This window comes from Centroberyx affinis, unplaced genomic scaffold (assembly GCF_046629955.1).
Source record: "Centroberyx affinis isolate AG114_WGS23_722 - 3 ecotype Tasmania unplaced genomic scaffold, CSIRO-AGI_Caff_v1 ptg001223l_1, whole genome shotgun sequence".
NCBI classification, from domain to species: Eukaryota; Metazoa; Chordata; class Actinopteri; order Beryciformes; family Berycidae; genus Centroberyx; species Centroberyx affinis.
In genome coordinates, this window is record NW_027279738.1 from 116,084 (window position 1) to 185,509 (window position 69,426).

The following is a 69,426-nucleotide window of genomic DNA, read 5'->3' on the forward strand; positions in this document are numbered from 1 at the left end:
TTGAAAACAAATTCAGCAAAAAAACAAACCGTCAAACCAGCAATATTGGATTTATAGGGTTTTTGCACAACACAAGTAGGCTACCTCATAGCTTTGAGTGATAGTTATTCTCTTGTACGGAACCAAGAGCACCAATGATATCTGAGTAACGATCTGTTTAACATTGTAGATTAAGTCATTTAACATTTAAGCCTTCGTTTCTCAGTGATGGTCCATGGAGGGCCAAGACTCTGCAGGTTTTCATTCCGACCAAACACTGCACCTGATTTCACTGATTAGCACACCTTCAACCAGACAGGAGGAACTGATCAGTGGAATCACCCGGTGTAGTATTTGGCTGGAATGAAAACCTGCAGAGTCTTGGCACTCCATGACACATGATTGAAAATCACTGCTCTATATGTCCCAAGCTTCTTTTCTGGAGTGTTTTTGTTGTCCACTAGATGGGGACAACAGCACTTGTCACATCTGTCCTATTTATGAGATCCAAACCAACATATTACTTATGCCATTGTTCGTGCTGGATTTGATACCATGGAAAACTCTGAGGACATGATTGGAAACTTTTGGTGCCATGTATGAAGACCACTTTCACCTGAAATAGTTTAGATCATTGTGGTTTCTAGAACTAACTTGTCACAGAACCAGCTGGCATCCTCCACTGTGAGAAATCAAAGTACAGAGCTGTACCTTTGTCACTGGGGCTGTACCTTCTTGCCAAAACTGTGCACAAAACAACTTCGCTATTTCTTACAGACCTTCTACACATTCTGATTCAATGCAAACTCCACCAAAACATGCATGTTTTTTCACTCTTCAGGTTCTGTCAGAGCTGGAAATATTTGTCAATCTTGACAGCCTTGTTAGCGTATCAGTTAAGACAGTCAGAGGTACCTTGTTGATGTATGTTTTATAATAACAGGCTGCCATCACCTAATAAACCCCCCTGTTATATTCTGTCACAAGTAGAATGCAGTATTTAATCTAAACATATTTTGCGATGATTTGGTCACTTTGTATTCTACATTATGATATGGTGAACTTTTAAAATTGAAATGAATTCCCAGCTCTCTAAGGGAGAAAAAAATGAACCCCACACACACATATATGGACAATTGAAAGTTTATTGATACAGTCATCAGTCAGTTCTTTCTTTGTAAGACATTTGGCACTTTGAGTGTTAAAATAAGTCTTTGCTCAGGTAACATTCTCAGCGTGTGTGCGTATGCCTTCTCACACGCTACCACTTGGAATACACAATGAAAGTTACTGTCACTTGCTTATTTCATTATCACCAGAGTCATGCCTGGCAGTCTATTATGCTAACCATTAAATCTTTGAAATCCCCTTTGCTTGGTGGTTAAAAGCTAAAGCTTTTAATCCGGCCCCCCAATGGTGGTTCTCATTTTGTGATGAAGCCCTTCAATTTGTTTACGTTTCACAAAAATGACACATTCACTTTCATTGCGTATAGAGATACCAGATTGTCCATTCTGGCCTTCGCTCTCCTACCCAGAGGCATCCTCCCTGCCCATACCCAGGAGGAGTGCTCAGTGGCTGGACTTGGCCTTCTCAAAGAGCGCCTTCAGCTGAAGCTGGGAGGTCGCCTCCTTTTGCTGCATCAGGTCAACATGGCCTTTGGTAATGCCCCATCCATCAGGGGTGGACATGGAGGGGCAGAGGGGCTGGCCAGATGCAGGCTTCAGGTTCTCCCAGTAGTCGCGACGGGCCCTAAAGGGAGGAATAACATTGAGGAACCAATTTAGTGATTCAAAAGCTTGAGATATTGCAAGGGAAATTAAAGGATGGGGAAAAAACAAATAGTTTCTGTACCTAGCTCTGACCCATGGCTTGGTGTGCATCTCCAGGCCACTACCCCAGTTGCCATGCTTCTCTGAGGCAGCAGGCAAGAAACCCCTCTCAGGGGCCAGCTCCTCAGACAGGGCGCGGATGTGATAGGGTTCAAATCCACAGCAGCCTCCAATGTAACGAATGCCAGCATTGTAGGCTTCCCGAGCGTATCTGTGCATGTCCCATCTTGTCAGGGTCCTTGGCTCCAGACCTGTGGGAGTAGACGCACATAATCAGACAACTCACAAACTGAGTTGTGCATGTGTCTGTTTGAATGAATTTCCTGTAAGTCACTTCAACTTTAGGGATAAGGAAGCACACAGCAGTAGTGAGTGTGAATACATACTGAAAGGGAACTCTGGCAGATCAATAAAGCCCTGGCGGTTGCAGTCAGGAGTGTGGTAGGCCAGTGGCTGGATCATGAAGTGAGCCTTCAGCCTGGCCTTCTCCACTCCCTCCTTCATCATCTTCACGGTCTTCACACAGGTCATGGGGTCAAAGTGGCTGTTCACCCCCACAATCTGAGCTCCTATGAAGAGTCAATAATATGCAATCTTGACCAGGGCTAAGATTTGTTGACTCTCAAGCAAAGTTAGGTGTTAACAGTTTTTGCCAAATTCAAAAGAGAATGAAAAACAGAAGTGTTTGTCATACCAGCTTTGACAAGTCTGACAGCACAGTCCCCAGGGCTGACTCCATTCAGGTCTCCTTCAGGTCCAATACACAGAGTTGCGGCCACAGGCTTGTTGGTTGTCTTCAAAACCTGGACTGCCCACTCAGCTTCCTCCACATGCTCAAAGTACTGCGAACAAGCACACAAGCCTGGTAAACATCAAGACAAGTGGATCTTTTAGCAATCATGTCAAGTCCTTGTGTGTTGCTCCATACCTCTGCAATCAAGAAGTCCACATTTTTCTGGACAAAGACATCAGTCTGTTTCTTAAAGATGGCCTTCACCTCATTCTCACTCTTGCAGCTGAGGTAAGAAGGGGTCTGGGAGACTCCTCCAGCAACCATAGCATCACCCTCATTGGCCACCTCCCTGGCCAGGTCACAAGCTGTTTCATTAATTTGCTGCCCCTGGAATTCAAAAGAAATAATGTATTAGCCAAGTATGAAGAATTACAAGCAAAAACACGTAATGTAGCATACGTCTTTTAACTGAGTTTCAACTTCCAAATCAGCAGTTAGTATGAAAGGCAATTGAAGTTCCCCTTTTCATTTTTCATAAATAGAAACCTCTTGTTTCAGGCGTCCCACATGTCCTGGACTAACCCTCTTGATTTGCAGGCTGGAAGTATATAGTGCTTCATTTTGCCAAGTCTGCTGAGAGGAAGCTAAACTGCTTGTTCTACTTATTTGCAAGCGCCTTCGCCCCTCTTCATTACTCAAGATGAGGCTTCTCATCAGCTGCGGTCACTCAGATCATAACAGGTCCCTCTACTCACAGTGAAGCGCTGAGTGTTGCCTCTGTTCTCCAGTTTATCATCGCTTGCATAGAAAGTAAAAGTCTGCATGACATTGGATCCTGCCCTGAGGAATTCCCGGTGCAGCTGGCGCACTGAAACAAGAAGATGGCTCATTCAGCAATTGTACATATTAACTGCTAACAACCAGATTTACAGGTAAGTTAGGAAGCCAGTGAATAGCCTCTGCCTGCTATGCAATGTCTGGAAAAAGGATGAGAGAAAAGTAGTACCTGCTTCACGATGCTCGGCAGCTGCCTCGGGGGTCCATGGTCCAGCTTTCACGTAGCCCCTCTTCTCAAGAGCGAAGACAAAGCCTCCGTCCCCAATGATAATCTCACCTGCATCCAGACGCTGCAGGATATTCTGAGGGAGATTCAGCCATGCAACAAGCAAGTCATGAGACAGACTCACAAAGTATATGCTCATGCTATTTGGCAGCATGCGTGTGATCATTTCAATGTGCACAAAGCTGTGCACAGGTATGATAATGAAATTTGTGTGCTGTACTTATTGGCTTCATAATGAACCATGCAACAAGAGTTAGTAATTGGAGTAATTGGATAGCCCTCATTCTGTGTGGTGCGTCGAAGTGTTCATATAAAATGTCATATTCCAGTATGCAGGCTTACCTTCTTTGATCCAGCTGGTGCCATCATTGTTGCAGAAGTAACTGGCTCACTTTTCTTCTCAGACACAGCCTTCCTCTGAGTTTGGAGAGGGTTTGATGCAGGCGTCCAGGCACTTAAATAATCCAACAAAGGGGGGTGTTGCTCTTCATGTCACTAAAAGAAACGCCTGCCCCTTACATAACCTGTTTTTCCCCTCATCCATCAATGCATGTTTGGCACAGGACAACTTATTGTGCATGGATACAGAAATGCAATGTTCACTTTACTGTGTTTTTGGAGACGCTGGAGACTCGTGATATATTATGTATAGCTTGTAACGTTTTGTTCAGTGGTGATTGAACTGAATGAATGGATACACTGTGAGGCAATAGCTCCAGCTTTACTGAAAGCATTTCATTTTGTGAGAAATAGAAGAGAGTAGTTATCAATGGGAAGTTATGAGTTAGTTAAGCATTTAACCGATACAGATAGTTCAATATAGAAGATTGTCCAACTTGATTTGCTGACTTGATATAATTTGGCATTATTCTTCTTATTCTTCATCATTATTCTGTCTGAATTAGGTTATTTAGGAAAGCGTGTAAACGTAGATGTCAGCTCACAGATAGACAAGTAAGTCAAAATAATTCTCTGCGGTAAATTTGATGTGCAGCAGTCATAAACCTGTGTTTGGTTATGCAAAGCAGTATGGATGGAAATTAGTATTTTTTTATATTGAAAAGATCCCTAACCAAGGAAAAACAATTTTGGAAATATTTTGTGAAAAAGAGCACACATGATTCCATAAGCTGTGAAAGATATGCAAGCATAGTGATGAGAGTTAGGCGATTATGGCATGATAACATTACCTTTTTCAGAGAAGAGTCAAAGCTACATGACTACAAAACCAAACAAGACAGTCTTCTGTCTGATAGGATGGACATGATGTTTATCCCATTTCATACTTAAGAGACCAGTGCATAAAATGACTGCCTCTTCCTTTAATGGCATTACATGTCCAACAGTGTAAATTGTGCAAAAATGTATCTTCATACAAACATCTGCTCCTGCCAATTTGGAAAAAAATGAATGCTGCATTGGGTCCTTAGTGTGGAATGGGCAGATGCTCTTTTGATGTAGAGTCAGAATAAGCTAACACATGGGAAGTCTTTGTAAATATATTTAATTACTTTATTAAATTGAATCCTACAAATACCTGCGATATCTAGTAATGGATGGGATCATGTTAAAAAACAAACTCTTTACTGATATGTTTCATCAGTACCCTCAAAGTTGGCTGCCTGCACTTTAACCTCAGAAAGTGCACAGCAAAATATTGATAAAATGTCAGCCTAGTTCACTGCTTTCATAGATTCATTTGGATGCTCATTGCCTGGTTTTGCTGTATTGATACTAAGAATTTCTTAACCTTTACCTTTACTCGACAGTCCACAGTCCTTTTTTCTAAGCTGTCATTGTAGACAGATGAACAAGTTAACATAAGCATGTAAGAAGTATGATCATTAAATAAACAACTTTGAATGAACTTTGTTCTCAAACAAATGTATTTACAAACAGATAATTATTCATTACTTCTATTTTACCAAGGAACAGACTTGGTAAACAGCCATAAAACCCCAATACACATCCATGTCTCTGTTAATGCCCAAAGAGTCAGAAAGTCTGGGACGAGAGAGATTTGAATGTTCCCAAAATCATGAGAAATGTTTGATACAGACTCATGAGACCTTGGGTATCACATTGTGGTGGAATTCTTTTTATTCTTTTTATTATTTGTATCTCTTGTTTTATGTGTAACTGTGTTTTATGTAATAGTTATTCGCCTTATTCAATTTCTTCATCTTTACATGGGGCTTAGATAGCCATGTTTGATATCAAAGTGTTCAGGAATTTGCGCTGAGTTTAATAATGTCAACATTACGATGGTCAATTATATTAGATAGATCTGGGAGCCAAAATTAATGTTTTATGCATGTATAATGAGCTCTTTCCCGCCATAACAGGCGAAGAAGGAGATAGAGAGGCAGATGCAGGCCTAGCCATGACACAAATACACACGTGTAATGGATAGAAAAAAATGGTTTACATAGGCTATGTGAAAAATGTATATTTGAATTTATATGCTCAATGCTGCATGGGAGATACTACAATACTGCAAAGTACTAGGGTTTTCAGAAAGCTGCTATTTTACTTTTCTACAGGTTTGATTATTTTACTTTAGTAGATTGTAATGGTGTTTTACATGAATACTGTATTCAGGTTCAGTTTAATCCATCTGTTACCTGCTAGTATTTTCTAATCAAAGAAATGTGTAGTTGATTGCACTGGCCTTACAGAGTTGTTCCTGAGGGAGGTGTTGTTTCCTCCTGCTTTCCTCAATACACATTTGGTCTTGAGGAAGAGGCATTGTGTGTCAGCAATTTCTTTACATTATTCTTCCCCTCTTTCAGGTAAAACTTTTATAAGATGTCTCCAAGTTACTGGGCTCATGGTGTTTTAAGGTATATGAAACAAAATGGAAAGAGTTTTGAATTTATGTTAAACGAAGGTAAAAAGATCGCTAGCTTCTGTATTGCATGCCAGGCTAACTAGAGCGCGCAGAGAGCATGCTTGGCCCATTGTCTGGGTAGAGAGTAATTTCGCACATTTTGGTTGTGGTATATTTTGTGTTTTGTTAGATAAGTCGCAGGATAATACGTTATACAGTATATAATTCATGGGTAATTGGTAATAAAAACATGATCTACATGCAATTAATTGGTTAAAAGATAAAAAAGATAAATAGAATAAGTTAATTTAAGTCATAAAGTTTATTAGGATGGAAAGTTGGTTTAAAAAGTTGGTTAAAATATGTAAAGTGCAAATGTGACTGTAACAAATGTGCATGTTTTGGTTTAACACTTTAGATACTTTTAAGTTAAAGTGGCATTGCATTGCATATGTTTTGTTGGTTTATCATAGTGACTACATGAGTATTTTTGTTGTAAGAGAGAATTTTCCTACTGATAAGTGTACATTATATATTCACCAGAAAGGAATCGTTTATGTTTAGTTTATAAGGTAATGTGAAAGAGTTAATACTGTAATTGAGATGTTGGTGCATCAACTGTATGACTCTGATGAATACCATACTGTATATAATAATACACGGTTGGTCTTGAGGAAGAGGCATCGTGTCTCAGCAATTTCTTTACATCATTCTTTCCCTGTTTCAGAGGTGTAACATTTGGAGGCACCGCTGGGATTTTAATGCAACAAGGGTCAACTAACAGTGATGGCAGATGTCCCCAACCGTCATTCATTCCTTCAATTAACCCAGGCATATATCAGTGTAGACTGTATGCAATCAGAGGTGATCCCAGGACTACCAGTACTACTCAGCTGAAGAAAGCTACCACTACAAACCATTATTGTCTGTGCTTCTGCAACAAGGTTGGATTCGTCAGAGTTGGAGCAGCTGCAGTTGGAAGTGATCGGAGCCTTGTGTGCACTTACTAGAGACAATCTTGTTGAGCTGTGTGATTTTTTGATCATCGTACGGCCAAAGTTTGAACATGTTGCTGGTAAAAGCAAAGCTTTCCTCATCTCATATATTGCTAACCACATTCAGAGGCCTGAGCTAGAGGAACTTGAAGACAAGTGAATGGCTGAGGTACTCTGCCTTAAAGATAAAATATTTGAACTCCAGGCGGTTAGGGAAATCAGAACATCAGACAGAATGGAACAAGATGAAAAGCCAGGTAGCCAAGAACTTGAACACCAAGAGCAGAGATAAATAAAGCCAAGAGCAGGAAAGCATAAGAAAGGACATAGAGGCTCTTCAACCTCAGTTGTTAAAAAGGAGAAGGGGATTGAGGGACACAAAACCATGACAGTCACCAGTGCAGTCTCAGGGAGTACTCCAGCGCAAGACACCATCCTCATGGCATAAAGACTTTAAGATTTCTGGTCAAATTGGTGAGCCAGGGCAGAAAGACAGACTCACTTTCTCCAGTCTAGCCAGACAGATAGAAGATGGACTGAGCAAAGGGTACCCCGAAATAGAAATAGTAGATGCAGTGACAAGGGCCATTGCACCTGGTATGCAGCTGCGTAGCTACCTGGAAGGCAGAGCCGGTCTCACCTTGCTGACTTTGAGAAGAATCCTCCGCTCGCACTACCAGGAAAAGAGCGCAACTGAACTTTATAAGCAACATTAGACTTGAAGCAGAAAATTGTTTGCCTCACAGGAAGCACAGTCTGGCTTGAAATATGACCCTGGTCTAGTTCAGAGCATGTTCCTCCACACGGTTCTGACTGGCCTCGAGTAGGATAACATCAAACGGCCATACCCAGAGAACCTTGACACTACTGATTAACTCATATTAGAGAAATTAAACATTGCCTGTGCTTATGAAGCAGAGAGACTGGATAAGAGGAAACACCAGGTGCAACAATGGCCAACTTCTGTCCATTCAGCCCAGTCAAGCAAGGTCGCTGTTGAAAAGTAAGAGAAACTGTCAACTCAGCAGAATATAGATAAAATCTCCCCCGATATATTGTCTGAGTTAAAAGAGATGACATCAGACATGTCACTATTAAAAGACCTCAGAGCTGAAGTTGCCCAAATAAAGGAGTCTATTCAACAGCCCAAACATCAGTTAACTCAGTACTCATGCCCCAACCAGATACAAAGCAGCACCCCAGTTTACCAGATGCAGGGCCCGTCAGAGACATATTGGTCACCTCCCCATGCAGGTCAGAGAGTTGAAATTGCCCAGTATTAACAAAGGTTTGTCCCTCGGGGCGCCCTGGTGGCTCACCGAGTAGGGCGCGTACCATTTGGCTCAGGCCTTCCTGCAGCGACCCGGGTTCATATCCGACCCGTGGTCCTTTGCTGCATGTCCTCCCCTTGCTCTCTCTCCCATACCTTCCTGTCTCTCTCTCACTATATCTCTTAAATAAAGCATAAAATGCCAAAAATAATAAATCTTTAAAGGTTTGTCCCTCAGCACAGCTTTCCTGCACCAAACCACCGTCGAATGAGGCGATGCTTCAACTGTCACCAAAGTGGCAAAGAGGACTATTGCATGCACTGCTACAGATGTGGGAGCAGCAAACACTTTCTCGCCGGCTGCAGGGCTGGAGGACAAAGACAACCAAGAGGTCTCCAGTTAAACGAAGGAGGGTTGCCCCCAAGGGACAGGGAGTGTCCCATTTCACAGGATTGTCCCAGCAGTGTGCATGCTGTTTGGCTGTGGGAAGTCAACAGATGAGGTTGAGATAGTGTGCTTCCTGTAAGAGGGTGTTGTATTGCTCAAAGGCATGTCAGAGTGAGCATTGGCCACAACATAGAGAACAGTGTACTTCACACTCATGCATGACATTGACTACAAGTACTCCCAAGCAAAAGCAACACATTAAAGTAGCTCAATCAGTGGGGAAAAAGTATTTGATTGACTGTTACATGGATAGCCAGAGAGTTGAGACTTTGTGGGACTCAGGCTCCCAAGTGACCATAGTTGATGAGAACTGGACAGAGGGACATATTCCTAATGCACAATCAAGGGACATTTCTGAGTTACTTGATGCAGCAGACACACTAGACATTGTGGCAGCTAATGAGGAAAACATTCCTTATGTGGGATGGGTAGAGGTATCCTTTAAACTCGCTAGTGAGGGAACACCAACCACTGAAGTAATTGTCCCCACACTCATGAGGCAGCCATCTTGTACATCCTATTATTGGGTCTAACGTCATAGAGCTAGACAGTAAAGTAAAACAGACGGGCACAAATGACAGGGAACAGATAATACGCACAGTGAGGGCTGCCTTTCCTGGATTAGAGAAAGACAAGGTGCAAGCTTTTGTAGAACAGATGAGTGCAGAACAAACACATGAATATGTAGTCAGGACAACAAGGAGAGAGTCACTGTACCCAAGCACACCTCTGTCCAAGTTGAATGTAGGGTAAAATCCTTCCAGGCCCATCCATCCAGGAAAACACCAAATTAATTTTTGAGCCTGATGTTGATCCACAGTAGACAGATGGACTTGAGTTCTATGACACATTTGTAAAGCTGAGGAAGGGTGCTATTGATGAAGCCATTCATCGTTGTTGATGTGCAGAACCCCACAGATCATGAGATAGTACTAGCAGGCAGGACAGTGATTGGCACCTTACAACAAATCCAGGCAGTTTACCCAGCTAACATTCTAGAGGGATCCCGCCTGTCCCCATCAGTTTTGGTCAGCCAGGTCAGAGCAGATATAGATCAGGCTACAGGTGATGTTTGGTACCCGCCTGTTGATTTGGGTCATCTTAGTGAGGCTGAAAGATGTTGAGAGAGGAGTGCAGCTCTTTTTCTAAATCAGATGATAATATAGGCTGTATAAATTAACTGCAACTCAGTATTTCATTTAAAGCTACAGAACCTGTAGCAAAGACCTACCTGTCAGTTCCCAAGCCACTGTACAGGGAAATGAAAGACTATCTTCATGATCTCATAGCACAGGGCTGGGTAGAAAAGTCAAAAGCACTTTATGCTTTGGCAAGTGTCTGTGTGCAAAAAAAGGATCGCACCCTAAGGTTGTGTATTGACTATCGTGAGCTTAACAGAAAAACCCTCCCTGACTGCCAGCCAATTCCCAGGATGCAAGATATCATGGAAAGCCTGGGGGGCAACTCCTGGTTTTCCCTCTTAGACCAGGGGAAAGCCTACCACCAGGGTTTCATGTCAAAGGAGAGTAGGCCCCTGACTGCTTTTGTGAACCCCTGGGGTTTATATGAATGGGTCAGGATCCCATTTGGCCTAATGAACATGCCTGCGGTGTTCCAGCGCTGTATGGAAGAATGCTTGGAAGGCCTTCGAGATGAGATTTGTATCCCATACCTTGATGATACAATAGTCGTCAGTAAAACATTGGAGGATCATGTGAATGATGTGAGAACAGTATTACGGAGGCTAAAACAACATGGGATTAAACTGAGTTGTTTAGACATGAGGTGCGTTACATGGGCAGGTTTGTCTCTGCCGAAGGCAGTAAAATATGGTAATATGAAAGAGTTAATACTGGAATTGAGATAGGGGAAGTCTCTGGAAAGCAACCCAAAGAAGGCACTGGAGCACATGGATCTCTGATTATAAATTTAATATAGGTATAAGGACTAACGTTTTGACGCACCTGCGTCTTCCTCAGAGTCAAACAGTAGTGCTAAAGGCAAAGGAGGCGTAAATAACCTTCCCATCCAATGAAGCGAGCCTGTCATAGGCTTTAGAGGATGGGGGGGAGACCTCGTTGGCCAATAACAAAGCCGCACATCATCACAAATCAATCAAGAGAAAAATGTACAATACATCTTAGCAAGAGCTCTCATTGGCTCAGCTCTTCATTGAGTCCATATGGCTCAATGCAGTTTAGTGTATATATACAGTAAGCCTCTCTGCGAAGTGGCCTGTTGACAATATCTCCTCATCTTGGGGAAGGCTTGATTTTTTCAATACCCTGAAACCTTAGTGATGCAGGGGAGCCATGACCTGCATGAACGTAATGGTGTGCAATCGCATAGTCCATATTTCCATTGCGGATTGCAGCCTTATATTCAGCAATTCTCACCTTCAGGGGACTCATGCCAGTACGTGTCTCTGTGTCTCCTGCCTGCTAACACTTTGCTATCAGCTAGCCTGCTGAGTTTAACGCTGAATAATCATCGGAACCTCCAGAGTGTCCGGCGTTTGTACTGAGAGTCCCACAACACTGTCCAGCTCGCCAAGTACTGCAAGACTCCTCACAGACTCCCGGCTTCAGCGTGCTTCATCTCCCTCCGGACCTCTGCTGGTTTTGTATACGATCAATGTCCGCTGGGCATCATTCATACATCACACATATTTATTCCACTACATGACACTTCATACAACACACCATACACTTTATTACGGCTCCTTGTAGCTATATATATAGCCAGTGACAATTCCCGTTATTCAATGTTCATCTAAGTTAATCTCAGTCAGTCATACTTTCACCCCTTTATTACTATCATTGCTGATTAATGTCTTCCATTGCTCAATTTCTAGAATTGTATCTGCTGAAATAGTATTGTGTGTTCACATGATCATCTATTCCTGTTGTCATTGGTTCATCACAATTCAGTCATAGGTATCCCTCCTATATACCGTATTCACTTATATTTACCTTATTGAGTGTGCTCTACTTTAGCAATAAATATATTTCTTTACATAAAGTCATCTCCTGTGTTCATTGTGTGGATTTAAATTCAATCAAGTTCAGAATTCAGTCCTTCAGATGAGACCTGTTAATGCTGTCTGTTATCTGGTGCCCTGTTCTTAATTTTCACTGAAGCTAACTTTAAATTATATTGATATCAGGCACCATCAATACCTAATCACACTACATTTCTGGTGCCCTGTGTGTGGCAAATTTGCTTGAATTGCCCATACAATCATACTCAAAATTCAGTGTTCACGTATGATAGCAAAAGGTATGTGTGGCTCATGTGCTTGTTAGGAGTAATGATTGTTGATGCTCGTCCTGTCAAGAAAAGTGTTAAAAACTGTGGTAAATCCCCTTGGTTGGAATAGCAGCTCAGGCTATCTTCCCTTAGGTAATTGCATTGATATTAATGTTGCAGTATTGTTGGCATCTGTCATTGTGCTGTAAATTAATGCATTAACGCCTGATTATGCGTGTACTGCATTCTTACAAATAATAGTGCTTTGAGTGTTACTCAAAGTCACTAAAGGCTTATCCTGTCTAGACTATTGTTTGAAGTCTCTAGGACATGCCTATAGATTCAGCCAAGCGATCACATTGTCTAAGTTCCATGGTGGTATTCGTAATGAGTAATTGAGCCAGTTTTTAACTTGTTGCTGTACACTCATAGCTGGAGAACATCTGTGTTTACCCCTAGAGTAGCTCAACAGATAGCCATTAGCTGTGCTCATAGCCAAGCTAACTTCTCAAGCTGTGTTGCCATTTAGTGAGACCCTCTTGCTTAATGTAGAATAAGCTAACGTCGGGTCGATTGTCACCACACAATCACCACTGTGAGCCATAGTGCCATAAGTAAATTTATTGTGTGTAGCACTTCTATTGCCGGCCTCAGCGCCGCCATTGCACAATTTCCACTTCCAGTGCATCACTGCAGTGACATTGCAGTAGACGCTCATGTTATAGTCCCAACCTCCCACAGCAGAGAACAGCGTAACTGTCGGTTGTAATTCGTTGTAAGCCCATCTCTGTGGCAAAATTGTGAGTGCAGTGGACATTCACCTAAATTATTAATGTTTTATTGTGTGGTGTCCTTGGCTCAGAGAGACCCACTAACAAGGCCTGTACCCAAACATCCTGCATTGCTCGTTGTTGGCTAAGCTAATTGCTTTAGCCGTTACCCCACAATAAAAATCATGACTGATCTCCAAGCCCAGGTTGATGAGAAAGACAAACAAGTTGCAGAGCTAAGCAAGTGCATAGATATGGAGAGAGCTCTGTCAGCAGGTACAATTGCCCACCATAGTAATGAAACTGCATGGCTCAAAGACCACATCTCTCAACTCACTCAATATCTCGATCAGTTTCACCAGCAAACCTGGGAGAGAGACGGAACTGAGACGGTGTACTGCACAATCACCATAAATGTTTGGACCACCAGGGGCACCTATGCCGTTGATACGGTGGAAATTCGACGAAGTCTAATTTAGCCTTTAATCTTTCTTGTGAATTGTGTTTGTGTGTGTTGGAATTTGACTATGTGTCTGACTATAATCATACTGTGTGCCAGTGTTGCTTGTTTGTGTCCTGCAATGATGTTCCAGTACTTTCCAGCAGACACACCACCGCCGGACATCGCCGGTAAACAGCCATAAAACTCCAATACACAGCCATCTCTCTGTTAATCCCCTAAGAGCCAGAAAGTCTGGGATGAGAAATTTGAATGTGCCCAGAATCATGAGAAATCTTTGATACAGACTCGTGAAAGCTTGGGTATCACATTGTGGTGGAATTCTAATTTATATCTCTTCTTTTAAGTGTAACTGTGATGTTTTATATAATAGTTATTTGATTATTCAATTTCTTCATCTTTACATGGGGCTTAGATAGCCGTGTTTGATATCAAAGTGTTCAGGAATTTGCGCTGAGTTTAATAATGTCAATGTTATGATGGTCAATTATATTGGATAGATCTGGGAGCCTTTCCCGCCATAACACTAGACGTAACAGCCCATACACACCCTCACCTGATCACAACAAAACCACATGCAACAATGTCCAAAGCAGACTTCATGCACTACGTGGTTGTGACACATGTGTAAATGAGTCTAAAAACAACTTTGCTCCAAAGTTTGTCTCCAAAGATGGACTCAGCGGCATCATCATCACTACAAGCCAAGTAGAGAAACTGTTCCACCATGAAACTAGTGAAGACAGCCTTGCTGCTTTGCCTATGTGCCTGACACAAATTGTGATGAGGAAAGATTCTGGACCCAAATGCAAACACTGGTAGGCGAAGCAAGTAGGTTAAAGCAGGATTCTTTACTCGTGGTCAAGAGGCAGATGTAAATTATTCATTTTGGAACTGCAAGGAAGCCCTGTTTTTTGCATTATGTTCTGGCCCATTGAGCTCCTTTTATACCATTTGTTGTGGCTTTTTCAAATTAAACACAACCTTTGGGTAGCATTGGCTTTCTTTATAACACCAAACATCATCATCAGGGTTTAATGGGAGGTATAATTAAAAATTAAAATTATTTGTATAGCAATAGAATGAGACATGTTTACACCAAGTGGGAGCATTTAGAGAGAGAGCTGCATGGGGCCTCAGTGCCCTCTCTTAGAGTTCAGACAGGTAGCCCAGATAACCATGACAATGACACTCTATCCCAATCCAGCCAGAATTTATATAATAGATTGTTCACAACAGGCACCCAGTGGTGTTGTCAGAGACTGGAGAGAAGCCAGAAGTTATGCACTGTCTCCTGAAAGTGGAAGAGTGCTGGTCCCCAATGGGGCTCTTGCAATCCCTACCATCTTCTCAACTGAGAATCTCCCTCTTACAGAGTTCAGAGACTATTGAGGAATGCATTTGACCAAGTCAGAAGCATTGATGTTCTTACCTCCCCAACCAAACCTACCTTAATTTTTGTATTATTCGGGATAGGCTGTATAGAGTCAGTTCTAACACTCAGACAAATAAAGAAATATTATTTAACCATATATTGTAAATATCATAGTTTCCACAAAAAAGGCTAATAAATAAATAAATGAATAAATAAATAAGTAATGAATAAATAAATACATGTAATTTTAATGTCTAGTATATTTGTGACAGAGTGGAACATACAATATGATAGGTATATTTTGTCCAACATTGCCATCTACAGATGATTTGCTACTCAACATGCAGCTTTGCAACAATGTAATAGAGATGTGATATTTATTTTTATTTATTTAACCTTTATTTAACCAGGCAAGTCATTAAGAACAAATTATTATTTACAATGGCGACCTGGCAAAAGGCAAAGCCTCTCGAGGGAGGGGGGTAGGGGCTAAAAAGAAATGTCAAAAGTTAAAAAGACAGCAGCACACATCCAAACATTTCCAACACACCCACTACTTACATACAAACACAACAAGCATTATGTGTGACAGCAAGCATTACATAAATGACATACGGTCTAGCACACAAGCAACGGGCAAGTAGCTAGCAGACAACAGCATCAGGAAATACAACAGCAGAAGAGGAATAACATAGGACCAGGAAAGAGCATCAGGCAATACAACAACAGAACAGGAGTAGCATACACAAGCAGTAAGACAAACAGGCAAAGCAAAACAGCCGCAGCAAGAGAGGCAAGAATATTCATGGGACAAACAGTGAGCAATCGACAAGCAAGGGTTAGGGAATATTAGTGGGTCGGGAAACAGCTGCATGTATCAGTGAGAATGTCCATAATAGAGAATAATGATTCTTCATTGATACAGACAGGGAAAGTCTCTTTTTGCTTCCCTCCTCCACATGGAAATAAGAGTTAAGTGCCACCCCATGAACTGGTGGGATTCAGTGTCTTGCTCAAGCACACTGGGGAGGGCGCAGGGCGGATGCTTGCCGACACGGGGGTTTAAACCTGCGTGCTGTGACAGTCTCCCTGCTCACTACACCACAGTGCTGCCCTCAAACAATCCATTTAATTGAAACATTAATTCAACTACAGTATGGCTTGCACCAGTTGTGCCTCTTAAGTGTAGCCTACATTTTAAGAATGCAATGAAAAGCCCCAAATGGCAAATCTTTAATTCATTATCACAATGAACCTCCTTTTAAGATATGGAGCTATTCTACATGGAGCCTCAACATTTTTAATTTAATTCATTGGTTTGTTTTTAATCATTTGCCAATGCAGACACTGTGGTGGACATCCAACAATTCTGGCAAATGTTTAGAAAATTACAACATTGGTTAATGTGTGTTCAGAATTAACATTTAGTCTTGTATGGAACAAGTTTCTGTACCCCGATTGAACCCTGTAAGGTAAAAAGCAGGGGAGAGTCATATTTCCCCTATCAGAGGCAACCTTTGTTAGTTTGGTGAAGGTTTTATAATGGATGTTGGATATTCAAGGGTACATCAATGGTAATTGCTATTTAGATTCTTTTTGTTCAAATGTTTCTTTTTTTTTTTTTATAAATATATCTTCCCCTGTCATCAACCACAAGAAATTGCTATTGGTTGGAGAGGTGAAGTCACCATAAAGAAGTGTTGGCTTGAGGCACATATGGTTAGGAAGTTATATTAGGTTAGATTAGGTAGTTATATAACTAATTTGAAATATTATTATGAAATATCAAAGCAAAGAAATGGAAAATAAAACAAAAACGAATTTGAGACTGCTTATTCAGAATTGGTGGGGAGGATATTGAAATATCAATCATTAGTTCTGATAAAGTCAAATTGCAAAATTCTAAAAAATAATTATATTTGCTGCCTTTGGATTGGGACCTCTAGGCCACATGGCTTGGAAGGTGTTGAATAAGGGGGACTTTGAATAAATGTAGTAATTGAGGGCGAGGGTCATGATGTATTGTTTGTATAAATCCTAAATATTTCCCTGTCGCTCTGTAGACATACAGTGCTATAATTGTATGAAGCCAGAAAATCCAAATTCCAATCTCATGTTCAATTATTTTCTAATGACCAGGAAGTTGTTGTTTCAAACATTAGAGTGGGTTGTAAATGGGTTTCATGGCCCGTATGATCATGGAACATAGTAAGCCCTTGGGGAAAAAAAAGAAGAAAAAACTCATACCAGCGATATTGGATTTATAGGGTTTTTGCACAACATATGTACTTCATAGCTTTGAGTGATAGTTATTCTCCTGAGCACCAATATTGTCTGAGTAACAATCTGTTTAACATTGTAGATTAAGTAATTTAGTAGTTCAAGCCTTTGGTTAGGGTTAGAGTTAGGGTTAGGGTTAGCCTGACCAAACACTGAACCAGGGGATTTCACTGATTAGCACATCTTCAACCAGAGAGGAGGAACTGATCAGTGGAATCACCCGGTGTAGTATTTGGCTGGAATGAAAACCTGCAGAATCTTGGCTCTCCATGACACATGATTGAAAATCATCTATATGTCCCAAGCTTCTTTTCTGGAGTGTTTTTGTTGTCCACTAGATGGGGACAACAGCACTTGTCACATCTGTCCTATTTACTAGATCCAAACCAACATATTACTTATGCCATTGTTTGTGCTGGATTTGATACCATGGAAAACTCTGAGGACATGATTGGAAACCTTTGGTGCCATATATGAAGACCACTTTCACCTGCAATAGTTTAGATCATTGCGGTCTCCAGGACTGACTTGTCACAGAACCAACTGGCATCCTCCACTGTGAGAAATCAAAGTACAGAGCTGTACCTTTGTCACTGGGGCTGTACCTTCTTGCCAAAACTGTGCACAAAACAACTTCGCTATTTCTTACAGACCTTCTACACATTCTGATTCAATGCAAACTCCACCAAAACATGCATGTTTTTTCACTCTTCAGGTTCTGTCAGAGCTGGAAATATTTGTCAATCTTGACAGCCTTGTTAGCGTATCAGTTAAGACAGTCAGAGGTACCTTGTTGATGTATGTTTTATAATAACAGGCTGCCATCACCTAATAAACCCCCCTGTTATATTCTGTCACAAGTAGAATGCAGTATTTCATCTGCACATGTTTTTGGTGACAATTTGGTCACTTTGTATTCTACATTATGATATGGTGAACTTTTAAAATTGAAATGAATTCCCAGCTGTCTAAGAGAGAAAAAATAAACCCCCCACACACATATATGGACAATTGAAAGTTTATTGATACAGTCATCAGTCAGATCTTTCTTTGTTTTGAAAGACAACATTTGGCACTTTGGAGTGTTAAAATAAGTCTTTGCTCAGGTACAGTCTCAGCTGCTCTTTTGAACATTGTGGTCACAGTAATTTCACCAAGATGCCAAAATTGGATAATCATCTGACTGAAACAGGACAGTCAGGAGGCTTGTTGGTGAACCACATGGAGATTCAGTGAAGGGTGGAAACCTGAGTACAGATTCAAATATGGATCTCGTCGAAAATTAATCTCATCAGAAGACCAATGCATCCAATCTCTTGAGTGGCAACAAATCTAAATGACATAAATTTTGTTCACAGAAAAAAAAAAGGTCCTACAAAGACAGAACATGGTATAGTAAACTTCAGGGAATGTGTGTGAGTATGCCTTCTCACACGCTATCACTTGGAATACACAATGAAAGTTACTGTCATTTGCTTATTTCATTATCACCAGAGTCATGCCTGGCAGTCTATTATGCTAACCATTAAATCTATGAAATCCCCTTTGCTTGGTAGCTTTTAATCCGGCCCCCCAATGGTGGTTCTCATTTTGGGATGAAGCCCTTCAATTTGTTTACGTTTCCCAAAAATGACACATTCACTTTCATTGCGTATAGAGATACCAGATTGACCATTCTGGCCTTCGCTCTCCTACCCAGAGGCATCCTCCCTGCCCATACCCAGGAGGAGTGCTCAGTGGCTGGACTTGGCCTTCTCAAAGAGCACCTTCAGCTGATCCTCGGAGGTGGCCTCCTTTTGCTGCATCAGGTCAGCATGGCCTTTAGTAACGCCCCATCCATCAGGGGTGGACATGGATGGGCAGAAGGGACGGCCAGATGCAGGCTTCAGCTCCTCCCAGTAGTCGCGACGGGCCCTAAAGGGAGGAATAACATTGAGGAACCAATTTAGTGATTCAAAAGCTTGAGATATTGCAAGGGAAATTAAAGGATGGGGAAAAAACAAATAGTTTCTGTACCTAGCTCTGACCCATGGCTTGGTGTGCATCTCCAGGCCACTACCCCAGTTGCCATGCTTCTCTGAGGCAGCAGGCAAGAAACCCCTCTCAGGTGCCAGCTCCTCAGACAGGGCGCGGATGTGATAGGGTTCAAATCCACAGCAGCCTCCAATGTAACGAATGCCAGCATTGTAGGCTTCCCGGGCGTATCTCTGCATGTCCCATCTTGTCAGGATCCTTGGCTCCAGACCTGTGGGAGTAGACGCACATAATCAGACAACTCACAAACTGAGTTGTGCATGTGTCTGTTTAAATGCATTGCCCGTAAGCCACTTCAACTTTAGGGATAAGGAAGCAAATGTGAGAGACACAGCAGTAGGGGGTGTGAATACATACTGAAAGGGAACTCTGGCAGATCAATAAAGCCCTGGCAGTTGCAGTCGGGAGTGTGGTAGGCTAGTGGCTGGATCATGAAGTGAGCCTTCAGCCTGGCCTTCTCCACTCCCTCCTTCATCATCTTCACGGTCTTCACACAGGTCATGGGGTCAAAGTGGCAGTTCACCCCCACAATCTGAGCTCCTATGAAGAGTCAATAATATGCAATCTTGACCAGGGCTAAGATTTGTCGACTCTCAAGCAAAGTTAGGTGTTAACAGTTTTTGCCAAATTCAAAAGAGAATGAAAAACAGAAGTGTTTGTCATACCAGCTTTGACAAGTCTGACGGCACAGTCCCCAGGGCTGACTCCATTCAGGTCTCCTTCAGGTCCAATACACAGAGTTGCGGCCACAGGCTTGTTGGTTGTCTTCAAAACCTGGACTGCCCACTCAGCTTCCTCCACATGCTCAAAGTACTGCAAACAAGCACATAAGCCTGGTAAACATCAAGACAAGTGGATCTTTTAGCAATCATGTCAAGTCCTTGTGTGTTGCTTCATACCTCTGCAATCAAGAAGTCCACATCTTTCTGGACAAAGACATCAGTCTGTTTCTTAAAGATGGCCTTCACCTCATTCTCACTCTTGCAGCTGAGGTAAGCAGGGGTCTGGGAGACTCCTCCAGCCACCATAGCATCACCCTCATTGGCCACCTCCCTGGCCAGGTCACAAGCTGCTTCATTAATTTGCTGCCCCTAGAATTCAGAGAAATCCTTTATTAGCCAAGTATGAAGAATTAGTGGAGAGCGGGGTACAATAAGCCAGTGGGTATGTTGAGCTACCTCCTGTATACTAGTAATGGTAAGCATCATGTGACCAGGCATTTAGGAAGAGACTTCCATTTCAACATGGCTGTGATGGAACCAGCCACATAGGACAAGTAAGTACATTTATGCTCATAAAACTGTTTTGCAACAAAACGTAACATTTATACATGCATTGTTTAATGGCTGTTGTCTCAATACTAATTTAGCTACATTCAAACATAAATGTTGGTCTACTACCAAGGACTAAAACCACATTAATTAATCAGGAAAGGTTAGTGTGTAGACCAACTTTTCAAAAAGGTGGCTATGGGGTAAATTGGGCCAGTTATTGTTGATTTCTGATATTAACAATAGTATTTTAATGAATAACTGTGCAATTTATGCATTTGTTTTGTATCTCAAACAATATAGATCAGTGTTTCTGAACCCAGTCCTCAAGGGCCCCTGTCCTGCAACTTTTAGCTCCAACATCTGATCTGAACTGATTCAATTAAGGTGTCATGAGAATGTGTGGCCCTTAATTGAAATTAGTGCAAGAGTAGAGTTGGATTTTGTATTTCCCTGCAGCCTGGATAGATGGAATATTGAGTAGGTGTGGCTTCACAGCCAGGGATTGTACATGAATAGGCCATTTTCACGTCGTCATGGTAACAGCTTCTGTGTTGATACCCATGCATTCCAACTTCCTGTTGCCAGCTATGGCCTTCACTAAATCGCTCCACAACCTGCCCAAAATTAACACTGGTGAAGTGCAAAGACTCACTGACTGGTTTTCATTGACTCCTGAATCTAAACTAGAGAAACTAGCCACTACCTAAAAATGTTAAGTCATGGAATATTGAGTTGTTGGGGAATATTGAAATGGATGTTTAATAGCCTAGACTGTACACAAAGCCTATTTGTTGCTGTTGGATTGCAGTTTGTTTACAAAACACTTCTGCATTCACTTTGCAATGTCCTTTTTTGTGTTGAAAAAATAGTTTTAATAAAGAGATTTTAAAGTGACAACATTGCCTTCAATCTCATTTGACATAGAAATAGTTTATTTGTATTTTATCCAGACTCCAACATGAATAATTCAGTGGCTCAACTTACTCCACCCTGGAGCAAATTGAACCAAGGGACCACTTTTTTGTTGTAGCCTATTTTCATTCTTGTTTCGTTTGGCTGCATTCTTACCAGTTAATTTGAAAGTCAACATCCTGAAATATGGGTGGAAGCATTTGTTTTAGTTCCGTCTCATTTTAAAGTAAAAACTGGCTCATCTTACCCACTCTCCCTATAACTGAGTTTCAACTTCCCAACTTCCAAATCAGCAGTTAGTATGAAAGACAATTAAAGCTCCCCTTTTCATTTTTTATAAATAGAAGCATTATCTTGTTCCAGGCGTCCCACATGTCCTGGACTAACCCTCCTGATTTGCATATTTTGGCTGGAATTATACAGTGCTTCCTTTGCCAAGTCTGCTGAGAGGAAGCCAAGCTGCTCTTCTAGGCTAAATATTTGCAAGTGCTTGACCGCTCTTGCCCCTCTTCATTACTCAAGATGAGGCTTCTCAACAGCTGCGGTCACTCAGATCCATAACAGGTCCCTCTACTCACAGTGAAGCGCTGAGCGTTGCCTCTGTTCTCCAGTTTATCATCGCTTGCATAGAAAGTAAAGTCTGCATGACATTGGAACCTGCCCTGAGGAATTCCCGGTGCAGCTGGCGCACTGAAACAAGAAGATGGCTCATTCAATAGTTGAACGTATAACCGCCAACAACAGGATTTACAGGTTAGTTAGAAAAACAGTGAAGACAGTTAAGCAACGCCCTGGCAAGGGATGAGAGTGGTACCTGCTTCAGGGTGTTCGGCAGCTGCCTCGGGGGTCCATGGTCCAGCTTCACGTAGCCCCTCTTCTCAAGGGCGAAGACAAAGCCTCCGTCCCGATGACGATCTCGCCTGCATCCAGACGCTGCAGGATATTCTGAGGGAGATTCAGCCATGCAACAAGCAAGTCATGAGACAGACTCACAAAGTATAGGCTTGTACTATTTGGCAGCATGCGTGTGACTATTTCAATGTGCACAAAGCCATGCACAGGTATGACACGAAATCTGTGTGCTGTACTTATTGCTTCATAACGAACCATGTAACAAGCGTTAAACTGGATAGCTCACATTCTGTGTGGGTGCGTCTAAGTGTTCATATAAAAGTTATATTCCAGTATGCAGGCTTACCTTCTTTGCTCCAGGTGCCATGATTGTTGCAGAAGTAACTGGCTCACTTTTCTTCTCAGACACAGCCTTCCTCTGAGTTTGCAGAGGTTTTGATGCAGGCGTCCAGGCACTTAAATAATCCAACAAAGGGGTGTGGTGCTCTTGATGTCACTAAAAGAAACGCCTGCCCCTTTCATAATCTCTCCCCCCCATCAATGCAAATTTGGCACAGGACAATTTATTGTGCATGGACACAGAAATGCAATGTTCACTTGTAGCTTGTAACATTTTGTTCAGCGGTGATTGAACTGAATGAATGGATACACTGTGAGGCAATGGCTCTAGCTTTACTTTTACTTTTATTTTGTGAGAAATAGAAGAGAGTAATTAAATGGGAAGTTATGCATTAGTTAAGCATTTAACTGATACAGATAGTTCAATATATATATAGAATACTGTCCAACGTGAAATGTCAACTTGATTTTATTTGCCATCATTAATTTTAAGAAAATTCTTTCAGAATGAGATTATTTAGGGGAGTTTGTAAACGCAGATGTCAGCTCACAGATAGACATGCTGATGAGGTATGGTTAATTTGATGGGCAGCAGTCATAATCCGTGGTTATGCAACGCATGGATGGAAATTAACAATTTTGGATAGTGAAAAGATCCTAACCCAGGAAAACAAAATTTGACAGATTTTGTGAAAGAGCACACATGATTCCACAAGCTGTGAAAGATATGCAGTGATGTGAGTTACCTTTGTATCAATCGTTTTACTCATTAAATGCAATAAATAAAAAAGCGATTTCGCTGCCGTTTTGCTTTTGCATTTGAGCTGACACCACAGGAAAGGAAAGACCTATGTGCATTTTTCCTTTTTGCTTTTAGTTTGTTAATTAGTAAACAAGTAAGCCTACTGCGGAGGCTTGAACAGGACAGGCTCTGAATTCCGGCAGGACGGATCTACATTTCAGAGTAAAAGCCTTACTTTTTGTCCACGCTCCGCAGTGCTTACTCCTTTTCTGTGTTGACAAACTCAAAGCAAAAAGAAAAATGCACGAATGTACGAAGGTACGCGCATTGATAACATTACCTTTATCAGTGAGGAGTCAGCTGCATGACCGCGAGACCAAACAAGACGTCTGTCTGTCTGATAGGATGGACATGATGTTTATCCCACTCCAAGCTTTAGAGACCAGTGCATCAAATGACTGCCTCTTCGCTGTCTAACAGTCTCGCTGTCTTTGCAAATTCAGCAAAAATGTATCCTCATATTAACATCTGCTCCTGTCAATTTGGAAAATAATGAGTGCTGCATTGGGTCCTTAGTGTGGAATGGACAGATGCTCTTTGGATGTAGGTGACAGCTGAGTCAGAATTAGCCAATACATGGGAAGTCTTTGTAAATATATTAAATTACTAGGCTACTTTATTAAATAGAATGTGATATCTTGTAATGAATGGGATCATATTAAAAAACAAACTCTTCACTGATATGTTTCATCAGTACCCTCAAAGCTGACTGCCTGCACTTTAACCTCACAAAGTGGAGTGTGCAGCAAAATCTTGATAAAATCTTAGTCTAGTTCACTGCTTTCATAGCTTCATTTGGATGCTCCTTGCCTGGTTTTACCATATTGATTCTAAGCATTTCTTAACCTTTACTTTGAAGCAAAATTGTAATGCTATGCGTTTTTGAAGGGGAAGCCTACATTGATCATCCACAGTCCTTTTTTCTAAGCTGTCATTACAGACAGATAACATGAACAAGTTAACAACATGAGCATGTAAGACCCATCATATGATCATCAAATGAACAACTTTGAATGAACTTTGTTTTCAAACAAATGTATTTACAAACAGATAACTATTCATGAGTTCTCTTTTGCAAAACTGATGTAAAATTGCTTTGTGTTATCTGTGATTAATTATGCAATGCAATATCCTGAAACAGTACATTGATACCACATGTGTTGTGCAGGCTCTGTTTTGCATAATTGCCCAGGTCAAAATCTAGAAAGAGATTCTGACTAGAAAGAGATTCTGACTGATCATATGTCATTTACTCTTTGGTAACGCTATGAACTGTTTGGCATTGCATGAATTCAGATATACAGTTTATATCATCATCATGCTCACTTGGCATCTGCAGGGTTTTCCCATTCGATTTACCATATGGCTATAAACTCTTCGGTGCCTTGGACCATATCAAGGAACGCTGGGAGAAAGCTCTAAGCACCAGTAAGAACGAAATCCCATATCTTGGACTTGGGAGCAAAACCCTACTCACTGGGTCAGTTAGCATGTGAGAATTCACTCAAGGCTCTAGAACGACAGTAGTGATTCCATAACAGAGGAACCCAAATGAGAGATTTTGCACAGCGAGATAAAGTAGTATTGCTGCCTACCTTTAGCTCTAAATTGCTTGCAGAGAACCATTTATTGTCACACAGCAAGTGGGGGATGTTGGCTGAGGTTGTACGGCCAATACCACAAACCACAAATACATCACCTCAACCTGTTGAATGCTTGGAAGGAGTTGGTCCCTGTGTGTCCGTTGTCTTGGTTTTGTCAGATGGGGGTACAGTATCTGTGGTTCAACTTGGTTCATGGGCAGGTTTAGCCCCAAAGTGACAAGGCAACGGCAGCCCCAGCCTGCCCACCACCCAAGTCCAAAAAGGCACAAAGGCATTTCTTGAGTCTGGCTGGACACTGTCAGAAGTTTATACCTAGATGCTCTGAACTGGCCAGGACCTTATTTGAAAGAACACCTTAGATCTGGTCCAGAGGGCAGAGCGGTCAACAGACTTATGTGAAAGCGACCCTCTGTGGAGGATTGCTTCTCTATGACCTGATGTCCTCCAGTCTGGCCGCTCCCCGGCCACGCTTGGCAGTGGGGTTTTGTTGCAGGCGGAGGGGCTGAGCTAAGCATTAGGCAGGAGGTGGAGAGAGGTGAGGGACAGTCTAAAGAAAAACGAGTGGTACCTGATCACTATTAACGATCACTATTAACTTTTCTATATGTATCATCTGGTTTTGTTGGCAGGGGATAGGGATAGAAGCCTGGGGAGACAAGACTACACAAGTCAAGAAGCTTTGGCAAAGTGACTGTGACCTTAAAGGGAAAAATAAATAAAATAGTGATTTGGGTTGAACTCTCCCCATTGTGTGTGTACAAGTCAGGAAAGAACTATTATTGAGTAGAAACAAAGTAGGGCATCTAGGAAAGGCTTGGTATTGGGAAATGCAAAAATCAAACAGTCCACAGTCCCACCAGAGATACCCAGCATCCGAAGACACCCTTCACAGCTCTAGATGTAATTGTTTTACAGTATACAGTTAAGTCTAAGCTCCTTGTTTGCTGATACATTTTGGTTTCTGAACTGTCATATATGTTGCCTGTTTTCAAATAGTGAGTCAGAAACAAAATCACAAACATGGTTGGTGTCCCCCAGTGATGATGGTCGAAGTTAACTGTTCATATATTCACATCAAGGTAGGCATATTAAATACAAATGTTCTACCAAAGTGAAATATTGCTTTAAAGCAAAATTATTCAGTGTTGAAAGTCTGTGATCAGCCCTGTTGACCTTCCTTTTGTGCGTCTAAAGTGAGTGATATATGAAATTGATTGCTTGATCTTTAGCTTATTGGGTTATTATTTCATTCCTTATAAGTTTGATTATATAATGTGTTTGTATATTTCCATTTATGGCTAATTCCAGTGTTTAGCTGATGTATTGTTTGTGTATATTTGGAAATCAGTCTAATTCCATTCAATGCCAACTGAGACTTTGAGTTTAATTATGTATTTGTGTTAAGTTGAGAAAATACGTGACTGTTTCTAAATGTCATGTGGATTTCTCTGTTTGTGTGCTCTATACAGAACCCACCACTTAATGACGTTAAAGGGAACGTCCAAGCCACAATAAATCTCCTTTTTTGTGGAATCTGCCGTCTCCTCCCCCTAATTCCAGTGCCTGATATCCAGCACTGAATGTTCCTAGGCTCCAGCCCTCTCCAATTAGGTCACACCTAAAACATTCAGTAACAGAATTTACATGATGGTATTCAGCTTTTGGCAGTCCATCCATGACCATCTCAAGCTAGACTAGAAACCAAGATTCTTCTTTTTGATCTCTCTCTCTCTCTCTCTCTCTCTCTCTCTCTCTCTCTCTCTCTCTCTCTCTCTCTCTCTCTCTAATTCAAATATGTTTTATTGACATGACTGTTAGGATACTATGTTGCCAAAGCAGTACAGACTCCATATAGTCATACAATGTGTCATGCCTTAAAAAGCAAGGAAAGAAACAAAAAAAAAGGAAACTTAAGATGCAATATCATAAATTAACAACAAAATATATTATAAATTAACAACAAAATAGTAAAATATATTATGCCATTTAAAGTGTCATGTATATTTACAATCATATACAATGATTCCAGTCCACTCTGGAATCAAATCTCAGTTTCTAGGTCATGGTCACTCATCCTCTATAATTAGCAAAATCTATATTTTGTATAAATAATGCATAACATTTAATTTTATTTTGTTGATTAATTTTATTTTTTTTTAATTCATTGCCCATGAGCTGTTCTACAGGCCAAGGGGGTGAGACTCTTTGGACAGGTGATTGGCAAGAACAGCTTTGTCTCTCCGCTGCAGGCAACCGGTTTGGGCAACCGGTTTGGGCTGTTTCTGTGGACTCTTCTGTGGAAGTAGTTTAGTGAACTCCAGTTGAGTTTGTTCAATCAAACACTTATCCCAGTTTTTACAATTCAAGTCTAAAGTTGGTCCCTGAATCTCACTTCCATAAAGGAAGACAGTGGAAGTGAATCATTTTAACCAGATTCTAATAGGAACATTAATTAGTATCCCTCGTTACCTAATTGGCTCTTTCAGTCCTCTACTCTCCACTGAGATAGCTGATGTGTGGTGAGCGTTCTGGCGCAAACTGGCTGCCGTGCATCACCCAGGTGGGTGCTACACTTCGGTGGTGGATGAGTTGAGTCCCCCCCCCCCATATGTGAAGCACTTTGAGTACCTAGAAAAGCGCTATATAAATGTAATCAATTATTATAATTATTATTAATTATAATTATAGTCTGAACCTTGACTTCATAGCATGCATGTTGAATTCCCTGGTAGAACTGATCTCACTACCCAGGTAGTTATAACTGCCGCAGTGTTTTATCATCCCCCCCCCCCCCCCTCTCTCTCTCTCTCTCTCTCTTAATAATTCAAATTCAAATCAGCTTTACTGGTAAGACAGGAAAGTGTACAGTGCTTCAGTGCTTCAATTGTAATAACACTGCAAACATTAAACGATAGTTTTCAGTGCATAACCAATAATATATCAATATTAACAATTATTACAACAGTATAATCAAAAGCCGTTTTACAACAATTCAATTCAGGCATTTATACACATGGTGAACAAACCAAAGTCTCACAGCAGAGATTCATATCTCGCTCTGCTCTCTGGGCTTGTGGCATTTTGATACGAACTTTGCTGCTAGTGCCATGGACTTCTCATGTTCCCTGAGAACAAATGATAGCTTTTAACTTTCTCTCTCTCCCAGAATCAGAATAAGAATGGCTTGACATGACAAGTATACTTGTGTTGCCAAAGCACTCATGGTATCAAGATATATGGATATAAGATATGCATAGATACAAATAGTCACATGCATGTACTAAATATTTACATATACTGTGATAAAACAATATACCGAGACACAATAACACACATAGATTCAGTCCATGTCAGAGATGACATTAGTTTTCCTATATGTTTGCTGAGTGTTCATGACCAAAATTACAAAACAACAAAATTTGCTGCAGTGTCAATTGTAAGGATTTCCTCTCATAATACATTTTTCATGTTTTCCATGTCTGATAGACAGATACTGTAAGAGGAAATGCACCTCACCTTCAATTTCATTTTGTGTACACTGTGCAGATGTTCATGTTCTCGTGCCATGATTTTTTTTGGACAAACTGTTTCAATAGCCAAGTCATGGTCTCCAGTTCAGTATTTTCTTTTAAAATCTTTAACTATAACAAGGTATTCAGCTGTGTCATATTTCTTGTCCAGAGATTTGTAGTTAAGTTTTGGGTTTAATGCAATTTCTTCAAGCCAATTATAAATGTATCTGTTTTCTTTATGCATTTGATTGTGTACATCTTTGGAGAGTTTCTATGCTGAACACAAACAACAACACTGTATGGGAGTTTTATTGTAGGATTTTTTTTTTTTTTTTTTTTTACAGGTGAGTAGTTCTCTCTCTGCTCAGTCTGAGCATTTCTAATACACTGATTAACTCGTATCACTTTGTATTCTAAATGCTGTGAAATAGTCATATATTATTTGCATATCTATAATGTTTACTGTTCTTCTTGTAAAAGATACTTTTACTTGTCAGTCCCATTGTTATTCATCAATAAAAAATAAGGATTTGTTGGATTTGTACATTAATTGTATCCCTCATCTCCATATCACAATAATGATGATGATGAATACGTAAATGAAATTAGGGGTATTAGGTGGGATTACCTGAAGACTAATCAGATTAAGAAAATAAAGACTTGTTTTGTCTCACTTTCCTTTATACATTTTTTCATTTTTGTGTAAAAACTTAATTAACTCTAAACTGTTTCAGATATTCACCTAAATTGTGCACACACACATACAGCAGTTTAATCATATATTTTTTCCCCACATTTTAGTGTTTAGGCTACCTATATTTGCCAGTTATCAACATAAATTCCCAGCTCAAACCAGTTGGAGCTGTTCCAGGGAGTTTAGGGGTTGTGTTGCAATAAATGGCTCAAGGACAGCTGAGAGATAAATATGGACTGGATACAGCAGGAACTGATAAAAATGTGTGTTTCTCTATTTCACCACTGCTTTATTTGTGAATTAACCACATGATTCAGACACAAATAACACGCTAAATAACGTCTCTGGAGTAATCTCCTTTCTAGTTCCTTTTCCAGCTTTACTGCTGGAAAAATGGAGCTTGCACCATGTGTTGTTAGTAAATATATAACCAATCTCTTTTACTAAGGTCTGTTGGTTGCATGCAAGCTTTCAATAATGCATGCTTCCAAATTAACAAATAAAACATACTTTGGTCTCTATTCATTTCACTCTAATAGATGAATTTACGAGTAGGCTGAAACCATTCAGAGATTTGCTTATTGCTATGTTTTTTAGTAGGTACAGTATGTGGCCCACATTTGACGTTTCAGCACGTAAAGCGTTAACTCGACGGAGTGAACCTGGGTAAAGTTTCACTGTACCCAAGTGTTGACTTGTGGGCGTTGTTGTTGCATCTGTTAATGCAGGATCGAGATATTTGGAGCTATACAGGACAACGCTGGGGTTTAGTGAGAGGAGGGCTTAGTATGCTTTGAGTTGCACATACTTGATTATTATTTTTTTTTATTACCTCAGCCATGTCGCGGATATTTAACCTAATCAACATCAATTTGCGGAGACATTTACCCGCGTGTCGTGGAATTGCACGGCTTCCTCTGCGAACTATATGTTGCACGTCAAGAAAACAAGCTGAACAGGGGTGAGACACTCGCTTTTACCACAAGAAATGTTTACGTCTGACTTTTCTCATTTTCCTTAAACACGTCTCGGACGGTCGATTAAAAACAAACGAGGAAAACGCAACAAATAAACAAGTCACCGTTAGACACACTCCAATGCGTTTGCTATTCAGTACACATAGATCAATAACATGCAGAACTTCACAGCTGATAGATCGGGTCCATGCAACTTTGTATGTCATGCACAGCTTATCCCCACTTTACTATGTCTGCTCCTTTGACTGCTGATGGCTGCATGTTTTGCATAGCCTTTCATCTTGTCTGACAGATAGTGTAAATGGTCCAGTGAAGTGCATCAAGTATCATGGTGTGTGAAATATTATAGCCTATAGAGCTAATCAATTTGACTGATTTCTTTAATTCCTTCCCTTTTCAGTGATGCATCAACAGTATTGGGAAAGCGGTGGAAGGACACTGCAGACACGGTCATCATTGGTGGGGGATGTGTGGGTGTCAGCGTGGCTTACCACCTTGCCAAAGGTGGCATGAAGGATGTGGTCCTGCTGGAGAAGTCCGAGCTGACGGCTGGCTCCACCTGGCACGCTGTAGGTCTTGCAGTGGGACTTTCTGATGGCATCGGGTCCCCGGGGGTCCAAAGGGTTATGTTTATGTGCAATGATCATAGTACATGTTGAATGCGGAGGTGGACATATGGTCAACATAGCAAAATGGTGGGTCTGTGCCACATACCACTTCTGCTGCAGAACACTGCAGTCCATTCAGTTCTCATTCTGAAAGTCGTCATGTGTAGTCACACTCTCTGTGTTTATGTTTAAAACACCTTCAGATATTTTTTTTCAATTTTCTTAATCAGTTCTGTTTGCCTGAGTATACAGTATATGTATGAATGCTGTCTGAGCATATATTTTGTGTGACGCGGTATTCTCTTATATATTTACAAGTTACAGTACTTGGGTAAACACCCATGCTGGAGACCTTAAGGCAACATAGCATGGTGGAGGGGGTCAAAAGGGCAGAGGAATATCGTGTAGTTGATATCAGCAAAAGTAATACTGTAATCAGGCATTTAGTATACTTAGAGAATGAGTACACCTAGTTATGTTGCAAATGACAACTATGGAGAGGCTCTCCCTCGACAGTCTCATAAGCAGTGAGTGTTTTTACAGCCTTCTCTGTTAGCCATCGAGGGCAGCTGTCAATGATATAGGACTTCTAAGGTATCTGAGGACTTGACCCACTTACTTCTTTACCCCCCTCTCTTTCCTCTTGAAGGCACTGCAGTGTAATGCTATAAATACATTACCCACATGTCGGAGGGGAAAATGACCCTTATCCAGTTACCCTCTCTATAGTATTCAAAGATGTTACATAGCTGAGGGTGTGGGCCACTGACCTCCTTATTACACTCAAATTAAAGGGAAGTATATGTATAGAAGAGATGGCAGTTACTTCAGATTACTTACAGATTACAGATATCAAGATGAGTGTATGCATGTTGTGTCTTCGTATTATCATTTATGATGAGGAGTTTGTTTTGTGTTTCAGGCTGGTTTGACAACATACTACCACCCAGGGATCAACCTCAAGAAGGTTCACTATAACAGCATTAAACTGTATGAGAGCCTGGAGGCTGAGACTGGACAGGTAAAGTGCATTCCTCATCTTTCACAGTTTTGATGTGTGTGTGTGTCTGTGTGTGTGTTTGTATTTCATTATATTGTCTTTCTCTGTAGGCAGTGGGCTTTCACCAGCCAGGTAGCATCCGTATTGCTTCATCCCCAGTTCGAGTGGATGAGCTGAGGTACCAGATGAGCCGCACACACTGGCATCCAACGCCGCAGTTCCTTATCGGACCAGAGAAAGTCCATGAACTTTTCCCACTCCTCAACATGGACAAGGTCGGTCAGAACCAATGCAAAATGAAAAAGATCACCACAGATCATGCGTATAGAGAATGTAACCCTCGTGGATTGACGTTCCATGTGCAATCCTCAGCACGCCGCATGAATAAGAAGTGCTGGGTGTGTGTTGGACTACGAAACAGAGTAGTAGGGCTCAACACGGTCCGAAATTAAAACCCGCCAAGTGCCAAATGGCAGTAAAATTTGTTTTTGGCGGATTAATCAATAACAATCACCCGCCACACTGACTGGTAACTTTGCCTCAGTTATGTACTACATTCTTTAGTGTTTGCCTGTTCTCAAACTTTGTCCCTACTTTCTTCCATGGTTGTGCAAATGAAACTGAAAGAAGTTCTGAATGCAAGGGGGGTAGTGCAGGGGTGGAGCTCGGGCGTATATTGAAATGCCCGGGGGGGGGGAGAATTTCCATCAAAACAGAGCGGACGGGCCGGACTGCTTGATTAGAAAGCTTGAAACAGTGGAATGACTGGACTGGTTGTTTCATCATCAACAACACTGGCGAACCCCCGCTGATATATTATGGTGATTTTGTGCAACAAGCCAGGAAAATAGTACTGATTGTTCCTTTAAATAAAGGGCAAATAAAATAAAAATAAAATGTGGCGACATATAGCAGAAAAAAAGACCTATTGTATAAGTGAGCAAATTTTTTATTAAAACTCTAAATCTACTCTCAACTCTTTATTGAATGTTTCACACAGTTTTTCATACTCAAAATAGCATTGAAAACAGACAGGGTGACATAATTCTGTGAAAAATGTAAGTTAATTCCAGGATGAGTGCATGCTCTGTGTTTGAGATGTGAGTTGAGATGGGCCAAGAATGACCAGTTTATACTAGTGCTATATGTTTAAGAAACTTTTTTTCTATTAATTATCATTTATCAACATTTTTAATGGACGCCATCAATGGTGATGAATATGATGTATTTGTGAACATGTTATATGAAAGTTTATGTACATTTTCAGGTGATAGCTGGTCTGTACAACCCAGGAGACGGCCACATTGACCCTTACTCTCTGACTATGGCTCTGGCTGCTGGGGCACGCATGTACGGTGCCCAGATCTACAACCCAGCCCCGGTGTCCGGCCTCACCCCGACCTCCGACGGCAAGTGGGATGTCCAGACTCCTCACGGGACAATCCGTGCAAATCGCATTGTCAATGCAACAGGTTTGTATTTGAACATTCATATTCTGCTTGCACATCTGCTCTTAAGCCAGAGATGCACTGGTAGTGTCTTGTGTGTTTTTCAATGGCTGAACAAACACTAAATATATGAAAAGACATGTCAAACCTTGATGTGTCTGCTCAAGTGAAAACTAGAAAAATGCGTTTTAGTTCAATTTTTGTTTAATTTGCTATTTTTCCTTCCTTTGTTTTGACAAATTTCCCAGATATATTCATCTATTTTTTATAAACTGAACAGCAACTTTTAGAAGCAGTTTGTAGCAATTCCTTAGACTACAAATTTCACATTTGCAGTGGCAGGCAGTGTAGGAAGTGAGTACTTGCTGGTCTGGAATGATCTCCCTCTCTCCCCTGCCCCTAGTGTTTGTCTCTGTGCATTAGCGTGTCGAAAACTGAAATTAATTCAACATATAACTTATTACTGGCTTAATGAGTAAGGTACATGAAAATATACTCTCCATTCAAAATAAAATCATGATAGGAGCATGTAATTGGTCTAAAATTGAAAGTACCTCTCTTAACCTCTCTCGTTTTCACTAATGAAGTTTAATAATTTACCACTAAAACACACCATGTGATAAAATGCAACCAGCTGCAAAAGCCTACAGTGCATATAGGCATTTAATGCAAAGATTCCTTCTCAGTCATCTTAATAATGCAACTTTCATATTAGCAATTTGTTCCTCTCACCACATGAAACTATTTTCCCTGCTACTTAAAGTTGCCATTTCTTCAAATATTAGCACAGCATAATAGACTTAAGGCTTAACTGAAACACGCATTAGAAGACATTGAATTTTACTGTGTGATGTGCTTTTTTGTAGTATGTTAGTACGTTACATGGTATCTCCTGCTAACAGAGAGGTGGAAAGTTCCGTGCTAAAATGAGACTGAAAAGAGATGCAGCTAAACCTTGTTAGCAACTATTTTGTTACTCTCAATTTCTGCTGTTTTAATTATGACAACCAAAACTGTCATGCAGTGAAGACATGAGGTTTGCGCAAAAAGAATGCCAACACAATGCAGACATATTCTCTACTCATTGGTCAATAAATGATATTATCTGAGGACACCCTACAACCAGGGACCTTTGAGCAAGCAGGCCGGTGCTTGCAGAGTTCAGAGAAAGGGGTTATTTGACTTGAACTGGGTCAGACCAGTTCTAGGGGGATTTTGTTGGCAGAATCTCTCCTTCCCCTGCTGCTGCTGTTTATCTTGCAAGGTTCAGGAATTTTGCCTTGATCTCTCCCTTCTCTCTTTCCTCGGTCTTTAGAGGATATTATGCAAGTTCCCTGCAAAGGTTCTTTCCAGACAGTAAAAATGTTCTGCAATTCCAATCAGTTACAAATGAATCGTAACTGCAACTGCTAAATTAATATAAATATGAATGACAGGGATGACATGCAGATGTGCATGCATTTTGATAATACTTGGCAGTTGCTGCAATGCATGAACTCAAGAAAATGACCTCACACGACCTGGGTACAGTAAGGCCTGTCGATAGCATTATACAGGCCTTGCAGAGAACATTTTGTACAGCTGCATTCACGTTTTCTTCCAGAGTTTATCCCTCCCTTAGTTGTACATTGTCTAGTGAAGCTGAAGCCATTAATGTTGTGGGCCTCGTTGGCCTTTTGCCTTTAGTTTGTCCATCAGCCAATCCAAACAGGCCAACAGTTCAGATTTGATCCAATCCTGAAGCAGCAGCACATGCACACCTCCTGACAGACGTTTGCACATTTTCATGCTGATGCTCATTTTGATGATTTCCTTTTTTTAATTAAAGAGAACAAACTTTTAGATCCAGAGGCTAAAAGTTTCACATTTTCTTTTCAAACTGATGTTTATGAGTTTGAAGTTTAGCTTAGTGGATTTGTATCAACATTGCCTCTGTCATACCTAAACTAGTAGTTGGCACTTTGAAGGTAATTTTCTTACATTTATTTTTATAATTCGTATTTATCCAGAGAAAGTTTGCTGAGTATGCATGCTTTTTTTCAGCAGGGCCCAGCTTCACACACAGTTGCACATGTTCACCCCAGCTGCTAGTACAACCAGTCTTCACTGAACAGTAGAAAACTCCACAGGAGGAGTCTGGGGCCTAAGTGCCTTGCTCAAGGGCAACCTTAACAGCAGATGTTGAAGGAGGGAAGATAATGACTTATTCACTTTCCCCACCTCGGTTTCCCGAGCCTGTCTGGGGATTCAAACCGGTGACCTTCCAGCCACAAGCCCACTTTCCTAACCTAAAGGCTTCACTGCCTATCTGAGGCTCTTGAACGCTGCCACAAAATTATGCAAGGAAAGCTATTTGTAGAGTTTACTTAAGGTCACCGGTTTTTCCTTTGTGTGTGTGTGTGTGTGTGTGTGTATGATGAGGGGGAGGGGGGGTTGGTGCAATTTACAACAGATGCTTCTGCGTTGCGGTTTGCCGAAATAACTTAGATGGGAGAGCAAATCCTGAGGTACTGGTGTAGCAAGAGACTCTACCTCTCTCCTTTCTCTCCCTTGTTCACCCTGTAACATGACCCGCCCCGTCCGATCTGTCTTCCCTTCTCCCCTCGGATGTTATCCTCTTTCCTTTCGTCTCGGCCGTTATTCTCCTCCTTTTCCCTATGCCATAGCTTAAAATCCCCTCACCTTCCTTTATAGTGACCTTCTAGGCTGCTTTTACCTCCTCCTTTTTTCACATTTCTTACCCGTTTTCTTCTCTTTCCTCCACAAGGCCTCCAGCCAATATCTCCCTCCCCCACATCTTGTTTTTCGTAGTTTCTATTGACGGTGGGACGGTCAAACTACAGCATAGTGTGGAACACAGGCAGTACCCCCACTTCCCGATACGAGTGTTTAGCCCCCCGACCAATGGGAGCCTACTATAAGGTGGAAGGTCATGTCTCCTGGAATGTCACCCCACAGGATCAGTTTGGCTGTATTGGCCTTGTGACCCATTAATGAATGAAGAGGGGGTTCCTTTGACCTCGGGGCGAGTGCTAGTTTATAATATGCTCTTGCAGACCTCCATAATAAGGGCTTGTGTCCCATAATATGCAGCCTCATGTACCAAATTAAGTGTCCGTTTCACAAAATGTGCTATATTCTCTTGATTTCATTGACACAAAATGGACACAAGTATTTCACCAAAAGGACAAAATTACTTTAATTAATGACCTTTTAGAAAGAATTTGCCTTATTATGATATAACTCAAGGTCAAGAATAGGGACACAAACAGAGTTTAACGGTGGGTGTAGTCAGCTGATGTAGACATGGCCGAACTTATTTCAGAAGTAGCTTTATTTGAACTTGTTGAGTCCATTCATTAGAGCACTATTCCTGGGAAGCCCAGTGAATCGGCCCTGTGTGCAGAGAGCTGGTAAACATGCTGGTAAACATGCTCCTCCACAGCTCAGCTCTTGCCCAAACTGCCTGGGACCTTATCTGGATATAGGGTATGTGGACCTCAACCCCCCCCCGCCACACACACACACCTCCACCCCGCCCGCTCCTGCCTCAGGATAAAGTTCAGATATGGAGCATTTATATATATAAAAAGGAGGTGTTATGCTAAAAGATACCTACACTATAGACATATATATGCTTACTGTATATTGTTGCTTCTATGCAGGCTATTACAGACATTTGAGAGAAAAATCCAAATGAATACCATATATAGCATATTTGGACTGTCTCTTCATATGGCAGTAGACACTTTCATTTTGTAGAGCAACATACTGTATTTTATAACCACACTTGGAGCAACACAACAGAAGATAGCAGTAGAAATCAAGCAGGGGTTACATTATATTTTCTCCCTGTGCTTCAGCTGCTTGTGGCCTTACACTATAGGTCCAAGCAGCTGAGTTGGCACAAGGTCCACACTGATCTAGGTTACGGTCACATGTCCCACTTACAGGCTCACAAAGCGTAATAGTTGTTGTGTGGCTGAAGACCTGAACTGTGTGTATGCCATCTGAGGATATGCTATAGGTCAGGTTTCTTATATCAGAGACCTCAAAATACAGTAGATATGTATTAGACCATGGTCATAATTTGGTATTTGGTCATTTCAATACAGTCATTCTTATGCATTCTGTTATTGTGCTAAAGTGAAATAATAGTAAAATTACACTAATCCTTATTTTTCTCCTGGCCCCCTGGTGGTCCCCAGACCCCACATTGGGAACTACTGCATATAGAGAGTAAGAAAGCCCTGAACCAGCAGTTCAGAAAGAATGTTATGTCAGGGCTGTGTATCCATCCTGATTTCCATTTCAGCCTGAGGCTTTGGGTCTTACATGTACTTCACCAAGACAGCATTCTACAACAGTGGGGGAGACAGATAACAGGGAGGCAGTCAGTGGAATACCGCTGTTACATAATTGAAATGACTGTAGACCACTGAGGCAACTGAGGCCAACTTGCCTCATACCACGTGTCAAAATAGTAAAATAGTGGCAGCTGGTAAGCTTATAGAGAAATGCGTTTACAATGACACATCAGTCATCTGTTGGAAAAGGTGTGAAGCCTTGGCATTCCTAACAGTGTGGCTCAGTATTATTCAGCTTCAAACTGTGGAGCCATGGTGAGGAATGTTACTCTTTTAGCTCCTCAAGCATACACAATGCAAATCCACAAGCACTCATACGGCATCAGCGCTTTTACACCATCATACATTTGGTTGCAATTTCTCAGTATTTTATGGGCTCCTCTGTTCTGATCCCCTAAATGCCGGATGATAAAACAATAGAGCCTTGGTGTGTTTGTAAAAGCTTCTATTCTTAAGTTTGTTTTCTGTTCCCTGTGGTTGACAGACACTAAATCAACACTATAATGTCTGCTTACACGTACAAGCCAAACTGGGCGTATAGCCACTTTTGTGTGTGTGTGTGTGTGTGTGTCTATTTGTGTTTGAACGTGTTTGTGCATGCGTATTTGTCCATGAAGTGTATTTTGCATTCCTGAGTCTCAGTTCAGTTGAGTCTCAGTTCATGTTAAAATCACAGGACGTTGCATATGTACTGACATTTTCTGATCACTGGTTGACGACATACATGCTAAGTATTTTTAGTGACTACAACCTAAATTGCAACCAGCATCTGAAGAAAATACTACTCGGTTTCATAAATAACATGTTATTTATTGGACACTCCAGTCATTATTTGTCAACTTAATAACAGAAACAATGGTTACAGTGTATAGGAATGCATGTGTCAAAGATAAAATTCAGTGGTATTATCTAATACATATATATTGGTTGACAGGGTTCTGGGCCCGGGAGGTGGGAAAGTTGATAGGGTTCGAACACCCCACCATCCCAGTGCATCACCAGTACGTAGTGACAGCCACGGTGCCAGAGGTGAAGGCTCTGAAGACTGAGCTGCCGGTGATCAGAGACCTGGAGGGCTCCTACTATCTGCGTCAGGAAAGAGACGGCCTGCTGTTTGGACCGTATGAAAAGATGGAGAAGATGGTGCTACAGGACTCCTGGGTCAGAGACGGCGTGCCTCCAGGTCTGTCTGTCTGTCTGTCTGCCTCTCTGCCTGTCTGTCTGTCTGTCTGTCTGTCTGTCTTTCTGTCTGTCTGTCTGCCATGCAGAACTCTGTGGCCTGGATCCACTAAAGTTTGCATGTGTGCTTATTATTTTGCACCCCTCAAAATGTAAGATCTTGGCCTACTAATCAGTCTTGCAAACATTTTGCTCAGCTAAATTATACAGGGAACTGGGGCACCGAAATTTTGCACTTTTAACAAAATGTATATGCACTTTGAGGTGTGTCAGTTGTGGCAGAGTTTAATCCCCCAGATTGACAGAATGACCAAGTTTCCTACCTTACTCTTTTTACAAATGGAAATGTTTTGCACTCTTTGTAGATCTGGGCCTATGTGACTTGTCTCTGTTCAACAACTAACATTTCTGTTTGTCTTCCTGCCTGTCTTGTTACCAGTCTTCTGACACTGTATGTGTGTGTGCCGCAGGTTTCGGTAAGGAACTGTTTGAGTCGGACCTGGATAGGATCATGGACCATGTTGAGATGGCCATGGAAATGGTCCCTGTGTTGAAGAATGCTGACATTATCAATATTGTGTCTGGACCAATCACCTACACCCCTGACCTGCTGCCCATGGTTGGGCCACACCATGGAGCACGCAACTACTGGACTGCCATTGGATTTGGGTATGTGTGGAAGGATTGGAATCTGCAGGATAGGGATTTGGTTAGCACATTAGTAGATTGTGGCTGACTGGAAACGTTCAATGCATGGACTTCATGTGTCCAGGTATGGAGTGATCCATGCCGGTGGTATTGGTAAGTTCCTGAGTGACTGGATTAGGACTGGAGAACCTCCCTACGACCTGATCGAATGTGACCCCAACCGCTATGGAAAATGGACCGATGTACCTTACATGTGTATCAAAGCGAGAGAATCCTATGGCTACAACAATGTGGGTAAGAACAATAGAAGAGGATCCCAGTACTTTCTCCCTAAAGCAAACCAAGTCAATGACAGTTCATCCTTGATTACACAACCCCTTCTCTTCACCACATACTCTTTCCTTCCCTCCCTTGTCCGTCTCTCCAGTGGGTTACCCGAAGGAGGAGCGTTTTGCCGGCCGTCCAACCTGCCGGACAAGTGGCGTGTATGAACTGCTCAAGGACAAGGCATCCATGGGTTTTCACGCTGGCTGGGAACAGCCACACTGGTTCTACAAGTCTGGAGACGACATTGGATACAAGTAAGACATCCAGTCAGCTTTGGTTTGATTGGCAAGACCCCACCCATACCTATCTTACAGCAAGGACAACACGCTAAAACAACAATGAACATTCATTAGCAGTCATTGAGAGAGGTAAACAACTTAACAAGCTCCCCTAACGGTTTGTAACAAAGCACAAACTGTCGTTTGTGCTTTGTTTTAATGGGTGACTGCTGCTGCAGTCCTCTAAGCCAGGCATCAGACATTCCTGCCCTAGAGCCACACCACAACCACTTACCATTCTACCACACCCTATCACCATCTGTGGTGGGGTAATGAGTACATAGCAATCATGCTCGACTATTGTGCCGGTAGACAGCAATGGAGAAAGCCAGCGACTTGTTTCCGGTGGAAACATACAACATAGAATTGCAGCTGCCATATAGCTATCTAAAGCCAGTGTCCTAACTGCATCGTCTCCTGAGTGTAAGTAAGAGTAAATGTTCGAGTACGCAATGTTCTCTCTTTTTGAGATGGGAGTGTTGTTGTCCAGATGTATCTGCTGGTAGCAAAGCAGAGTAGAACAGCCACCCACCCCCACACACACATACACACACACACACAGATCCTGTAAATATATCAGCCAGCTCTGAGAATTGGTGCTGAAATGAGCTCACCACACACAGTTTAAGAGTTTGCTTCAAACAGCAAGACAATGGCAGCATTTAGATACTACACTGAAGGATCAGGACAGCTGCTAATATTCAACAGCACATGCAAACAACTGTGCTGGACACTACTTGGCGCTTTGAAGAATCTGATTCTCTAAATATGCACCATGACATTATTTAAAACCGCATGATAACATGTATTTTTTTTAGATAACCCGAGAAATGTTTGGGGTCTTGCCAAACCTAGCATGTAGAATCAATTGTAGTTGCTTACTTGGCTCATATCTGTGACATGGAGTTTACCTTGTGTAAAAATATAGGCTGTATATGGCCCCAGTTCTCATTATGCAACTGTTTTATCACCTACCAGTGTTTAATCTTTAATCTGTCCCAGCTGTGTGCAATGCTATATCTTTTGTATGCTGTAACAACCTTAAGTCTTACAAGCAATAGATTATGATTCAGTGCTTGCATTAGAACTTCAAGTATTAGTCATACTTTTACATCAATTGTGCATTATGCATTGAAGCCAATGAAAGAAAAAATGTGGAAGAAAGTTGCTACTCAGTTAAGTGTTAGACCCATGAGAAAATAACATGGCTTTTGTGCTGTGCCCCAGGCCCAGTTTCCGCCGTACCAACTGGTTCGGACCAGTCGGCAGGGAGTGTAAGCTGGTGATGGAGAAGGTGGGAGTGATCGACCTGACGCCGTTTGGAAAGTTCATAGTAAAGGGGAAGGACTCGCACAAGTTGTTGGACCGCGTGTTTGCCAACACCATGCCCAAGGTAGAACGCTCATATGCTTCGTCTTACTGACTTGTCGACTAATGTCGGGTTGAATTTTCACTTGCTGTACCTGTAAATGTAAAATGATTACTTAATACTTTTACTACACATTTCAATGATACCATGCCTCAAGTTGACAAGACACTTTCCTACCGTACATGATGACAAAACTATCATTAAAAGTAGTGGAACATGGGGCAATGCTCTGAGATTTGTCTCCCTCTGTCTTTGTCCCTGTCTCTGCCCTGTGTGCTTTCAGGTGGGCCTGACTAATATCAGCCACATGTTGACTCCCACTGGGAGAGTCTATGCCGAGGTCACCATCACCCAGCTGGCACCAGGAGAGTTTCTGCTTATCACAGGCTCGGGTTCGGAGCTGCATGACCTCAGGTGAGACGCATCCAACCGTGTGCATGTGCACATTTCTCACCCTAGTATAAGCTAATGAGGGTAGTTTTAGTTAACTTCTACTGCAACATTAGTTATCCATTGTAGTCCCATCTGATGTTTGTTAGTTTAGTACAAAGTACACCTAATTATTAATGGGTTACCTGTTATGTGCTACGTTTTTTTAAAACTTTGCCTCCCTATGCAGCCTTTGTTAGCACACAAATGTGACTCATGCTAGACACAATGAATTATGTTCATTGTAGTTCACCAACACACTTTCAATACTTCAATACTATAATCTTGGCTTCATCTACTACACTACATTGACAAGACTTGCCAGGTTTGAATGCTATTTTAGTGCATCTCAGCACCCAAAATAAATAAATCTAACTTCAACAAAAATTCACTTGGGTGACAAAATGTACTATAGCGGGCTGGACAAATATTAACATTATATGGGAAACACTGCACACACTGCACACACTGCACAGTGCACACACATCAGCAGAGAAACAGTCCAACATTCAGTTCCCCTGTACATAACACAGGATGCATGATCTTACAGAGGAGCAAAACCGTCCGCAGCTGTCTAAAGCTGTGCTGTATAACAGCGATCTGACCGGCTGAGCCACAAAGTAACACCGAGTGTTTTATTTGCCAGAAACCTAAATCCTAATAGCAGCTGTTAAAAACAACACCCCTCCATTTGCTCCAATCAGGAAGCAGAACATGAGAGTGTTCATCTCTCACCCACAGCCTGAGGCAGTCTATCGTTTCATGCTACACAGCGACCCCAAGTGGTAGCAGATCAGCAGGTCCTGAAGGTTACATAGGCCCACATTATTTAGAACACACTGGCTGTGTCATGATGCAATATATTGTCTACCATTATGAGAACTTAAAAAGTGGATAACTTCTGGGTAAACAAGTTCCCTTAAATTTCTGTATGCTGAACATTTTCTCTGCCGATTTTAAATCAACTCCAGGTGGATAGAGACAGAAGCTGCAGATGGCGGCTTCGATGTGGACATCAGCAATGTGACAGAAGATATGGGGGTGCTGGGTGTCGCTGGACCAAACTCCCGTAAGGTTCTCCAGAAACTGACAGATGCGGATTTGAGTGATGCAGGATTCAAGTTCCTGCACTGCAAGTCCATCCAGCTAGGTGGCATTCCTCTCCGAGCCATCAGGATCTCCTACACCGGTACTGTACAGTTTAGAAAGTCAAGACAAGATGCAATTGCTAAAGGTAATGCAACTGTTTTCCTAACAACATACTTTTTTGTGTGTGCGTGTGTGTGTGTGTGTCCCAGGCGAGCTGGGTTGGGAGCTGTACATTGAACAGAAGAACATGGCAGCAGTGTACCAGGCCATCATGGAGGCAGGACGAGATGAAGGCATCGATAATTTTGGCACCTATGCAATGTCCTCTCTTAGACTGGAGAAGGGCTTTAGAGGCTGGGGAGCTGAGGTACACACACACGCACACACACACACACTGGATTTGAATAGCACATGTTATGAATGACTAATTTTTTCACAAAGCTTAAAAAAGACAGTTTTTATTGCTGAGGGGATGTTCTTGTTGATCTGTATAGATGAACTGTGATACCAATCCTCTGGAGGCTGGATTGGACTATTTCATCAAACTGAACAAGGTAACCACCATTTGTTTTTCATTTCCATTCAGTTATTTATACACTATATGTTTATAAATATAATGTTATGTAGATTTACTGTATGGTTTAGATCCAAGTTTGCATGGTCTGTCTCTTCTGTAGCTATGAATAAAGTCATAACCTCAGGTGAATAAACATTATATTTGTCCGTGTTTGTCCAGCCTGCTGACTTTATTGGCAAGGCAGCCCTGCAGGAGATTAAAGCCAAGGGCCTGAAGAGGAAGCTGTCCTACATCACCATGGATACGGATGATGTCGACCCCGAGGGCAACGAGACCATCTGGCACAACGGCAAGGTTAGCAACACCAGAACTCTTTATTGATCGAGTAGGTGTGATTTGAACATGTTTGTTCTCTGATTATCCTAAATGACCAAACGTCCCTCATGTTTCCCCTCAGGTGGTCGGCAACACGACGTCCGGAGCCTACAGCTACAGCACCCAGCAGAGCCTGGCCTTCGCCTACCTGCCTGTGGAGCTTTGCTCCGTCGGCCAGAAGGTGGAGGTGGAGCTGCTGGGGAGGAAATACCCAGCCATGGTGGTCCAAGAGCCGCTGGTCCTCACCGAGCCCACAAGGACCCGGCTGCAGAAGAAAGCCAAGGGCAAAGCATAAGGACGAACCGGCCGTCAAACCAGTTGCTCACAGGCTTTCCTACACAAGCTAATTAAGAACTAATATCACCAACCATCGCACTCTGAATTACTATGAATGAGTATGGGACTGTGATGAAGAAAAAGGCTGAAGTGGTGCTAGAAAAAAATCGTGATGCATGAGTTGTTTTCGTCCTGAGTGGAATGTGACGATTGTAGTCTGTTTACAGTGACACACATCGTCACATCTTCCTCTTTCTGCCTGGTCACTTGATGAGGAGGAAGTTGCTAAAACAACTCCTCATTTCAGAAGGTCCTCAGTATTCATGTGGAGACTTTAGTCCATCCAACCGTATGAATGTGTTTTTGAAAGAGAAATAATTGTGATTTCCAAGCAGCAGTCTTACAGTGTTTTTCACTGAACCAATAATTGCCTCTTTTAATTCAGTGGAAGGATTTAATGGTTTACGGGTCAATACCCTTATTTTGGGATTTTTTTTTTAAACTTTTGCAACACTTTTTCAAACAGAAAAGGTCAAATAAATGCTGCTTGTTTATTAATGGGTATAGGTAATAAGAAATTCAGTGATGCTGTAATTTTCATAGTCTTAAGAGCACAGTGGGCTTATTACAACTTTAACAAACTAAGCATAAAATGTACAAGCAACTGTTATTATATACAGCAATAACCAAATGGAAAAGGCATTATGAAAACACGCACAAGCAATTTTTTTTATATAAATCTGTTTTTTTACCTAATTTGTAAGAAAACGGGTGTACATTTAAAACCTTATAATTAAAAGCAATGCTCTCAGAGTCTTGTGTTAGCTGTTCTTTTGTATGTGTCTGTGTATGTGTGTGTGTGTGTGTGTGTGAGAGAGTAGGGCAGTGGGGATGTATTTTTCTTTTTTTTCTTTAATGAATATACCTTATGGAAGCATGCATTCCTCTTTTTCGTGTATCACTTATGTTGCCTGTTGCCTACATCATTAGGACTGACTTAGATTAACAGACTCTAGCCCCAGTTTAAAAATAACAGCATGTATTTATATAATACTGTTACAAAGTGCTTCACAAGCAAGATAAATAAAAGATTGAGCAATGGCATAGATCGATAAGATACAATGAGGCAGTGATGATAAATATTGAAATAATATTGAATAAATAAATCGCAGGGTGCAAGTAATGGATGATATAATGGATTAAATAAGACTGATAGAGTAAACTAACAGACAAGACAACAACAATAGGCTAAAACTAAAAATGTAGTATAGAGCCAAAGATTAGGCTTGCACTAAAAGGAAGTTTAAAACGTTACTAAAAGATGATACCACAGAGTTGGCAGTGTGGTATGTGTGTGTAACTAGTTGTCAAAAACTCTAAAGTTATAAGACTGATAAAACTAAAACAACAACACCCTCCAAATGATTCTGCTGCTGAGAAGGCAACTGATGACATCCTTTACTAAAAGCGGAGTTTAGTTTATTAGTTTAGAAGGGTTTAGTTTAGCAGTAGCAAGATGTACAGTTCCGTTTCACATCTTAATCATGGCCTGTACGGGCATCCGTACATTCACGTGATTTGCTGCTTCTCCAAACATCTGATTGGCTGCTGCAGCTGAGTCAATGTTTTCAATCTGCAGGGTTTGTTTGCATTTCTACTGATCTACACTGAAGACGTTTTGCGACTGATTACTCCTGAGCAGGTTGATTATTACTCGTGATCAGTTAACCTACTGTATCCCTGCGCTCCTCCGCCTGATCTGCACCATGCTCGTGTCTTTTCCACTGCTGCTCGCAGCCCGGACTTCCTTGTTTACACCATAGGAAACTTCAGTTCTCGAGTGAATGAGCTCTGCTGAGTCCATGAATTAGAAACTCGGCAATGGCTTTGCAAACATCGGACCATCGCACCATCATCAGAGCTGTTCTCTTCCTAATATTTCCCTTGATGTTAGCGGCTAAGCAGCCGCCGCACATCGTGTTCATCCTTGCAGACGACTTCGGCTGGCACGATGTGGGCTACCACGGCTCTGAGATCAAGACCCCGCACCTGGATAAGCTGTCTGCCACTGGCGTCCGGCTGGAGAATTACTATGTCCAGCCGTTGTGTACTCCCTCCAGAAATCAGCTCATGACCGGCAGATATCAGGTAAAATGCAGCCCTGCTATAACGGGCGGGCTCCTGTGAAAGGCAGCCAAAAACCATCTATCAGTCTTGTGACACTCATTGTGGGTTCAGTTTCTCCATCTTACAACACCTCACTGTCTGTCTGATTTCAACACTTGCCTAACCACCAGATGTGCTTGCACTTTAACTTTGAGTCTCTTGATTCCTGCACAGATCCACACAGGCATGCAGCACCAGATCATCTGGCCGTGTCAGCCCTACTGCGTTCCCCTGGATGAGAAGCTGCTGCCCCAGCTGATGAAGGAGGCGGGCTACGGCACGCACATGGTGGGCAAGTGGCACCTGGGCATGTACAAGAAAGACTGCCTGCCCACACGCCGCGGCTTCGACACCTATTTCGGTCGGTACATTGGTATAAGCCGCTTTTTCCCAAGATGGCACTGTTTCTGTTAACGTTGCTGTTTCATACTGGGGTTGATGACTGTGTGTGTCCCAGGCTACCTGACAGGCAGCGAGGATTACTTCACCCATGTCCGCTGTAGTCCTATTCCTCCTCTGAACCTGACCCGCTGTGCGCTGGACCTGAGGGACGGGGAGGAGGTTGCCACTGAATACAAAGGTGTCTATTCCACTGAGCTGCTCGCCCAGAGGGCCGTCGGCATTATCGCCAAACAAGACCCCGCCAAGGTGACACACACACACACACACACACACACACACACACACGGTCTCACAGTCTAGAGCAGGAGACTTCATCCTGATAATTTGACACAGAGGTCGGAGGCAGGACTCGAAGCTGTGAATACACAAGGGCAAGGGGGACATCTGGTGTCAGTTGAAAGTCACTTCAACACATTTGTGAGTCATTCTCCGACTCAAGTGGCACAACCCTCTGTGCAGGGCCGCAAGTATGATGTGGTAGTGTGTGACAACCCAACAATGTTCCAAATAAGATGATTTCTCTTAAAAAAAAAAAAGGTAATTTGTTCAGTGATCCCCAAAAAGTCAGTACTATCTTTTAAACTGTATCTTAAAATGTACTTTTATCATATGGCCTTTTTATAATCCTTTTATATATTTATTTTGATACTTTTTTATATACATTTACTTGTACCGTGTTTCATGTATTCATTCATATCTTTATCCTACTTATTGCTCAATCCTGTACATTTTTATTCTGTCTCTTTGTAAAGCACTTTGTAACTACTAAATGAAGTTCTTATTATTATTGTTATAATAACAAATCGAGTCAGCGTGTCTGGATGTTTTGTCCTCCTTATATTTCAGCCCCTCTTCCTCTATGTGGCGCTGCAAGCCGTCCATGCCCCCCTGCAGGTGCCACAGCGATATGTGGCCCCCTACAGCTTCATCAAAGACCGCGACCGCAGGCAGTACGCCGGCATGGTGTCGGCCATGGACGAGGCTGTGGGCAACATCAGCCTGGCTCTGCAGGAGAGCGGCCTCTGGGGCAACACGGTCCTGGTGTTCTCTACAGGTATTAGCCACTGTCTATACTGAGAGACTGGATTTGCAATCAGTAAATCACACATCTACTCGTCATCTAAAGGCGACAGACACCTGGCCGCTATAGTCTTATTCAGCTTTAAAAGCCTTCAGGCCCTTTAGTCAAGAATATAATGAATGACTTTTAAAGGAAGCTAGACAGTAAACAAAAAAACACTCCTTGTTTCATGAACTAATAAGCTCTTAAATTAAAAGCCCTCGCTGAAATAACGCGAGTAATACGGCACGTGTTATGCAAGCAAATATACTGTATATCCCATAAGAAGTCTCTCAGTCCTCATAAGCTTCTTCAACCAAACACAAGGCTTATCCAGGGCAGAGCTTTCTAATATGCTTCATATCCTGTGCTTCAGTGTTTATCGCTCCGCTGACGTCGACCCAGGTTCACAAGCTGTTATTACTCCAGCTCAGACTCCTACTCGCATAACAGTGCTGCTGTGGCCTGACCAAGTCTCTGTCTTTCTCTCTTGTAGGCTAAAATACATGGTTGTGGATGGGGGTGCTTGATCATTACTTATGGAGAAGGATACCTTTTCTACTCCTTAGTGTTAATTATTATGTGACAACAGCAGTTTGCTTGATCCCAAATTGTCCTACAGACTCCAGAGGCACATCCTTTTGTTTTTTATTTCATTAGGTACATTCTGAATTGAACACCAGTTAACGGTGTACCTCCTCACTGGAATCCTCCCAAAGTCAGAGCAAGTTTAAAACGCAAGGAGAGAGGATAATCAGGTAAACGTCTCTGGGAATGAGCACTAATGTGTTGTCCGCTGGTTTTGGGACACTGTGCTTTTATGGTGTGCCAGGATGGATACCAAATCAGCAGGCATTAGGGAGAGAGAAAAATCACATTTCATGTCCCTGGGCAGAGCTCAGCAAACAGGAGTTCAGGAGAGAACATGGTAAAGGTAAACACTTTAACAGGGAGGTGTGCATCAGAAGGGAAAATGACACATTGTGTTACATAACATGGTCAAAAATAACCTCTAGATGTTTGCTATTTGCAGTATATCTCAGTTGTGACCTCCTACATTTGCTAGAGGAGGTTCATTCTTTTAAAGACTATACCAGTCCAGGGCTGGTTATATTGAAATGGCCATAGCAATACTCTGGGAATCCACTAGAGATCAGTATTTCCTTGTATTAGATCTAGCAGAGCCTTATTCTTCTCTCAGGATCATTGTCAACTGAAACTTTCTAGAGAGTCAACTGAAGATCTGTTCACATAAACCATTGAAGTCTCAGGATGGTCGAAATCGGTGTTTTGATTATAATGATTTTTGGATAAAAGAAAAAAAAAAAATCTCTCAAATATCTCTTTGATAAAGAATGTGACCAGGAAAAGCTTAAAATCAATTAAGCCACGCAGCAGGTTGAGCAGCATCATCTGAGCATATTTAAAGTCTGATCCAAGTCGCTCATGGGTTTCCACTTACTTTTCCACATCTGGGACTCTGCTAATGATTTGCATCTGAGGTGAATTCTTTGAACGCCGAAGGAAAGCGAGTTATTTTTAGGAGTTTAGGTTTTAAAGGGTAATTAGAAGGCAGGAACAATGCTGTGAAAGTGAAGTGGGGAGTTTTATGCCTGTGGTGGGCTGCGGTAGGTGGCCCGCTTCATTGTTCTCCCAAACATTCGGATGGCTATAGGGCTCCGAATGGAAACTCCTCAGTGCCTAGGATGCTGCCATATGCCAGACAGACAGGGACTCTGCTGACGGGAGGTGAAGCTGCGAAAAAAGCTCACGATACTTCCTGCTTGCTAAATGGGATGCAGTGGTTATGTAATCTCATGGCCCAGTGTCCATGTGACGTGACCAAAATATAGGTTAAAGCCTCATATACATCCTATAATAGTTCATTTACCTGGATGAAGTCTATCAGCTGCCTTACTACTTACATTTCTGGGTCATAATTTACAGTTTTGTCATAGCCGCGCTGTAATCTCTGACCCATATGTCTGAGTATTGCTCCGTTTTAACAGAAAATAAATGAATCCAGAACTTGGAGGGTCCTGAGATTCCTTTGTGATGAAATTTTCTGCAAACTGACTGTCTCACTGGGACTTTACTGTAAGCAGATGAGAGAGAGAGAGAGAGAGAGAGAGAGAGAGACTTGGGGAACTTTGGGAGCTTGGGAAAGAGAGAGTGAGAAAGAGAGAGAGAGTGAGAGAGAGAGCACTGGCATACAGAGGCTTGAAGCAGCTTGAAAAGGCATAAGGGCAGCAGACAAACTCTTTCCAGAACAGTACTGGAATCAGCACAGACTACTTCCTGGACTTGCATGACACTCTGCTCCTGAGAGGGAGCGCTGCCCAGAAGTGATTGGTCAACTGTGTTTATACTGGACCGACTTATTGGGATGATGACAGTCAGTCTAAATGTCTGCGTGTGTGTGTGTGTGTGTGTGTTTATGTCTGGCTATGGTGAGAGAGGTGAAGCATGCAGCAAGTATTGAAAAAGAAAATGAGTGAAAGATACAAGGTACTCATTAACATGGTTATTAAACATGGGAAATTATACACACTTTGTATATGTATACAATACCACTACTCATAACAATGGTTAATCTTATGACCTTCATTGACACACCTCAAAGTGGACATTAAATGTGAAAGCCAGAGCCCTTTTCTTATAAAAACTGACTTAGTGATCCTATGTATTTTGCCATTTTGTTGAATACAGGCCAGATCTACTTTGTGTCACTGTCTGACACAAGTATGACAATTCCCCCAGAATGGATATATTCAGCAGTGGCTGTCTTTTTTTGGTTATTAGTGCACTCATGCTTACCAAGCATGTTATCATCTGATGCTACATTGATGTATCGTTTCAAAGTTCGTGGAAAAGGAAAGAACAGACGGTGCTTTTATGACAAATTAGTTTGAGGAAGCTTCAGCTGTACTTTCCAGTATTACGTACAGTGACAAATCCCCAGACTTCCCCATCATGATTATCCAATTATTTTAATTTATAATCAAATTAGATAAAATTACTGATTGTATTTCCTTTATATGGGGTGGAGTCTTTTGAATTAAAAACTTCAGCTTAGTAGCAAAGGACTGAACATTAGAAGAGAGGAGTGTTTATAACATAAAGCTGAGAGGAATATTTATGTTTGCTTGTTTTGTTCTGAAAGCTGATTTCCAAAACCTCTGAGATATTTCCTTTTTACATTAATCAGAGACGAGATACACATCTGAAGAGCTATATTTTTACTGATGATGGAGAATTATCTATTGTTTGCCAGTTATGAATCCTTTAATATGGTGCAGTTTACCCTTTCATGTAATTCCATTTTATCCCTGTGGTTGTTTGACAGATAACGGCGGCCAGACGCTCTGCGGCGGCAGTAACTGGCCGCTGAGAGGCAGGAAGTGGTCACTGTGGGAAGGCGGGGTCAGGGGAGTGGGATTTGTCACCGGCCCGCTACTGAAGCAACCTGGGACCGTCAGCCACGGGCTCATCCACATCTCTGATTGGCTGCCTACGCTGGTCGGCCTGGCAGGGGGGAGGATCAACGACACGAAGCCGCTGGATGGCTTCAACGTGTGGAATACGATCAGGTGAGCAACAAAAGTTGGTTTTGAAACCTTGAAAATTCCCAGATGAAAACGTCTCTTGGGTGGCAGGGTGGCCCGAGGCCTGCGTTTTGCATTGTGAGTGATACCAGCTCTTGAGTTTGACAGCCTGCCCTCTCTCTCCCCCTCTCCTCTCTGATCCTTCCCCCATCCCCTCTCTCCCTCTCCCTCTCCCTGACCGAGCGTCTTTTTCTCATAGGCGCCCCTGGTCCTTCAATAAGCCCTTTGTTACTGTGGCAATGGGAACTCAAAGAGAAGGAAATTCCATCAGTCATTCTCACACAAATCTGCAGTCCTTCCATCCCTCTTTCTCTCTTTTTTCCCTGTATCCTCTGTCCATCCCTTTCTCTATCTCAAAGGAGAACTATGAACGCTTGCTAATTAGTTTGAATACAAATCCTTTCATGTAAATACATATAAGTTATTAGAAGCAATTATTTTATACATAATATATTGAATGATGTGTAGTTGAATTTTTGAGCAAGGACCGGGATTAAGAGCCACTGTCTTAGAGAACTTTAATAGCACAGACACAATTCATAATTGAATAAGTCATGTGAAGCTGTTTGAGGACTGCAGAGAGACTGTCCATCAAGCCCACAGGCTGTCACTGAGTCCTGTCTGAATGACACATTATATATTATGTATGTGTAAACTAAATGTGGACACAATGAAGTAGGTGAAATTGAGGGCTGCAGCAGAGCCCCGGCAGAAAATCAAGGCTTAGCCTGGACCACAAACTACTACTCACAGCCTCCACTCGACTCCATTGGCCGACGCGTGTCAGCTGACCGCCGTCTGTAGCTCTGCCCAGCGCGCGATGCAGCGGACGTGTCGCAGTGTGACCCTGACGACGGCACAAACTGCTGTTTTGTTTACGCCGCTTTACAGGTTCGGTCCGTTTTTTAATTGGCCGCCTGTTCGCAGAAAGCAGCGGCCTGACAGCTCGGCCTGCGAAATTAAAACCGAACGAAGGCCCGGCACAGTAGCCGGGGCGGGAGAGAGTGAGAGTTATTCCTGTTGTGTTATCAGACACTGTGGTCAGAGAGAGCGGTGCGTTCTCTCTGCGGTGGAGCGCGGTCAAGGCATATGACTGCCTGCTGAACAACAGGCGGCTGGTTTCCATTTACAGATCCCAGTGGGTTTTACAGTGCATGAGTCAGACGTGTGTGTGTGTGTGTGTGTGAGCGGGGGGGATGGGGCGCATGTGTGTGTATGTGTGAGTGTATTTGTTGTGTGTCTCTTCTTTTCAAGAGTAACTAGGGTGATACTTTTGTCTTCCAGCAAAGGTTTTGCCTCGCCCCGACTGGAGCTGCTGCACAACATTGACCCTCTCTATGACGACATCGCTCCATGTAAGTTCGCCTACATCAGTGAATATTAGTTCATATTATATAGGCAAGGCTCTTCTCTGGTGTTTTCTATCTGCTGGGACTCATACTCACCAGAAGACGCCCGAAATCCGTCCCTACAACAGGATTTGGTTTGTGGGTTTGGACAAAGTTGAAGTCATCCTCCAGCTCCCTAATTCCCCCATGCTGTGTGTGTCCGTGTGTGTGTGTGTGTGTGTGTGTGTGTGCGCTCCCCTCCAGATGGGGTGAAGAGAGCAGTGACATGCATTTTGAAATATGTACTGATAGAGCTAGAGAAATCCCATCATTATCATATATTCATTGTGACAATCATTTATCCTAGTGTTGAGTCTTAAAAATCTTAAATCGAGTGAAAAATTCTGCCAATAGAGTGAGATCACTTCACTTCTTTCCAATGCAAATCAGCTTGCATTGGAAAGTTGCATTGCGTCATTTTCTTAATGCTAGTAGTGGAGTGATCTGCTTTATTCTTATACTCTACAGTGAAACTGCTTTGGAAACATGGAATTATTTCCCCCCCACTGGCCAAATAATAATAATAATAATAAAATGGTCATGTTTCAACTCACAGTAAATGATGTGTAAACTCGGTCTGAGGCGGAGTGGCCCTGGGAAAGCCAGATAGGTGAGGTTCAGTCTCTGCTGTGCTAAAGGAGACATGCAGACTCTCTGAGCCATAATTCATCTGCCAGTGACAGGAACAAGTAGATAACGCATGTTCAGGTGATGGATCTCCTGCCTCAAGTCACTGCCTCCCTCTCTTGTCTGTGTGCTTTCTTCTTCTTCTCCTCCTTCCTCCTCTCTGTCTCTCTCTCACACACCCATACACAAACAGAAAGCTTTCCCACAGTACTTGATTGCATTGCTAATTCACTTACATTGTGAATAATGGGTTTTTGTTCATGGACATCACTAATATATAATCACATTGTGCTAATATGGTCACAGTGTGGGCACAAGTATCAAAGGCCCATTGTATGAGCAGGTATTTGTCAACACAAGTCAGTGTAAATCCAATTGACCCAACTGAAGAGTGGGAGCTAAGAATAGCCGTAGCAGGGCTGTAGGCATCCACTTCATGTTTATTATGAGTGCTTGAAGGCTGTTTGAGTGGATTAGGTGTGGATGAGGAATCTGGTCAGGCTCACATGGCGTCTATCTTATTATCAGTGGGAGTCCTTTATTTTGGTTTCACTTGAAAGGTCACTTTACAAAATGTATATACATTCTGAGGAAGAAAATGGTTTCTTGAATTTTACTATTCCATATTTCCAGTACATACAGACGATTCTTTCTTCAAGATTTTTATTTTTAATCAAGTGTCTTTTAGTTCACTCTGAGTAGGGCTGCAACTAATGATTATTTTCTTTATCGATTACTCTATCTATAATTTCTTCATTAAATCAATTAGACATTTAGCCTATAAAATATCTGACCAGGAGCCAAAAAAAACCCAAAGTATTAATTTTATAATGATATAAAACGGAGAAAAGCAATCAAATCTTAGCATTTATGAAACAGCAAATGTTTGGTATTTTTACTTGATAAATGACTAAAATGATTAATTGATTATCAACATTATAAACGATTAACTTTCTGTCGATTAACTAATCGACTAATCCTTTCATGCACTAATTCTGAGTTGTAGTTTTATGCAAGGAAACACTTTGGGAGAGCTTAATCCACTTTTTACAAATAGTGTCTGTCTCATATTGGAATTTAACTTGTTCCCATTAAGTACCCAAGGTTTTAGTTGAGTCTTTGTGATTACTGTACCTTTTTTAAAAATGGATGTGTTTTGCTATAAATTTGACGTGTTCTTCTATTTTGATCTGAGGAATGCTGATGCGTGGCTGAAATTGTAATCAGTCAGTGTTGACACTGTAATCAGTCAACACCGTTGAAATGTGAGACGGGTGACGTTTGGCGGCAGGGTGTGTGCACACGGTTTAAACTCATTGTAGGGAGGTTTCCAGGAAACGGGTCTTGTGACCGCCCGACTCCTTTCTTACTGCGAGACACAGTGGACTGGTCTCATTCTTGTCTAAACCACTTAATATTAGGTGGACCAAACCACTTCCATCTCAGAGGAGGTAGTGGGGCCCTGGTTGGAGGCCAGTGTTCCTGACTGTGTGCTCAACAAAGGCTTGTGCAATGGCGCGTATATTGTGTTCTCCTAACTCAGTTACTCAGCGGTGGATGTACCTCTATGAGGTGAAGTTGATTCATTTGATTGAGGAATGTCTCCAATATATCTCAGCTGAAACACATGTTTACATAACTAAAACTTTGGTAAAGGTTAGGGTGAGGATTTGGTCATGGAATTAGAAACACTTTTACTACAAATGAAAACGTCACTCACAGTAGAAAACTTCTTTGCATGAGTTGGGAATTGAACCCGGGTAGTTTGAGGTCGAAGGTCAAGCTACTGACTGTTTCTTGTTGTTTTTCTTTCACATATTCATTTCGTGTTGGAAAAATGTAATTCTCTCACTTTTCGTGCACGGAACACGTATTTTCATTTTAACACATCGCGCTCGTTTCATGAAGTTTTGGCAGACCGGGCAGCTCAGCTTATATACAGCGCTGTCACTTCTAGATTTCCACTGTAATGCAAAAAGACATTTTGGTGATTTAGAGGAAGCTCGCCATGCCAGGGAATGCGACTGACCTGCTTTCTAGTACTTCGGAGGAGAATTAGTGGATCCAAAGGAAACCCGCCAGTGTTCAAATCCACTAATTGCTATTAAGTCAAGGGACGTTTATTTTTATAGCCCTTAATCACAGTTACAGTCTCAACGGGCTTCACAATGTCTAGATTATGAAAATGCAATGGGTGCTGAGAGGCGAAGAGTGGGGGAAAAGAGGCTTTGTTTTCACTCCTGCAATCTATTGGAAGATGGTTGGTTCAGAGTGTTTATGTTTTTGGTGCTTGATTAGGCCTCATAATTGGCACAAGATTGTTTTATATCAACCGTAATACTATAAATGGCTGCGTGAGGGTGCACAGGGTCAACTTACTGGACTACATTGTTGTACATGTGGCATATTTACTTCCCTGCTAAGTGACCATAAGAAAATAATGGACTTCATGTAAGGATATGTTCAAACACCAAAAAAAAAAAAAAAAATGGACAGTGTATATCTCAGTGTTAATATGTAATATGAATGTTTGAGCTGATACTTAATAACCCTATGTGATAACCCTATGTACAAAGAGAACAAAAACAATAGGTTGACAAGAATGTAAACAAAGATGACAATTTTCAGAAGAAAAACAACAGGAAGACATTGCAAAAACATTCATTTTGAGAAGAGAATAACTGAGTCTGTGAGATATAAGAAGAATTTTGTCAACACAAATTCCCTGTCCCTGCCTGTTTTTCCACACACTTTGTATCGCTAAAATGGCAAATGACCTCTGAGTTTGTAATTACATTGAAATTTAAGGTTAGGTATTGACATTTTGGATCTGATGTGAAGATCAGTAAAGAAATATTGACATTATTAACAAGGACGATTACTCCACCGCCTTATTTGGCCCGAACATGTTCCAACCGGAAAGAGTGGAATCAGAGTCGAGGGATTTAGGGAGCCGTGATTTAGTTTGAATAAATATGTCCGTTTGGGCCGGGAGAGTCCAAACACTGATGCAGTACATTTCTGAAATGAGACCGCTTCCATTAATGTCTTACAGCCTAAGCCTGTAATCCTCAAATTACCCTCAAAGTTTACTGTTAAATCATGTTGAAGATAAAAGCGCCCAGTGAAGAACAACACCGGCGCCTTGCAAGCGTTCAACCTAATGTTTTATTTAGTACGTTTTAATCTTCATTGTCAACCAGCATGGTGACAACCGGCTTTCTTTGGCACATTCCAGGGTGAGATTCCCTTTTCCTTTCTTGGACCCTCTCGTTCTTCCTTTCCCCTCGTTCCCATTAACCCAACCTCCTTTTGAAACCCCATTCTCTACTTTTCTTGTCCCTTTCTCTCAGCCATTCTTCATGCTTCCTTGGGTTCCATTTGCTTCTTTCTGTCTTTTACTCTCCTCCTTTTTCCTCTCCCCTCTATTTAGCTCTCAAAAAGATCTTGTCCCCTTTTTACACACTTTTTCTCTTTTCAACTCACTTTTCAAACCCCCTCTCCTTTGCTCTCAATGTGAGGAGAGGGATCCCGTCTAAATGGGTCACAGAGGGGTCTCTGAACTTCTCTCTTGTCTAGCGAGAGAAACCCTGGAGCTGTCCCAAGCCTTTAAATCACCCAGAATTTCCCTTCTACTCCTCTCCTCTCCTTCCCTCCGTTCCTCTGCTCTCCTTTTCTACTCACTGGGTCTCTTCCCACTTTTCCTCCCCCCTCTCCTCCCTCCTTCGCATGAGCCGTTTGCGAATTATCCTGCTGAAGAGGGCCCTGCCTCGAGCTGCTCTTGTCCTGTGTTCATGCAAAGGGTGGAAATAAGAATGGAAGTGTGTGTGTGTGTGTGTGTGTGTGTGTGTGTTGGGTGTTGAGGCCCCTTTTCTTAAAGAAGCAAGAGAGAGAAGGACCAGAGCGCTTCAGAACAGACCTCTCTGTTATGTGTGCTGTAAATCAAACCCTCATGTTCCCAGAGCTCAAAACATTCAACCATCCTACCTGCTCACCTAATTGCCTTCGCACCTGAATCTGTCAAGTCGATAACAACACCGGTGGACCTTTCTCATATAAGGATATTGGCTGTGTAAGTCTGGCTGTTATTGTGTAGCCTAAACTAATGCATGTGAGAGCAATTAAGATGCCCACATGTCATTGGTACCATGATCAGTGAAGCATTGGATGTCAAAGCTTTTATCATGTGGTTCTACGAACGCCGCGATCGGAAATGTTTTAATTCACCAGTCATGTCGCTGTGGAATCGGGTCTATAAAATGAACCCCAATGGGACCAAGGGTTGTGCTCATGAAGCGACGAAGAGGGATTTGTGTATATGCAAAGAATGTGAGGAAATACTTGTTTTTGACAGCAGTAGGAGGCAGCAATTACTCGCAAATCTGTCTAATCAGGACCATATTGCCGGGGTCAACCACGGCCTGAACCTGAGAATGCTCTCAAGGCTAGATCTCCCCTTCTGAAAGGCACACATGTGCGTTCGCTCCGGGAAGACGTTTTCCGTAAGAGAGCAGAGGTAGCTCGTGTCAGAAGATTGCAGAAGTTTGCAAAACACCCTCAGATCTTAACTTGCGGGGCCTCCTGGTGGATCAGTGGCGTGATCTGAGGTGTGTACCACATTAACGCAACGTCCTGGGTTCCAATCCGGCCCAGGAGCTTTGTTACATGTCATCCCCTCTCTCCCAGTCTTTCCTGTCTCTCTATACTGTGACTGTCCAATAAATGCAGAAGAAAAAGATCTTAACTTGAGCACAATACATTATTTTCTTTAATTATTTACTCATGCCTTTGTAAGACTGGTGAAATCATCCAAGTTGGTAACTGTGACCCTTGTTCCTCATTCACTTGACCTTGTAAAAAATGTCCCACTGCAGTAATGGCAAATTATTCATTGTGCTTGGCAGAAATGCAAGGCTGGTGGAGTCGACCACATTGCCACCATTGTTGTCAAATTTAAGGTCAAATTCTTCCAGCCCCGAAGTCGCATGTATTGGATGTTGAATAATTTCATACCTATAATTAGATGGCCCTCAGTAGAGCACATACCTCCACCAACGTTAAGCAATTGTCAAGATATGCCAGTTCCACATGTCGGATTTTCACCAAAAGTTAATGATTTATCCCCATTACCAACTTGTTTCACATCAGGAGATGCAACATTTTCATGACTGGACCTGAAATGGGACATGAGATCTGCCTGTTCAAATTCTAGACACTTTTAAGCATTTTACCCAATTATCTCAACACCACATGACCAATCAGCTCCATATCTGTTCAGTTTCCATTAGGGCCGCCCTTCTACCACTGGACCAAGTCTTGAAAAAATTCTAGTGAGAAGCCGCGCCCACTGCCACGCCCCCCTTTTGGCCAATCGGTATGAAAAGTTAATCAGCTCTTCCTTGCCCCATGACCAAACTTACAAAGTTTTGTGCATATCCGTTCAGAACTTCTTGAGATGTCCTGCCAACAGGATAACAGACAAACAGACAGACAGATGGAACAGGGCGAAAACATAACCCCGGTCCAACTCTGTTGGCGGAGGCAATTATTTTTGTTTTTTTAGAGCAGGGGTTGCATTGTGTTGTTTTTGTTTTATTTTTTATTTGTTTTGTTTTCCCCAATGTTTGAACCGCTCCATTCCTGCTGTTTCATTGTTGACTTGACAGAAAAGAAAGAGCTCTTTCTTACCGGTATATTTATTTTTACACCTTACTCTGCACTGGATACCCAGTCTGTGATTCCCAGGTATGCGCTAAGGTTCAGTCCCAGGCCCACTAACTGCTAGACACCCATAGAGGAGGTTTTGTATCCAGCGGTAGTCCAATATCCTCTTAATCAGCGATTCCCAGTTTCTTTAAGATGGACGACTGCCTTCCATTATCAGCTCTCTCCTCCGCTCTCCCCAGGTCCTGGCAGGGACCGTCGGTTGACTTTGGCTGCGGTGGTCAGCGGAGGCTCCCGGGCCAATTCTGGTTTCAATGTGTCCATTCACGCGGCCATCCGATCCTCAAACTGGAAGCTGCTGACTGGCTACCCAGGTCAGTATCCTCTGTCACCCATAATGACATGTTTAGTCTGAGGGGGGAAGCGGAAGCGGTGTCCTTGTAGCGTTTGGTTGAAAGTGTTATATTCACATGCACGGACACGCATTCATTCTTTATCTCCGCTCGCTCAAGTGTCCTCTCTCCCCGTCTCCTCCAGGCTGTGACATCTGGTTCCCCCGGCCAGGCAAGAACGGCTCTGGGTCCGGTGTTTCCAACATGGATCCGCTGAAGCCCGTAATGCTGTTTGACATCGAAAAGGATCCGGAGGAGAGGAACGAAGTATCGGACCAGTTCCCCACAGTGGTGGATTTCCTCCTCGGTCGGCTCCACCACCACCAGCGCACTGCCTTGCCGATCACGTTCCCTGATAACGACCCCAGGTGCGACCCGGGCCCCGCTGGAGCCTGGGGACCCTGGGCTTAGGTGGTGATGATGCTGAGCATATTGTCAGCAAGTGTCAAGTGGATGTGGTGCAGCAGTCCGCACTGTTTTTCTGCATTCACTGTGAATTACAACAGATTCTCAGAGCTGACAAACACCAGGATATAGTGTATCTGTGGTGTGTGTTTACAGTTACAGACAGAAAAGAAAAATCCACTATATATCCACTATATACAGTGGAATTTCTACACAAATTATTATTAACTAGAACATGCCTGTTCTTGAGATATGCGAAGGACACATATACAGACAGAGATTCCTTGCTTTATAGTACAACTATGATTATTGGAATTTTCTTGTTGATTCATAAAATGAAAATCATTTAAACTACAAAGTAGAGTGTGTGAGCAGGTCAGAAAGGGAGTGTGTGCATGTTATTTATTTCGTAAAATAGTCTCATATGATGGGAGTATTTTTCTACAGTTACTATCACTTGCATTGTGCCTTAGAAAATCTGATTTTATGAAGAATAAATGGTGGTATTCAATGTTTTACTACACATCTCAACTTGATTATGCAATTTCTTTGAAGGAAATATTTCTATTATGTTTTCAGTATCATAAAAATGTGGCCAACCGGATGTTTTGCTTTGAATCTTTTTTTCACCAGCCTGTAGGAAACGGAGTGTGACACGGGATTAATTGACTGACAGATGTTGCCATTATGATTGTTCTTTGGACGCTTTGGAAAATGTAGTTGGAGCGATTGCGTAAACTCTGTTGGCTACACATGTTGCTGATTTGTAAAGACCATCACCCTGCTGTTTCAGGTATTTGCACTTCATTCATCTACTGTTGAGAAGCCACAGGCCCCTATGTGTCAAACACAGAAACAGCAGACCATACATCACCTGGTCCAAAAGAAACTGCAAAACAATCCTATCTTTCGTAAGATTATTTTTACGTTCTTTCAGTTCTATTGGACAGCACAGGAGAGAGTGACACTTAGAGGGAGAGGGGATGCGTATAATGTTAGTTGTAAGCCAGATTCAAGCTTACAGTGTTGTGCCCTTGCCTGCCATATACTACTAATTGAAAATGCTTGACATGTGTGTTACAGTTAGAGTTTGCCTCATATTGAGCTAGAAACCAACACACTATTTAGGTTACTTCTTCTCCTCTGCAGTTGCCTTAAAGTTAATGAGTAGGTGCTAAATGGGTTTGTGGTTTATTTCGGGTCAGAGGTTGGAAACGTGAGGAATTCCTTGTGCACTTCAGGTATCCCTGATGTCATGACTTCAGACATAACACCCAGATGCCAATCGTTCACACATTCATGAATGTGCTGTTTTTATGGTGATATTTGATTAGCATGGAGTTATGGTAGTGCATCTTCTGGGTCACTATGGAAATGTTTTTTTTGTTTTTTTTATCATGTGTAGCATACCAGTGATATTTGAGCAATTGAAGTCATCCCATCATAGAAAATCAACATGGTGCAAATACTAGTGCCAATTCATTTGCTAAAAATGAAATACCTCCAAAGTGATAATTTGCATATTTGACTTGAGTGGGAGAAACTAATTTCCTTAATGCAGTACCCTCTTTGACCTTTGGCTCCTGGTGTTTGACCTCCCACGGCCAGCAGCATGCGAACTGCCACAGGAAATGCCCCCTGCGGAGAGTGGGCGGCCCTGTCCTAATGTGGGCTGTGACCCATAACCTTTCACGTGAATTGATTGACAGTTCAGCAAGGCAAACAACAATGTTGGTTACTAAGGAGAACAGCAGAGCTGTAAGACCATTTGACATTAGCAAGTTACTCATGTCACCGAATCAGGTTTCCCTCAAAGTGAGTTTTTTGGCACGATTACCAAAGCTGTCATTGCAGCAATCCAAGCTCCTTTGTTGTTTTTCACCTTATAGTCCTGTCTGCTTCTTTCAGAGTATTCTCAGCTCTTTCCCTGCAATTTGTACTGTGTGACATGATAGATTATGGCTTGGAAACTAAGATGTATGGGACTAGTCTACCAGTATGTCTGTCCCCATTTCACAGCCAGACTCCTCACAGATACAGAAAGGGGGAAGGATGTATGGAAGCGACCACATTCTGCACATCACAGAGGTTAAAGGTCTTTGCTCTTCCAATGTAAACCTCCATCACACCATTGTGCAGAGTTCATCATGTAACAATTAATCCCCCGATTTAATAGTCTACTCATTTGTATACTAACTAAAAGCTTTATTGACCTTGGCGTTTATTAAGAGATTGAAAGGATGCTTCATTTTGCTAAATTATTCATTCAGTAACAGTCAGCCCATAGGGATGCCCTAATCTAAAAATGAAACTGCTGATATACAGTATGTACAAACTATTTGAGTGTGATGCTAGTCATTTTTATATTGATTGTCACCCTTTTTAAGAATTAAGTTTGTGTATGTGCTTTTATTATCAAGCCAGAAAAAAAGCATGATTTTCAGTTGTGAGTGCAGATTGATGGACAGCTAAATGTTGAAGGTTTTTCATAAACTCATGCAAGCATATGTGGTTAAAAAGTAACATTTCCTACCAAAGTGACACCTCTTAAAGAGATGCTGGTTGATAAAATTGAGTTTGGAAGGGAATTCTGGTGTTTTGGTAGGACTACCAGAGTACCACATCATTTTATCTTTCTGAGAAAACACTTCTCACATTGCAGAGGCTATAAATTTGTCAGTAGCTTTTCTGTTAGTTTACTCTGCAGTCAAAACTCTGCATTTTGAGATGATGGGATAGTTCATCTAATTAGATGTTGACAACATTTCCAATTCATCTGAAGCTGAGGGCTGTGAGTTTCTCAGCTCGGCTGCAGACTGGCTTTTGAGGTATGGAGGCACTTCTCAAACCCCGTCTGTGGTGAGCTACCCCCCTGACAAGTTATTCCATCCTCCCCTTGTCATTATGAGCAGCCAACCTCGGCGGTGTCACAACTCGTCTCCTCCTCATACTTTTCAAAGTGGTTTTGGTGTGTCTTTCACACTTAATCCTGCACTTTGACTTAGCCCTGTGAAGTCTGCCTCATGGTGTGACAAACACACTCCGCTCTGATTTGGCTCTGCTGAATCAACACTGTGATTCGCCGGCCGTGACGTAGATCCGCCCCTCAGCGTTTGTTTTTTCAGCTGTGACGAAGCTAAATCTGCCATCAACTGTAGCCCGATGCCCCTGAAAGATATGACAGTGTAAAGATACGACTAGCCGGCCTAAGACTCGGATGCCTCTCTGATGAGCACATGTGGGATACAACTTGTGCCACCCTTGATTCGTCTCTGGTATGTCCACAAGGAGAGACTGGAACAGCGAAGGTCTCCGCGCTCACAGTGAAGTCGGACTGGGACTGGAATTCCAAACAAGATTGTGTCTGTCTGTGCTGCCGGCCTGTGAAAACAGATTAAAATCGTACTGACCAGTGCAGCCAGGAATGTGTTGAACCTTGAGCCTCGAAGGGGGGGAAATCCGACAGCTCATCACACCTAACAAAAAAAATCCCCAAACAATCCCTCTCAGGGAGCCTCCCAGAGCCGCTCTAGATCTCCACAGAGCCTGGGCTGATAGAAAGGGCATTCCCATTCAAATCAGCTTCCTTGGATGGTAATTAGGCTGAGATGGCCACCGCAGAGCTTCTGATTATGTCATGGGAATGGGAACTGGTATTGTGAATGATACTCAAAAAGCTGACGAGTTACTATGAGGAGTCTCATAGAAACACCCAACAATAAATCAAATTTTTTGAATTATATAGTAGTCATCTTAGGTTCCCCAAAGCAACCATGATCATGACCGTGATCATGATCCACCAAAAAGTGTATTTTCTATCAAGGTCTCTAAAGGAAGAGGTTAAAAAACACATTGCACTAAATATGACACCGGATAATTTAGTGTCTTACAATAAGAAATGAGCTTCCTCTTGGCTAACCTACACATTATCATTCATAATGAAAATCATACATGCCTTTTCATGTTGCTGTTCCACCTTCGCATATAGGAGGAGGGGTGAGATCAACTCATCCACCAGAACCTACAACATATAATCATTTTTATGGGTAATTACCAGCAGAAAAGCTTCAGGGAAGACACGCTGTCAGTGCGAGGCCATGCCCCCCTGGTTTGTAGTCATAATAAAGGCGCTTTGGCACTGGGTGGCTTCTCGGTGCATAAATCAAACTGGAGACGGCCCACTTCCCTTATCTCATCCTGTAACAGGGCCCGAACAAATGCTCCTGATGGTTCTCTATCACCTTATTCATTACACCAAAATCTCAACAGGAAAAGAAGATGATTTGATGCAGGATTTTGCACCAGAGCAGACAACTATAACCTGAGAAATTAAATTACTTAACCTGTCATTATTAATTTCCATTGGTGTGTTTACAGTCTAAATATGTGGATGAGTCCATTCAGTTCTGAGTGAAGGTGAAAACTAAGTTTGTTGCAGTCATGTATAGATAATTGTCGTATCTCTAGTGCAGGCCATGGTGATTTTGCTCCCACTGAAGAACTGAAGGTCAGTCTGAGTATTTACACAGTGACCCCAGGAACAGGATGGATAACATCAGGACTGTTATTATTGCCAATAACGACCGACTTGTTTAGCCGGAGTAGACACTCCCTAACCAAGTCATGAGACTTCCCTTGTGTTTTCACTTCATTCAAGTCTCATTTGACTGACCGAGGAGCACAAATAAGAGGGCACGGAGGTCCTGGCACCAGTTGTTCCCCTCCCAGTCACAACAGTCTCAAAATAGTCCATTCACACTCGTGCCTTGCCGTGCAAAGCGTACATGAATATACAAAAGTTGTTGTTTCGTAGCATTCCTGTTATTCAGTGGGGCAGCAGCACACCCCTGCACTATATGTGTTCTATGAATGGGCGCCATATCTTTCTATTGAATTTGTTGAGAATAGAAGACTGGAGACTCTGGGAGATGTCACACGCATTGACACATGTCTGGAAATAATGCTAAACATGTCTTTCTGTGCTATGCAGCATAGGCTGACATGTTAGACCTAAATAGTTTGTGCCTTCAGAATGTGAGCAATCTGCGTTGAATGACATTCGTTGTGGGCCTTGGGCCAGCTGTTGGCCTGCCAATACAGACTACCACTCAGATCTAGAGGGAGTCCTTACAGTATGTGTGCTGTTCAGAGTTGGGAAGCAACAGATTACAGTCATCTCCTACACATAGATGTCATATTACAGACACTTTTGAGAAAGTGGGTGATTACTGTACATAAAGAGGAAAATCCATTTTTATTATGACTTTACAGAAACAAACCTCATTTTTAACAACTTGAAATAATGTTCAGATAATGATAATACGGCTATCCATACTACAGTGTGCAAGTTGGGATAAAGTGTAAAGAAATATTATACTTGACTACGGTTGAACAAGTTCACCTTTTAGCACACTTTCCTCTACATATGTTCATGAGCAGTCAACCAAAAAAAAAAAAAAAAAGGCCACTCAGGGATTCCTGGTCACTACTCACTTTCATTAGTTTTGAAACTCTTATCTAAGACTTCTAACTAATAATACTTATCAAGAAGTCAATTTTACCTATTTGCAGTTATCATTTGATTACTCATATTGTACCCAAGTGAAACATCACTTTAATGCATTTAGGCCTGAGGGTAAAACAATTCCAAATAAATAAGTAGGCTAATCTGATTTTATCAATGAGCTGGAGTAATCAAGTAGCCTAAAGGTTTCTAATCCATAATGTGCAATGCCTATACTTTGAAAGTGGCCTAACCCTACCTGTAACCCCAGTAGGCATGTGGGACACTTTGGAGCAGGGGTTCCTAGACTTTATCATGTTATAGGCCTACCTTCCTATAGATACACACCACACCACACCACACACCACTGCTTGGGATTTCTTTTGTGTAGATAATGAGATAATAGAGGAGAGAGTGAAACCTCTGTTCAGAATAGCCACTATACTTTATCTCCTGATGCCATTTTCAAGTTCATGCAATAACACTGAAATTAAAGCATTTCTGATTTTGTTGGGGGAGCCCCTTCAGGGACCCCAGGAGGTCCCCAGACCCCAGTTTGGGAAACACTGCTTTTATGCAGCCTTTTAAAAAAAAAAAGAAATCTTATTCCATCCTGAAAATGGCCAAACATTTCACCAAATGAAACAATACAGTGCCCATTAAAGTGCAACATTTACTTAACAGCAGTCATATTTGACTTGCAAAAGAGGCGATGGGGGAGGGAGGAACCGGGTTGAGTCACTCCCATCCCAAATGTAGACTGGCAGAGAGACGGAGCCATTCACTCGTCCGCGATCCCGGAGAAAACGTGGGGGGATGAAGACACACTGAACAAAAAAAAAAAGAAAAAAAAAAGAAGAGAGACAGGATTGAACCCAACAGCTTCACTTATACAACCCTCAAAGAAGATAAGAAGACCCTTCAGCTGGCGGGATTTCAGAGACATCGCTTCAAGTTTTGCACAACCAGCAGCAACGCGTAAGTCCATAAAGCCTCAAAAGACGTTCCCCATTGAGACAGCAGGGAAACTACCAATTCCTCTTTTTTTGAAAACTAGTTCTGTGTTAGAGATAGCCCGTGAATGAAACAAGTCTTTGTTGGCGAATCTTCACTGCAGAAAATGTGAAATAAAAGTCCACATTTCTAGGTCGTAGCTGTGGCATTTTCTCTCCGCTTAAGGGGAAACTCGTGGCAGGAAAGCCGACCAGACTGATGCTTTGCCAGGCAATGCAGCGCATATGACTCTTCTATGCTGGCTGTCTATTATCATGTATTACAGTCTTCGCCATGCAACTCTACCTCTGTTATTTTTTATGTATTCCCATTTTGTAAAATCGAATATTTACCTTATCCATCTCGAATGAAGCAATTTATATGCTTAGTTTTCTATTACTGGGTGACTTATCTTATGTTTTTATAGTATAAGAAGATATAACAAATACATGTGGGGATGGAAGGAGGTTTAAGTTGGAGTTTGTCATTCATCCAAATAGCATTTAACATGCAAGCTGCATCAAGAGCATCACTCACCTAGTACAGCTGCTTCTGACACTAATTGATTGTGTGTGGCTTGTGCAGTGGGCAAATTGAAGGTCTAATACTGTTCTGCTGTTGAACATAAGGGGGGGGAAGTGTCACAGTCCTCTTGGGAAAGTGGTGACAAATTGTTTAGTTTTCCTGTTCTCTTTCAACCATAATCCTGGAAACAGATCCCACCTGTACTGCAGTGTCTTGAGTGTGAAAGAGAAAGGGGCTCCAGGGCAGAAACCCTTATAATAAGAGTTAGGGTGAAGTGACCACTGTGTCACCAAGCTCATAATGGAACTGAAACTGTCTCAACCCTGACTCATGTTTTGCATAAGGAAAGACCGGTATTGCCCTTCTTCCTTGTGTTTCCCAGCAATCTCTGATTTCTTTTCCATCTATGATGCTCTTAATTGCAGTTAAGTTTAAACTGGCAAGGTGTTCATTAGAGAAAAGTGATTTTTCTGATCAGTTTGCTTATAGTAAGGGATATTATTGTTCAGTCATTGATTCAATAAATGTCAGTCAGTTAGGGAAGATCATCGGCCTTTTAACTATACAGATGTATTCAGTCAGTAGCTTTTTGTATTTTTAGAGCACAAATTTGAATGTCCTAACTTTTTGTTGTATTTGCTGCACTATTGTCACATGAGCGGCTGTGAAGCTGTGGCAGTGCAGCCACTGTGTGGTCTAGGTCATGAGTCCACACTTTATATTCTGTAATTAGTCTGAGCCATTTCTTTTTCATTTCCATCTTTTAAAGGCACACAACTGAGGCTCAGATGTTTAATGACGCTTAGGTCACCGCCGAATGAGTGACTTCAGCGTTTAAGATGGGCAGTCGGTCACAGTCTGCTGTTGGCAATGGTTTGAGCTTATGTGCCAGCGCACGTGGTCCCCCAGGACTCTGTGTTTGGTCTATTAAAAACGTTGAAGTAAACTGGGCTTCACTCATTATGACCCTGGAGAACGCTCCTTTCCTCAGCTTTGGCCACAAGAAAAGCAAAAAATACATGCGTTTTTCTCTCTTGGCAGGCTAGCGGCACAGTTGCTTCGGAAAAGTCTCTAATGTTTTTTTTTTCTTCTTCTTCTTCTTCTTCTTCCCCTCGCCTAAATAAAACGGTAAATTTTTCAAAGCGTGGAAAAAAAATATTACCAGCCTCTTTTTTGCCCGGTGCAGATGATGCAGTCGGCGATTCTTTCAACATCACATAAAAAAAAAAACAAGTTTAACTGCTAACCGATTCATACAGACCGCATCATCTGCCTTTCGAGCTTCGGGGCTTTTTCTGGGCTTTTGCTGGCATCGCTTTCGCCATTAGTCCAGGATCCTGACCTTCGTTTAATGGATTTGGTCGATATATATTTCTCCTGGAATGAAGACTCTGAGACTTTTGAGTGACTCTCAGTTGGAGGATTTGATGAACACCTTCTCCACACATGGAACCTCAAAAATAAACATTTGCTCTTATGGTCATATGAGGGTAAATATTGTCGAGTGGGCTCTTGATGGAAATCAGACCTGGGCACTATCAGTGTGTGCTTGAAACCAAAGCCAGGAGCATAGTGTTACCATGACAAGAGTGTGAATCCACTAATTGAATGGCTGCCCCTGTGTCAGAGGTCAGCCCAGATGAGTCTAGTAGTCTGACATCTGGTATACAGTTTGGTACAGCAAGGCCCCGCTGTGGATATCTCCAGTGTAGATGGCCCCTGATAACAAGGCTGTTTTATTTGCATCGTGTTTCCTCGTAATAATACTCGCAGCTGTAAACAGAGCGAGTCCACATAAAGAGAGAATATTCACTTTCGCGCAAACATCTGTTTTTGACATATGGCAGTCGCCGCTTTTTTTGAATGATTATTTCGCTCCGCAATATTCTTTCATTCTCGCAGTGAGAGCGGCCAATAAACCTTTCAACAGTCGCATCCGGGAAGTGCTCTAATCAAACCGACTCATGACATCACGTTTTTTTTTTTTTTAAGCATGTGTCGTGTTACCCAAGAGGATTGTTTAGCTGGCAGTGAAGTTGACATAGTGTAGAGGGAGCCCGTCTTAAGATGCAGGCAGATTTTAACTGGGTCATATTACGTTATAAGGTTTTCCATTCCAGGGCCTCTAAAAAGGAGTCTGTTTGATTGAATTAAAAGCAGCCGTGTGTCCGAGTCTTTTCGCAGAGTTCAGAGATGGCCTGTTCACTCGTTCTGGAAAAGTCTCTCTCACGGAGGAAAAGAAAGGCAGCTGAGAGTCTTTGTCCTCTTGACTTTTTCCATTGTTGTCTCCCGTCTTCCTCTCTCTCCTCTTCACTTGCGCCATATGTGCGTTTGTTAGCGTGCGTGCGTCGGTGTGTGTGACTGCGTGTTTCAGACTTTCCGTGTACCACCTGCGGCGGGTTGCTGTTGCTTTACGGCCTGTCAGAAGGTAAAAACAGGGGGCTCGAGTCATGTCGTGTCCATGTGAAATGTGACAATGCCCAGCAGCCTCTACCTGATGAC

General features: G+C 42.0%; 3 protein-coding genes and 1 pseudogene across 6 annotated transcripts; 2 read left to right on the top strand and 2 right to left on the bottom strand.

Moving 5' to 3' along the window:
• Positions 1 to 1,146: 1,146 nt before the first annotated feature.
• Positions 1,147 to 3,973, bottom strand: LOC139648527 (betaine--homocysteine S-methyltransferase 1-like). 3 transcript variants are annotated; one of them, XM_071524682.1, is made up of 8 exons: positions 3,950 to 3,973; positions 3,551 to 3,683; positions 3,300 to 3,412; positions 2,740 to 2,925; positions 2,506 to 2,653; positions 2,198 to 2,380; positions 1,834 to 2,062; positions 1,147 to 1,731 (listed from the first exon to the last, which is right to left on the bottom strand). In XM_071524682.1, exons 1-8 carry the CDS (start codon positions 3,971 to 3,973, stop codon positions 1,551 to 1,553), a joined length of 1,197 nt encoding a protein of 398 aa, XP_071380783.1. In that variant the 3' UTR covers positions 1,147 to 1,550. The 3 variants fall into 3 exon arrangements, with proteins under 3 accessions (XP_071380783.1, XP_071380781.1, XP_071380784.1); XM_071524680.1 differs by having other exon boundaries at positions 2,740 to 2,931; XM_071524683.1 differs by lacking the exon at positions 2,740 to 2,925 and having other exon boundaries at positions 2,506 to 2,655; positions 3,323 to 3,412.
• A 14,313-nt stretch (positions 3,974 to 18,286) lies between these two features.
• Positions 18,287 to 22,723, bottom strand: LOC139648523 (betaine--homocysteine S-methyltransferase 1-like; annotated as a pseudogene).
• A 7,393-nt stretch (positions 22,724 to 30,116) lies between these two features.
• dmgdh (dimethylglycine dehydrogenase) lies at positions 30,117 to 44,989 on the top strand. Its single transcript, XM_071524692.1, has 16 exons — positions 30,117 to 30,268; positions 30,685 to 30,853; positions 31,815 to 31,913; positions 32,003 to 32,167; positions 33,160 to 33,364; positions 38,642 to 38,890; positions 39,357 to 39,555; positions 39,659 to 39,828; positions 39,962 to 40,115; positions 41,367 to 41,532; positions 41,792 to 41,922; positions 42,909 to 43,126; positions 43,236 to 43,393; positions 43,521 to 43,580; positions 43,763 to 43,897; positions 44,001 to 44,989. The coding sequence occupies exons 1-16, from the start codon at positions 30,147 to 30,149 to the stop codon at positions 44,211 to 44,213; spliced, it is 2,613 nt and encodes an 870-aa protein (XP_071380793.1). The 5' UTR covers positions 30,117 to 30,146; the 3' UTR covers positions 44,214 to 44,989.
• An 835-nt stretch (positions 44,990 to 45,824) lies between these two features.
• arsb (arylsulfatase B) lies at positions 45,825 to 60,493 on the top strand. Of its 2 annotated transcripts, XM_071524691.1 has the most exons (9): positions 45,825 to 46,342; positions 46,535 to 46,721; positions 46,818 to 47,008; positions 47,609 to 47,816; positions 51,169 to 51,412; positions 52,712 to 52,786; positions 53,475 to 53,504; positions 59,392 to 59,480; positions 59,644 to 60,493. In XM_071524691.1, the coding sequence occupies exons 1-9, from the start codon at positions 46,076 to 46,078 to the stop codon at positions 59,907 to 59,909; spliced, it is 1,557 nt and encodes a 518-aa protein (XP_071380792.1). In that variant the 5' UTR covers positions 45,825 to 46,075; the 3' UTR covers positions 59,910 to 60,493. The 2 variants fall into 2 exon arrangements, with proteins under 2 accessions (XP_071380792.1, XP_071380791.1); XM_071524690.1 differs by lacking the exon at positions 53,475 to 53,504 and having other exon boundaries at positions 52,712 to 52,782; positions 59,349 to 59,480.
• Positions 60,494 to 69,426: the final 8,933 nt, after the last annotated feature.

Bases quoted from the DNA above. Each gene is read 5' to 3' on its own strand.
- arsb (XM_071524690.1), top strand. From the start codon at position 46,076: ATGGCTTTGCAAACATCGGACCATCGCACCATCATCAGAGCTGTTCTC. The intron at 52,783-59,348 runs GTAAGTTCGCCT...CGCTCTCCCCAG, and splicing joins CTATGACGACATCGCTCCAT to GTCCTGGCAGGGACCGTCGG. The intron at 59,481-59,643 runs GTCAGTATCCTC...CGTCTCCTCCAG, and splicing joins GCTGCTGACTGGCTACCCAG to GCTGTGACATCTGGTTCCCC.
- dmgdh (XM_071524692.1), top strand. From the start codon at position 30,147: ATGTCGCGGATATTTAACCTAATCAACATCAATTTGCGGAGACATTTA. The intron at 38,891-39,356 runs GTCTGTCTGTCT...TGTGTGCCGCAG, and splicing joins CAGAGACGGCGTGCCTCCAG to GTTTCGGTAAGGAACTGTTT. The intron at 40,116-41,366 runs GTAAGACATCCA...GCTGTGCCCCAG, and splicing joins GGAGACGACATTGGATACAA to GCCCAGTTTCCGCCGTACCA.
- LOC139648527 (XM_071524680.1), bottom strand. From the start codon at position 3,973: ATGGCACCAGCTGGATCAAAGAAG. The intron at 2,654-2,739 runs GTATGGAGCAAC...GCTTGTTCGCAG, and splicing joins TGGACTTCTTGATTGCAGAG to TACTTTGAGCATGTGGAGGA. The intron at 2,381-2,505 runs GTATGACAAACA...GACTCTTCATAG, and splicing joins TGTCAGACTTGTCAAAGCTG to GAGCTCAGATTGTGGGGGTG.